The 71,513-nt window shown below is 40.9% G+C and overlaps 3 protein-coding genes across 14 annotated transcripts; 1 reads left to right on the forward strand and 2 right to left on the reverse strand.

The window, feature by feature from the left end:
* Positions 1–7,287: 7,287 nt before the first annotated feature.
* On the reverse strand, positions 7,288–14,979 carry MAIP1 (matrix AAA peptidase interacting protein 1). The gene is made up of 5 exons (XM_007532130.3): positions 14,528–14,979; positions 12,069–12,140; positions 11,348–11,474; positions 9,158–9,305; positions 7,288–7,546 (listed from the first exon to the last, which is right to left on the reverse strand). Exons 1-5 carry the CDS (start codon positions 14,942–14,944, stop codon positions 7,468–7,470), a joined length of 843 nt encoding a protein of 280 aa, XP_007532192.1. The 5' UTR covers positions 14,945–14,979; the 3' UTR covers positions 7,288–7,467.
* Positions 14,980–15,217: 238 nt separating this feature from the next.
* Positions 15,218–43,082, forward strand: TYW5 (tRNA-yW synthesizing protein 5). 12 transcript variants are annotated; one of them, XR_009550674.1, is made up of 9 exons: positions 15,234–15,359; positions 20,381–20,535; positions 23,652–23,721; positions 26,699–26,743; positions 28,041–28,178; positions 29,467–29,554; positions 37,499–37,615; positions 39,247–40,494; positions 42,886–43,082. XR_009550674.1 is itself a non-coding variant. In XM_060194194.1 (9 exons), the coding sequence occupies exons 1-9, from the start codon at positions 15,282–15,284 to the stop codon at positions 42,894–42,896; spliced, it is 870 nt and encodes a 289-aa protein (XP_060050177.1). In that variant the 5' UTR covers positions 15,234–15,281; the 3' UTR covers positions 42,897–43,082. The 12 variants fall into 12 exon arrangements, 11 of the variants coding, with proteins under 11 accessions (XP_016047619.1, XP_060050177.1, XP_007532186.1 ...); XM_060194194.1 differs by having other exon boundaries at positions 39,247–39,414; XM_016192133.2 differs by having other exon boundaries at positions 15,218–15,359; positions 20,381–20,516; positions 39,247–43,082.
* A 1,177-nt stretch (positions 43,083–44,259) lies between these two features.
* On the reverse strand, positions 44,260–55,441 carry C7H2orf69 (chromosome 7 C2orf69 homolog). Its single transcript, XM_007532131.3, has 2 exons — positions 55,088–55,441; positions 44,260–46,954 (listed from the first exon to the last, which is right to left on the reverse strand). Exons 1-2 carry the CDS (start codon positions 55,325–55,327, stop codon positions 46,130–46,132), a joined length of 1,065 nt encoding a protein of 354 aa, XP_007532193.2. The 5' UTR covers positions 55,328–55,441; the 3' UTR covers positions 44,260–46,129.
* Positions 55,442–71,513: the final 16,072 nt, after the last annotated feature.

The following is a 71,513-nucleotide window of genomic DNA, read 5'->3' on the forward strand; positions in this document are numbered from 1 at the left end:
CCAGACCTTCCACCTTCTGCACCCCATAATGACCCTGGGTCCATTCTCCCAGATGGATAAAGAATAGGAAAGCTATCAGGAAAGGAGATGGGATATGGAGTTCTGGTGGTACAAATTGTACCCTTCTTATCCTATGGTCTTGTCAGTGTTTCTATTTTATAAATAAAAACTTAAAAAAAGAAAATATAAAGGGAGTTTTTAAATTACACTTAGGGTAGCATTAGACCTTTCTTTTCCCATTAAGGATAGCTTCAATTAAAAAAAAAGGAGGGGGGCTGGGCAGTAGCACAAGGACCAGCGTAAAGATCCCTGTTCGAGCCCTGGCTCCCCACCTGCAGGGGGGTCGCTTCACAAGCAGTGAAGGTCTGCAGGTGTCTTTCTTTCCCCCTCTGTCTTCCCTTCATCCCTCCACTTCTTTCTGACCTATCCATCAACAATGACAACAATAATAATGGCAACAACAACGATGAACAACAAGGGCAACAAAAGGGAAAAAGTGGCCTCCAGGAACAGTGGATTTGTGGTGCAGACACCGAGCCCCAGCAATAACCCTGGAGGCAAAAAATCAAATCAAATAAAAAACCTTTTTAAAAAGTTGTCATTTTGAGATAACAATATGTAAGAATATTGACTGTATATAAAGTCTGGTTGAGCAAGTTTGATTTTATCAGGTGTCCCCATTAGCCTGGGGGTGTTTTAGTGCAACTTGGTAAAGCAGATCAAATAAAGGGAATAGATTCCAGGAGTCCATTGACTTCTTATATTTAAAACTGGTTTAAGACACCTGTAATCATTGGTATAAATACCAGAAGCCTTCATCATCAGACTCCAGTAACTCAGTGATTCTCAGCTAATATGCCACCAAAAGACGCAGAAAGTTCCTTTTCTCTTGAGCCTACTGATCCCCCTGATGCAATAGCAAGCAGTGATGTGTCTACAGAAAACATTCCTAGAAACCCTAGACAGAACTAGGTAAATAGCATAACCAGTTACCTGTTGCATAAGCTACCTATCACTGGCACTCACCAAATTCTTCTCCTGCTCTGCTTGTTAGGTGTATGGTAGAATCTTGTGTCCTACATCTCTGGTGTGTATGTGTGGGGGGGGTGTTCTGGAAAATGAATTGTATCACTCCCAAGTCCAGCAATTAACTGTTCATCTGAGGCTCTTTGGTATTGTACCTTTCATTCATCTGCTTGAGGTAGTGACTGCCTATCAGTTGTGCCGAGGAGGGTGAGTGACGCCACCACCAAGCAGAGTCTTCAGGACATGAGGAAGAAACAAGAAAGAGACCTTCCTTTTGCTTCAGTCCACTGAGGTTTTGAGACTTGTATTGAAGAATAGTATTATTTTGATGCACACACCACACCATTTATTTTTTCCACCATATTCTGATGGAAAGCCCCTATGGGCTGAGCACAGAGGAAATGGATATAACCTATGATCCCAGCAACCAAGGAAGTAGGTGAAATTTCCCCCTAATTCATCTCAAGCACTTGATGCTTCTAACATTAACAAATTCTATTCCTAAATCTTCCCTTTTTTTGAGCAGTTTCTTGTGGCATATCTATCTACAAAAATCTGCCCTAAGCAAAGCAAGCCTTCCAACTCTCAGTAACTTCAGATCCTATCACACTTGGCAGTTAGAGTCTATGCAGTTAGCTCCACCATGTGGTATTTAGAGTAACTGATATTTTTTTATATAGTCCCATCAAAGTCAAGTCACACAGCCAATGATACCATACAGCTTTTTAAAAGGGAACTGTACTTGATAGCATCAATCTTGAGAAAAAAGAACAATGTAGGAGGCACCACATTTTCTGATTTCACACTGTATTACAAAACTATAGTAATCCAAAGTATATGTTGCATAAACACTGACACATACAGCAGTGGGACAGAATAGAGAATTCAGAAATAAATCTAAGCATAGCTGACTTTTTTTTTCTTTTGCCTCCAGGGATATCTTTGGGGCTCGGTGCCAGCACTACAAATCTACTGCTCCTGTCAGCCATTTTCCCCCCATGTTGTCGTTAAAGTTTTGGAGGCTCCAGCAGGCCGGGCTAGCTTCATGGCGGCAGACAGAGACAACCAGAGACACACGGCTGGGCAGAGAAGCTTTATTCACGAGCGGGTAAACATGTGCTCTCCTGTCTTTCTCCTCTAGCGGCAGAGAGAGACCCTTAAACTAACCACTACACAGAACTCTCCTCCATCCTTCTCCTCATGCGGAGGTGCCAAGAACTCTGGAACTCTGTAGGGGTTCTTTGGGGCAGGGACAAGCGGGCTGCGTGAAACCATCTCCTAGAGATGGGGGAAGGGGACCAAACCAAACCTCATGGAATACCAACATATTCCCCCTTTTCTTTTTAACTAAATGACCACAGTATCAGGGGTGTGGGGTGAACAGAAACCTATATCATACAGGCATTTTCAAAAAAGAAACTGGCACAAACATGGAGAAACATGTAAGCAAGGAACAAGAACCAGTGTGCTGCCAAGGGAAGGCCTGAGGGGGCCATTTTTTGCCTCTGGGCAAAACTTTATCAGCTTTAAAAAAAACATTTCCTGCCTCTGGGGGGCGTACTTGCCTCGACGGGCATTTTCTAGCATGGGGGAAGGGTGAGGCCTAGAGTCCCAAGGCATGGCTGCAGTCAGTCTTTGAGAAACCCGGCAGCATAGGGGAAGCTGCTAGTTTTGTGCAAAGTGTCCGAGGTGTACCAGTGAGTCCGATAGAAGACCAAAGCAGATGTCCACCGAAGAACTGCCAGGGGGTGAATTGTTGTACGTCTGTCTCGATGGGGAATGTCAGCCATCGGAATTCTGCTTTTCTTTAGAGAACTTGACAGCTGCAATTTACTTACTATGAAACAAAACTTGTAGCAGGTTAGAAGTTTATCACAATTGATAACTCTATTACAATTAGAAGTCTTTTTTTGAATGATTTTAGGGTTGTTTAAAGTTTAAACAATAGAATGTGAAAAGGTAGACATAAGAATCAAGGAAAGAAAACCTCGCCATTTGTTGTTAAAGTTTCGGGGGTTCCAGCTGGCCGGGCTAGCTTCGCGGCGGCAGACAGAGACAACCAGAGACACACGGCTGGGCAGAGTTTTATTCACGAGCGGGCAAACATGTGCTCTCCTGTCTTTCTCCTCTGGTGGCAGAGAGAGACCCTTAAACCACACAGAACTCTCCTCCATCCTTCTCCTCATGCGGCAGCGCTAAGAACTCTGGAACTCTGTAGGGGTTCCTTGGGGCGGGGACAAGCGGGCTGTGTGAAACCACCATCTCTTAGAGATGAGGGGAAGGGGACCAAACCAAACCTCATGGAATACCAACACCATGTTATTGAAGAGGACAGAGAGAAATCGACACCTACAGACCTGTTACACTGCTTATGAAGTATCCCCTTTGCAGGTGGGGAGCAGGTGCTCGAACCTGGTCCTTGAGCTTAATTCTATGTGCTTAGCTTAGCCAGGTACACCACCAACTGGCACCCTCATGTAAAAAAAAAATTTTTTTTTTACTTGTTTGGATAGAGACAGAAGCTGAAACGGGAGGGGGAGGTAAGGAGACAGACACCCACAGCATTGCTTCACCATTTGTGAAGCTTCCTCCCTGCAGGTGAGGACTGGGGGCTTGTACCCGGGTCCTTGCACATTGTGGCATGTGCACTCAACTAAATGCACCATCACCTGGCCCTGGTCAACTACTTTTCAATGACCACTACACAACTGGTAAAGTCTCTTCAAAAAAATGATATAAGAAAACTAGATTACCCCTGGGCTAATGAAACTGAATGTCTGCCTACACACACACAACATTTTATTCCACGTAGCCACTACTATACTTTCTGATGCCCACTCACATTGTCCCGTGTCCTATCTCATTACTCCTGCCATCTGTTTTCTGACCCAAGGATCTCAATCTTGTTACTTTCTGCACAGATCCACACAAATCCAAAGCCTAGTTCCTTTTATTGGGAAACTACATATAAAAACCATTTGGGAACCTGACACCCCCCCCCCTTTTTAAGAGAAAGCATCTGTAAAAACATTTATTTCCTCCCTCCCCAAATAGTGACCACTCTGAGTTTGTGCTTTACTAGCACCCTGCACTTGTTTATAGACATACATACACAGATATCATACTAGATATCCAGAAATGACAAGACATACCGTATTTCACTGCTTCCAAATCAGTATTTCACTGCTTCCAAATCAAACATTCCGCTTCATTTTAAGTTAACTGGTGAAGCAGCTTGCAATCAGTGGGAAATAAGTTTCATTGGCTGCATTTTTCTCTAGTATTCAGTGCATTACAGAGCTATCATCTTATCTAGTTGACCTAAGACAGGATAAAGGACAAACTGTTTATTTCAAGACTAAGATATAGAGAAGGTAGAAAGAGAAAGAGAACGGTGTCAAGATTTCCTTCAGTGTGGTGGGAGCTAACTGGAGCCCAGGCCATGGCAACGCAGTGTGCTGACCCTACATGGCCGTAGTCACCTGAGTGGCCAAGGTGACTCAGCAGGCAGTGAGGGACTTGTGTGAATGAGACCAGTGGTTATGCCCCTGGCACCACGTTCCCCAGGGTGAAGTGCTGCTCCAATCTCTTCAGTGAACTTTCCCCCAAAGGGCATTTGAGCTTGTTTTGCTGCAGCTTCTCTTGCTAAACATTTTAGCAAATTTTATTTAGGTAGATTTTGCATTAAGATACTGGAATTTACACGTAACAAAATGTACCTAGCTTTAGCTTACACTGTGATGAATTCTACCAGTGTAAATCCATGTAAGTACCACAAGCAAGATCTGTGCATTATCATCACTCTAAAACCATTGCCCAAGCCCTCTTCCACCTGCAGCTCCTCCCAACCGTAACTGCAGACAGTAACTGCAGACAGGTTCTTACTCTTCCACAACTGCATACTAACCAAGTTTATACAATAAGTACTCTTTTGTGTCTGGCTTCTTAAACTCTTCCATTTACCTACTGTGAATCTTTGGGGTCTTTGCAGCTTTAAATTAAGGAGGCCAAGTGGTAGCACACCGTGTTAAGTGCACATTGCACACCTGGCATGAAGCACAAGGACCGAAGACCAGCGTAAGGATGCTGGTTCAAGCCCCTGGCTCCCCACCTGCAGGGGTGAGGGGGGTGTCACTTCACAAGTGGTAAAGCAGGTCTGTAGGTGTTTATCTTTCTCCTCACCTTGCCCCCGTCCCCCGTCTTCCTCTCTTCTATTTCTCTCTGTCCTATCCAACAGCAATGGCAAAAACAACAATAACAAGGGCAACAAAAATGGAAAAAATGGCCTCCAGGAGCAGTGGACTTGTAGTGCAGGTACCGAGCCCCAGCAATAACCCTGGAAGCAAAAATAAGTAAGTTAAATAGCTTCTATGAATAGCCACAAACAAATGTACTGATTTTTATTTTATTTCACTTCTCTTGAAGAAATAGAATTGCTGGGGTTAAACATACATTTAATTCTACTAAAAAAAAAATACCCAAAGCATCTTCCAAACTATCTCTGAACAATTTTTGTTTCTCTACAGTTTCTAAAGGTTTAGTTTGTCATTATCCGATCTGAGTTTTGTACTAAGATTGAGTATGCTATGAGGCACAAGTTGAAGCTATTTTTCACATTAATAGAATTATTCCACTTGCTAAAAATGGATCTTCTCACTGAATTACTTTGACACTGTTGGGAACATGTGTAAGCCTGATAGAGCTTAGGGAGAACCACCCCCATCTTTGGATGGAGGTCTGAGAAGATAACCTCTTGGTAAGTCTCTCTCAACTGAGGTGAGCATAAGGGGAGAAACTCAGACTTGGTTCTTTCCTTCTTGACTCTCAGGCCCACAGATACCCCAGTACTTCCCTCCATTAACTGCAGGCCACATGGCCACAGATTCACTTAATCAAAGTCACCTTCTGATCACAGAAGAACACACCTTATCACACACCTCAGACCCCAGACAAGAGAAATTCCAAACTATATGGCCTTTTGATATTCATCTTCTTTCTGTCTCACCCCACAGGTTTAACCCCTATGCTTCTCTCAAATACCTTTGGATAATTAAGTTGCTTGTGTTATGGAGAATAACTGTCTTGTATCTCATCAATTCCTGTCATACCAGCCCCCAAACTTAGGGGCATGCTGACTGTTAAGAAACCTGTAATTTCTGTCATATTTCAACAATAATTAACTTCATTGCTTTTCTATTTAATTCATGTCCACTTTGATAATAAACGGACTCTAGGATTCTGGGATTCTAAGGACTCAGATTCTATATTCACGCTAAGAGTCCCCTGGTGTCTTTTACTTCATGTCACCCCTGTTGTGAGCGAGAAAGAACCAGCCCGTTACCTTTCCCCTGGAGGCCACCCTGCCGGAGAAGGAGAGACACCCCGAAATGCCACCTTTGTCAAAAACCAATTGTCCAACATGCAGCGGGTCCAATTTTGAATCTATTCCTTAACATTTCTTATAAATCAGGTCTACTGACTATGTTATTTCTTCAATGTAAGTCTTACTTTTTTGAAAGATATTTTAAACATAGAATTCTAAATCAACAGATTTTTTTTCTTTCACACTTTCAAGATCAAGGTGTCTTAACTTGCATAGTTTAAGAAATAATGCAGTCAAGTCTGCACATGGAACATTTATTTTCCCCTCCAACTGCTTTTCATTTAACTACGATTACCTAAGTGAGGTTTTCTTTATGTTATCCTATTTGGTTAATTTCTCTGGACCTGTAGGTTTATAGTTTTCATCAGTCAAGAGACCTTCAGACACTTCTCATACTAAGTGTTTCCTCTACGTCAGTCAGCTCCTCAGACTCCTAATACCAGCATGACAGGAAAGGTGACATGATTCTGCAGATGTCTGAAGCGATGCTTTGTTATTTTCCCCTCTCAGAAATCTCTTAAGTTTCAGATCTAATTAGCTTCAGTTTTGTAGTGACCAACCTGCTAAATAACTCCACCCATTCCTTCTCATCTAGATAGTGACGAGATAATCAAATGATAGCAGTGACTTTTCAAAATAAGTCTTACCCATACTTAAGTGATTGGTATAAATGTATCAGGCACAAATAAAACATTTAAGCACTATTAATTTAGAAATGTATAGTTTTTTCAATATATTCATGTCTATAAAATTAGTCTGTATATATACACACATATATAAATAGAAATGATATTGAACATGACACCAATAATGTACTGCTGTGGGTTTTTTTTTTTTTTTTTTTTTTTTTACTTCGCTCCTTTTATAGACAGTGATAATAATCTATGGAAAATGTTTTATTTTACCATGCCAACATACTACGGGAAGACTTTCAAAACAATACAAAAGTAACCCCACAGCCTTGTCTAAGTGAAGGTCAACTGATGCAAAAATGTTTTTTCTTAGCTTCTCATAGCAGTTGCTAACATTCCAATAAGCAGGATCCTTTGCAGTAGGGATTATTCCAGTAACTTTGAGTGTTCAATTCGTGCAATCGTCCATTCAGGTTTTACTCCTTTAGTAAATTCCCTCTGAAACCTGGGGGGGGGGGGATGTACAAATAATGCAAATTTTACACTGGTCCAAATACTTGTTGGATAGCTATGAAATTTGCAAGTGAACACTAGAGGCTGATTCTGGCACTAGCTAATGCTAAATAATGAGAACAAGAGGCCACTCCCACAGAACCAGTGGTACATTCTTGACTACAGGGAGGAGTTTTAAACATTTGCCAGTTCTCAAAAACACCATACTGTTGTTAATTCACGTTGTAATATTCGCCTGACCTGAGAACTACACTGAACTAGGGTGAAATAAACCAGACATCAGTGCCATTTGATATGTACATTATGATACTGAAAATAACAGCTTCTGGGAGCTGTCCACAGTCTTAAGCAGAAATTAACAGTAAAATCAAAGGTTAGTATAATTAGTTCTCTAATTAAAGGTTATTCTCTAATTAAAGGTTAGTATAATTAGTTCTCTAATTATAAATGAATTGTAAAGCATGTCTTTAAGAGATCATCCAGTATATTTAAACTAAGTATTTCTATATATAAAATAATTTCAGTGCTGTAAACAAAAAATTTAAAAACACAAGAAAAGCACATTCCTTTGAAGCACAGTGAAGAGTAGCGAAAACTGAGAATGTAATTACCTTAACAAAATACATTTTCTTTCTTAGGTCATTTTTGGAAAGGGTGTTTGCTACTTCACTGCCATTTTATTATTTCTTTAAAATACCTGCTTGATTTGTTCAGTGTTCCAAAATTTATTAGCACAAAAAATAAACCACTGTGGTTTTTAAATAATCTAATGACATTCTACTAGACTTTTCCTCCTCAAGGGCAGGAACACTCTTTCGTGTCTGAAAGGGTCGACCAGAGTACCTGGTAAATCTGAGATGGTCAACGACTGTCCAATGAATAGTTCTTCCATGTGTAAATGACAACAGTTTATTTCCCAGGGATGACCATAGCTGTATTTCCTACCCAACAAACTCCTCTACAATGTGACCTTGCTATTGTTCTGTGAAGAGGAGGCTGTCTTTGCCCTTACAACAGTACAGTTCCTGTTAATGATCTGCGGAGCAGACCATGGTGGAAATGATGTTCCAGTCCTGTGTATAGCCTTCTAAGTCTTCTTCTGCCTCTTGGAAGCCAAATCCCATGTGTAGCCTGAGACTACTACAATCTCCAATTGCAAACAAAGACTTTGGAGAGTGAGGAACACCAAGGCACTTCACATGTAAGCAGACAAGCTCTCGTGGGAAGAAATCATCTAGTCCTTGCAAACGCCACTAGTACCAGGGCAAACAGAGAAACGCCCACGGCTGAGTCTTCCCAAAATTCCTGAGCAGTAAAAAATGGCTGAGAAAATAAACAGCTATTTGAAACTACTGAGTTTTGGAGTGGCTTGTAATGTAGCAGACAGCTGAAATACCATTTAATTAAAATTCAGCAATATTACCTCAGTCTAATTTCTGAACACTTCTGTTTCATGGCCAGTATGTCTTTATGACCTTTTCTCTTCATAAATAACTTGGCAAATTTCAATCCTTTTCTTCCTAAAGCTCTCTTTAGCTTTCATACCTTCACACTACCTTCCATTTTCTAGAGAAAGGAGAAAAGGCAAAGCGATTAGACTTACTCATAGCTTGCACTAAGAAGCTGTTTAGTTTCCACATTCTGATCCCCCAACTTAACCTGGAACACACTGGCTCCACTTATAGTTTCACTGGGGATGTTGGCACTGGTTAGATACCAAAAGCACATCAGGATGTTAACAAACTTCCTTCCTTAGAGAAAAAAACATATGTCACACAGACAAATCACTACCATCAATCATTCACATGTCCAAAACAGACTCAGAAGTAGGGGCTAAAACCATCATAAATCAAATTTTGTGCCTATTGTAATCTAAGCTCAAGACCTAACTAAGATCTTTATTTTGAAAAGATTCTGTTAGGACTTATGACATATGTCAGTCTTTTTCTCTGAACTTCTCACTGAGAAGGTACTGTACACTAAGTACATCACGGTTATTTTCAGTTTCTGGCATTTTCTAAAGTTTAATAACATCTGCTGTCAAACTGGTAATGGCTGGGATGTAGTTCTCACCATGAATTTACTTAATCTGAACTGTCAGAAAGATCATCTCCCCCCCCCCCCCCCTTTCCCATCAAGCTTATTGCTGGGCTCAGCACGTGCACTGCTCCCAGTGCCCATTTTTTCCTTTTTTTCTTTTTACTTGATAGGGCAGAGACTGATGGGGGGAGGGAGGGACAGAGAGGGTGAAAAAGAGAGATACCAGCTGCATGATTCCGGTTTCACTGCTTATGAGACTGGGGACTTGAACCCAATTCCTTGTACATGGTGACATGTGCATTCAACCGGTGGGCCGCTGCCTGGCCACAAAAGATTACTAATTTACTTTAAGTCGCTCACTGTACCCAATAATTCTAACAATTTCCTGCTTTGTAAGAACCAGGTAGTGACCACAGTACTGAGATATGATTTGAAATGCTAGGATAGATAATACGAAAACATTCAGTATAAAAAATGACTCTTCAAATGTTTCAAGTAAGTTGATGTCTGAAAACCCATTAATTCTTAAAGAGTCCCACATCAGAACTGCCTTGAGATGTGAGTGAACAAAGACTGGATTTTGTCTGTCTCTCACACAATCAATGATCTACGTGAACAGGATAAACGAGTCGATATGGTTTTAAGAATGGTATTTCGGAAATTTGGACGCTGGACAAAGGGAAGAACCAGAAAACTGCCTGCGTTCCTTTCATTGTTTTCTATTACTCAAAATAAATCCCATTCTGAAGTCTGCTAATTCTACTTTCAAAACAGTTTTTAGTTGTTTTTTCTCTTTTGCTCCGTTTTCTATTTAACATACATCTGCACATTTAACCTGATTAACTGGCGGCTGGAAGACTGCTCACCAGGAAGAACAGGCACTTGCCATGTGTGAGGTCCTAGGTTCAAATTCTGGTACCACATAGGAACACCGTGCATGATGGTGAGAGCTTCATGGATGGCAAAGCACTGCCATGGTCTCTGTCTCTTCTACCCTTCTCATTACAAGTAAAGAATGGGGAAAACTGGATTGGGAAGGCAGCTTGGCAGTCATATGATGCACACGCAAAGCCCTGCTACTCAATAAAAAAGTTTTTTTTTTTTAAATAAAAGAAAATGCACAATGGTTTTTGTTTCAGTTAGGAAACTTGAAATATAGTTATTTTCAATTTGAGACATGGGGATATTTTTATCTAGGACAAGCTATTTGCATTCACTTAAAAGAGACAATGTTGGGAGTCCAGCGGTAGCGCATCAAGTTAAGCACACATGGCGCAAAGCACAAGGACTGGCATAAGGACCCTGGTTCGAGTCCCCGGTTCCCCACCTGCAGGGGAGTCGCTTTGCAAGTGGTGAAGCAGGTCTGCAGGTGTCTGTCTTTCTCTCCCCCTCTGTCTTCCCCTCTTCTCTCCATTTCTCTCTGTCCTATCCAACAATGACAACATCAATAACAGTTACTACAATTAAAAAAAAAACAAGGGTAACAAAAGGGAGTAAGTAAATAAATGTTTTTTAAAAAAGAGAGACAATGTTAAAATATTATGAATTAAATGCTAATATGGGAATGGTCCAGATAAAAAGGCGTGAGAAAGTATACCCATAGCTCAGCCCTTCAAAGTTAAGTCTTCAGGAATGAACTGTTTTCTCTTACTTCCTCTAGTAACCCCGTGTGTCAACAAGCCCAGCCCCGTTTCATGATCACCCACTAGGTTAGCTTAGGGACTACCTCAAATGGAATTCACTATAGCGTTACCTTTCTCGTCATAGTAAATAGAGATGTCACCCGTGGACGTGTACACAATCTCATCTATGTCAGCAGCGAGTGCACTTTTATGGCTGTCTGGCAGTGACGTGACTTTCTCTTTCAATACATAGAGTACCTAGGTTTGGAAAAAGCAAGTTTAAACTATTGTTTATCTAAGTTTTTCAAAGATTTTCAAACAAATAGAATGAGTTTTTCTAAACCTGTTGACTATTCTATTGACAAACTAGTTCTATCCTCTTGACTTACCTTCAAAAGCAAGGCTAAAAGGATTCTAATTTCCAACTAGGTAATCCCTAAAAGTCCATAAAAACACAACCAAGAGATTATGTTCTATTGAGTTACTTCTGCTGTTATGTAGCAAGTCACTCTACGCTTTTTTTTTTCATTTCTTAACATATATATTTTGAGACCTCTGAAATATGCAGAGAATCTACTTTGGCAAATGCACAAATACTACTCTTCTGTCGCTACTGGGACATCATTGCTTTGGGCCAGTTTTTAAGACTTGGAAGTGAGGAGGGGAGGCATGACAGCATGAGCTGCCTCTAGTGCTGCAGCACCTCCATGGCGTGTACCAGGACTTGAGCCTAGGTTGCACCCGTGACAATGTGGGTAGCCTGTCAGGTGAGCTATCTCATCAGGCCTACACACACTACTGTTCAGCATAACTAAGGGCAACACATAATGGAAGATTGATAGTATACTTTACCTCTTTGGCCACCAATTCTTCCAGTAGATCAAATTCACACTGTGACAACAGCTGGGACACATGAGAAAAAGCCTTAAAAAACAGTGGGAGGGGAAGGTGGCGATTATTTCAAAACACTGCACAATGTACCACATGTAACAAGGCGATAAATAATCCAAGCACTGATATGTCAACATCAAGTTTAGCTCCTTCCAAGACAGCAGGCTTTGCCTTTCTCATATGGCCATTCTGCACATACAGTCATTAAAGTGAGCAGAGTGCAATTCTGAACCCACTCTCAGTACTTGGCAATAAGATAGTGTGTGTACTAGGTTCTCATGCAGATTCTCCTCTATGTTTCCTTTCAACATAATGATGAAGAAATTAACTGTGCTGGGGATGGTTGGTGGCACACCTGGTTGACACACACGTTACAGTGCACAAGGACCCAGGTTCAGGCCCCTAGTCCCCACTTGCAGGTGGAAAGCTTTGCAAGTGGTGAGGCAGGGCTACAGGTGTCTCTCTGTTTCTCTACCTCTGTCCATTTCTCTCTCTTCAATTTTTTAAATCTTTATTTATTAGATAAAGATAGTCAGAAATCAAGAGGGAAGGGGGAGATAGAGAGTGAAAGAGACAGAGAAACAGACACCTGCAGCCCTGCTTCACCACTCTCAAAGCTTTTCTCCCTGCAGGTGAGGACTAGGAGCTTGAACTCGCGTCCTTGTGCACTGTAACATGTGAGCTCAACCAGGTGCGTCACCACCCAGCCCTGTAGCACAATTTGTACTAGCCAAAACCGTTTTCTTTTTTGTGTCAGGCCACAAATACTTGACCAATTTAAATGTGTTCCCTGCCTCACTTCACACACAGTCAACACTTCACCTGCAGACCTGCTTCACTGCTTGGGAAGCTTCTCCCTAGCAAGTGGAAACTGGGGATTTGAGCCCCAGGTCCTTGTGCGTGCGGGGTAAGGTGTACGCACAGCTTGCTCCGACACTGCCTGGCGCCAGGAGTTCTCTTCACAGCGGGATCATATTTGTACACTGGTAATTCTGACAATTGTCCCTGTAATACCAGTTCCACCGAGAAACCATGGCAGTTCCGAGCAGTGGAGGAAGCAGCAGGCCGAGTGAGGACTGGCTGCCGACGACTCTGGATACCTGTTACTTGACAGGTGTGGAGAGTGACATCACAGAGGCCCTGTCACGACAGGACTACACAAAGCCAACAGAGACACATGCACAGGACACGGAGTGAGTGCCTCTAAATGGGACCTCACCTTCAGACTGGCCCAAACCACCAACAATCCAGCAAGTCACAAGCACAAGGCTGTCTCATCTGGTTGGACTGCTAAGGATAACTTCCCCTGCCCTGGTCCTGGTGCCCCTCCCCATGCTGACTATACTCTTTCACCAGCCACACTTCTGCACTTTTCCCTTCTGACTGATTCCTCCTCAACCCGGGTCCCCAGGCTGGTAGCCAGAGCTGCAGCTCTCTGTGACTCTCCAACTTCCTTGTCCTCCGTCCCTGCTGTTCTCTCCCGGTGAAGCACTCTTCATGTTGCAAGAAACCACATCCAGAAAAAACAGATCAGAATCTACCTCTATGTGGAGGAGTGGGTTTAGAATGTAGTGACATCTGATTCAAATCCTGCGGTGTAGAAAATGGTGAAGAAGGCTGGGATGGGATGCACACCAGTCTCTCTCTCTCTCTCTCTTATTTATTTATTTATTCCCTTTTGTTGTCCTAGTTGTTTTATTGTAGTTATTGTTGTTGTTATTGATGTCGTCATTGTTGGATAGGACAGAGAGAAATGGAGAGAGGAGGGGAAGACAGAGAGGGGTAGAGAAAGACAGACACCTGCAGACCTACTTCACAGCCTGTCCCCTGAAGGTGGGGAGCCGGGGGCTCGAACCGGGATGCTTACTCTGGTCCTTGTGCTTTACACCACGTGCGCTTAACCCACCACGCTACTTCCTGACTCCCTGTCTCTCTCTTTTAAAAATGTATTTATCACGGGGAGGGGGGGTAGGCAATGGCGCCTTGGTTTAGCGCACATGTCACCGTCCTTAAGGACCCGGGTTCGAGGCCCCGTCCGACTTGCAGGGGGGAAAGCTCCCTGAATGGTGAAGCGGGGCTGCAGTTGTCTCTCTGTCTGTCTTCTCCTTCCCCCTCAATTTCTGGCTGTCTTTATTACTGTAAAAAACAAAAGAAAAATGTTTCTATCGTCTTTATTTATTGGATAGAGACAGACAGAAATGGAGAGGGAAGGGGGAGACAGAGAGACCCCCACAGCCCTGCTTCACCACTCAGAAAGCTTTCCCCCTGCAGGTGGGGACCGGGGGCTCGAACCCGGGTCCTCGAGCGCGGTGACAGGTGCGCTCAGCTCCGGGAGCCCCCACCCTGCCCCCCGCTCCGAGACAAGGCCGCGACGAGCAGGCCGGACGCGGGGGCAGCGGGACCTCCGCCGGGAGACACACCTGCTTCGCTCCCTCCACGAACTCCGCGATGCTGAACTCGGGGTCGAAGTAGGCCCAGATCAGGAAGGCGTAGACGCGCGTTCGGACCCAGGTGACGGGGTTAGAGAAGCCCAGGACGATCATCTTGGTTTTCTGACGAGGCTGAGGCTGCTCGTCGGTGCTGTGGCAGCGCAGGGGCCGCGCGGGGCAGCGCGAGAGAGCGGCGGGGAGCAGCGGGCGCCGGGGTCCCGGGACCGGCCGGGCGGGGTTTCGAGACAGCGGGGCGACGGCCCAGCCCAGGAGGCGCCGGCAGACGCGGCACAGTCCGCTCGGAGGCGTTCCGGCCTCCACAGGCCCGGGCGTCCGGGGTCGTGCGGCCCCGCCGCGCAGCGGCCCGTAGAGCAGCAAGAGAGGAAGCCGACGCGCGGCCAGCGCCATTTTTGTGACCTTTGATCTCTATTTTAGCGCAGTCTCCAAACCCGGTCGACGGGAAACCCCCTCAGCTGCATTCCGAACGGACCGGAGACTAAAGCTGCCCAGCCGCTGCCCCCGTCTGAGTAGTCGACCTCCTCTCGCTTCTTCGTTTGACAGATTACTCGGAGGCCTGCGCCCCCCCCCCCCCCCCCACACACACGCCGGCTGGCTGAGGACGGGGCTCTCAGCGCGCCGAGGTTGCGGACCGTTTCTCGCCCGGTTCGTATTTCCGGCGGACCGAGTTGTAGAGACGGTGCCGGCCGGCTTCCTGGGCGGCCAGTTCCCAGCTGTGGTCGCCACCATGGCTGCCGAGCGCATGGCTGTGCGGCGGCTCCGGGGCGTGTCGCAGGAGCAGTTCCTGCAGCAGCTATACCCGCAGGTGAGGCTATGCGGGGCCGGGGGTGACGTCTCCGCGGCCCGGGCCGACGCTGCGGCTGCGGCTGCGGCTGCGGCTGCAGCCACGACAGTCCTGCTGGCGACAGCCGCTCCACACTCGGCCGCGAAGGCAGGCCGCCACTGTCTGAGCAGAGCTCTATGCAGCTCGGCTTCACGCTGCTGCGGGAGCTTGAACCCCGGACTTGGGGGCCTCGGGCACGACAGTCTCGCTGCAGAACTATTATGCGCTCTCCCCCAGCCCTTCCGTCGCCCATTTTTCTCCTAGGCCGGTGTCCTAGAGTGAACTCGGGCTCGTCCCTTAGAGCGTTTATGGGAGCAACTTTTCTTTATTTTGGTTTTTTAGTTGTATTGACTTATTATTGGACAAAGGTAGAGAAGAGGAGAGGCAGACACCTGCGGCCCTGCTTCACCACTTGTGAAGCTCCGCTCCCTGCAGGTGGGGAGCGAGGGCTCGAACCCGGGCTCTCGCGCGCTGTACCAGCGCCAGACCCCCAAGACCATTGCCTTCTGATCCATCCGCCGGAGTCCTGAAGATGACAACCAGAGCAGCTGCCCAGAGCTTCACTTTTATTGATTTATTATTGGACAGAGACAGAGATGAGACGTCTGCAGCCCGGCTCCACCACACCGGAAGCTTCCCCCCTGCAGGTGGGGGCCAGGGGCTGGGACCCGGGGCCTTGAGTACTGTGGTGTGAGCTGGGGCGGCCCCCGCGCAGCCCCCAGGAGCAGCTTTTCACTGACAGCCAAAGAGGGAAGCGACTAGAGGATTCTGCTAAGGAGCCAACACTGGTCTTGGGTTCTTACTAACCTGGATTCTGTTCAGACGTTGCAATTCCGTTTTGGGGCAATTAGTATTTTGTTTCTTATTTCCTTTTTCTAACTAGAACCTACCCTCTTTTTTTTTTTTCCTTTTAATGTAATTTTTAATTTTCTTTACTGGGGGATTAATGGTTTACAGTTCACAGTAAAATATAATAGTTGTGCATGCATACATACCACTTCCCAATTTTCCACTCAACAATACAACCCTCACTAGGGCCTCCTCCCCTGCCATCATGTTCCAGTCGTTGCAAAACATTACCGAGTGTTATGACTTGAAGGGATCTGTGGCTTTAGATAGTGAATAAGGACTTTGGGAGATACTTAAAGAAATAAAAAGGACAGCGGGTTAGAGCGTTTATAGTCCGCCTCTCCGCAAGTTTACCTGCTGTTGACATCTAGAGGGCTTGTCCGGGTGTGACACGGGTCAGGGCAAAGCTTCTTCCAGGAGGCAGCGTGTTCACCGAGCACGTTCAAGCCCTTATCCACGTGGGGGCTGCCTCTGGAGGGCTTGTTCCCCATCTTGAGCAGGGGTGAGTCTAGATGTCTGCTGGGCAGAACCCACTGTCCGCTGCCTATCGAAGTGCTTTGTAAGGTGTGTACAAAATGGTCCTTTCTAAGTGTAATCTTCCCAGTCAAGACCTACACCTTGTGCCAGGAAGAAAACACCGAGTTCTGGGAAGCGATGGCTTAGTGAAAGAAGGACAGAGAGGAAAGAGAACTGCCAGATGGTCACACTCGCGGAGTCTGAACGGGTGCCTGTGAGCCTGCAGGTTGTAAGGCTGGTGAGGACTGTGGTGCTTGTCTCTGGGAGGTCGAGGTGGGAGGGTGGGGACACAGCTTTGGTGGTGGCTGTGGTGTGCAGCTGCACATTCTAATCGGACAGTAGTGTAGTCCACTATTAGTAACAAATAAAAATGGAAAAGTAAATTTTTAAAAATTCAAAAACATTTAAGTTCTATGAAGGGGAATGCTACGTTTTTGACATGGTGCAATAAAATTAGAAAATAAAAACAAACCTATTGTAATACTAAAGGTTTTTTTTTTTCTTCAGCTAGGACTTAGCTACCTCACCTAGTTACCTCACCTTAGCTACCTCACCTAATTAAATTCCAATTGATTATATTATATTATAATTCTATCAGTTGCCATTACCAGAGTTCCTTGTCCCATCCTCTCCACTGGAAGCTTCCCTATTCTTTATCCCGCTGGGAGTATGGACCATAGATCTTCATGGGGTGCAGATGGTGGGAGATCTGGCTTCTGTAATTGCTTCTCCACTAGACATGCATTGGCAGGTGGATCCACACCCCTGGCCTGTTTCTGTCTTTCCCTAGTGGGAGCAGGGCTCTGGAGAGGTAAGGTTCCAGGACACACTGGTGAGGTCGTCTGCCAGGGAAAGTGTGCAGTAGTCTAGTAACACAGTAAGTGCAGCAAGCAAGTAGAAAGACCTAAAAAGTACAGCCTAAAGTGATTAATCAAATATTCTCTACTTAGACCTAGATACCCCACCTACTTCCTATTTCACTTCCCTTAATCACTCTCAGACTAACTTATCAGATTTTTAAGCACGTTTTTACAGTGTGGTACAGGTACCTAAATAGACGAGAAGAATAAAGTTGAAAGTTGGCATATACTAGTGAGAGACAGTGTTTGCACACAGGTAGAATCCAGAGTACACACTGTATATCCAGAAATACATCTTTATTCATATGGACACCTAATGTGTGGTGAACATTACACTTAAAAGAATCACAGCAGTGATGAGCTCTTAAATAAATGGTGCCGCCACAAGTAGATGATCATTTAGCAAAGTTAGATTTACGTCAACACCGCACACAGTAATCTCCAAATGGATCAGAGACCTACTTGTAAAGAAATGATACTATACAAGTACTAAAAGAAAAAAATCAATTTCTCTACAACTTAGCTCAATGGAAGACTTTTGACTAGAATTCAATATTCAGGTATAGTGAAAGATTAAAAGCTGAGTACATAAAATACAAACCAGGAGAAAATATTTTCTTTTTTAAAATATTTATTTATTCCCTTTTGCTGCCCTTGTAGTTATTATTGTTGTTGTCATTGATGCCATCGTTGTTGGATAGGACAAAGAGAAATGGAGAGAGGAGGGGAAGACCGGGGGGGGGGGGGGGGGGGGGAATAGACACCTGCAGACCTGCTTCACCACTTGTGAAACAACTCCCCTGCAGGTGGGGAGCCGGAGGCTCGAACCAGGATCCTTACGTTTGTCCTTACACATTGTGTCATGTGCCCAGCTCCCAGAAAAATATTTTCAACATATATAGTGTGTGTAAGATAAAAGCCCATGTATATAAATAATGTTTTAAATTAAGGTAAAGATCAAAAGTCTGACCAAAAACAATTAATCAAAAGATCCAAGTGACCTTTACACATGAAAAACTTTTCAACTTACTGTAAAATTAAAGCTAGTCTATCTCCATTTCTTATGTTGGCCAAACAAAAAGACTATTAAATACTCTTGGCCCAGACTGAAGAAATTAGCATTCTCATACTTTCTGTCAGGTGGATGTGGAAAGGAAGTAGGCAGATCTAGGGGTTTACCTAGCAGCTCCTCTTTCAGGAATTGACTCTGGTGATAAACTTTTCAAAATATGAAGATGTCTACATAATGTTTATTATACTTGCCAACTGTTGCAAATAACTTAGAACCATATGTCTTGGATAAAACCTATGGTGAATAAATTGTTCATCTACATTTTAATATACTAAAAAAGGAGATAATCTTAACTATGATTTCTAGGATTTAAATTTATTCACTAAATTTAAATTTTATATATTTAAACATTTAATTAAAAACATTATAAAAGAAAAGCATAATGATGCCATTGTGTATGTGTGTGTGTGTGAATGAGTGAGAGAGAAGGAAAAACCAAGCAGTCCATTTCAGAAAAAAATGCATAACCTGAATCTGATCCTGGAGAAAAAAAACGGATAAGCCCAATTATAAGGGTATTGTACAAAATAACTGGCCCGTGTGCTTCAAAAATGCCTGGGTCAGAAAAGACAAGCACTGAAGAGCTCCAGATCACAGCTGAATGGCAGCTTAAGACAGTGTAACATTTTAGAAAACACAAAGACAGACAAAACTATAAAGGACATTGCCAATATAATTAGCACAATTTTAATGTGGTATGTAGAACAGGCAGTAATATTACATGTATGTTCAATATAATTTTAATAATTCTGTGAGAATGTCTTTAAAGTCAGTAATGTATTTTATTTTTTTTTTTATTGTTATTGGATAGGAGGGGGAGAGAAAGACACCTACAGACCTGCTTGACCACCTTTGAAGCGACTCCCCTGAAGGAGAAGCCGGGGGCTTGAACCAGGATCCTTACGCTGGTCCTTTCGCTTTGTACCACCTGTTCTTAACACGCTGCGCTACAGCCCGACTCCCTATTTTTATTTTTTTATTTATTTTTGCCTCCAGGGTTACTGCTGGGGCTCTAGGTCAGCACTGCGAATCCACTGCTACCGGCAGCTATTTATTTGTTTATTTTCCATTTTATTGGATAGGACAGAGGAATTGAGGAAGGAGGGGGAGAGAGAAAGGGAAAGAGGAAGAGAGACACCTACAGACCTGCTTCACTGCTTGTGAAGCTTCCCCGGCTGAAGGTGGGGTGATGGGGGCTGGAACCCGGGTCCTTGTGCAGGTCCTTACACACAGTACTATGTGCACTTACCCGAGTGTGCCACCGCCCAGCTTCCATATTTTAATATCTTAATTTACATTTAATTACTGCTGTTTCCCTATGTATACACATAGCAAGAGTAACAGAATGACTAAGATGAGGCAAAATGTTAAAATTAATAGTGTGTAGGAGTCCTGTAAAGTGCGAATTTTGGTTGTTCATATTTTTTGTCATAGATGCCTTTCAAGAAAAAGCACTAAATAATATTCCGATTTCTTTCTGAGGTATTGGTGGTAGCACTGTTGGTTGTTTTCCTGATGTTAAATTTAGTTTTCAGCATGATGCATAGTTCCCTGGATCCACTTCCTGTTTTGCTAACAGTGGGAATTGTAAATCCTCTGTAGAACAGGAAACACTTACTTTTTGGTTTTTGCTTTCACCCTTTTCCCCACACAGTTCCCGATCTGCTTCCCACACCCTTTTGTTGTTTTCTTCTTCCCACTTACAGAGAAGCCCGCTGGTTCTGGAAGGCATTGACTTGGGGCCCTGCACAAGGAAATGGACACCAGATTACCTGGGCCACGTGGGCGGAGCGAGAGAGGTCAAGGTGCATGTTGCCTCCGTGGCCCAGATGGACTTCATCAGTAAGAACTTTGTGTATAGGTATTTTCTCCCAAGGTTTCCACCGAGCATATAAATCACTGCTTTTTATTTTTTAACCTTTGAAGTGTTTTGCATTATTTTTCAAAAATTTTGTGCTGTCTTACCCATTGGCTAGTTTGCTACAATGCTGAAATCACTAATTCCTAACGAGTAGCTTTTAAAGTCAGTAATTCTGAGTTTGCATGGTTATACAGAGGCCTGTTCATGGAAGGAACAGGATTTCCTGCTGTGACCAGAGTTAGGGTGCATCTCAAGTCGGGCACATAAGATTTATTCTGAACTTCATTAGTCCATCCTACGATATGAAAAGTGTTCTCTTGAGCAAGAATTGTTTTCTTACATCAAGTTTGATTTTTTAATGCCCTAATATTTAGATTTTTTTAATTCTAGATTGTTATTAGATAAACATGAACCTATATTTTGTCTGTTGGTCATTTCTGGAAATATAGGCTAAATAATTGTTAACTTGGTATAATCTTTGACCAACTTTGAAAGATCACACTTCATCATACTTTTCTCTTGTCCAGATAGCCTCAAGCACTTTAAATTTCCCTCGAGTTTGTGTTTTGGACTTTTTCAAAAATAAAGAGATCATTAAGAGCTGTTAAATGTCTAAATTTGGGGGCTTCAAATTCTTTGATTTTGTAGACATACTATGCTGCTTATTCCCTTGAGTTTTACTTAAAATGTTTTTTTTTTTTTTTAAAAAATGGCTGTCATATTTTGAGTATGTGCAGTTTCCAGCAAATTCAGTTTATTGTCGGGGAAATGTAGTTCACAAAAGACCAGTTGATTAAGAAAGGTAGTACTGACTGCTCCTTTCAAAACTTAGAGATGAGCTCAACAGAGCTGCTGATGTCCAGGGTCATTGCTTTCTCATTAGAATTTTCCAAGCTTTTTGAGCAGCCTGCCAAAGCATTCCTTGGCTTTTGATGCTTTGAATATTACTCACTACAGTTTTTGTTTATAGTAAGCCATGAGTGGAATTTAATTGCCAGAAACTTTTCAAGTGTAAGAACTTTTCATTTCTTTTTATTTTCATTGAGTTTTTTAATTTTTATTGAAAAGTGCTGGAATGATGGGTGTTTTTTTTTTAAGCCTGCAGCTAGTGACTTTTATTTTCCAGACAGTAACAAATGGGTATTGAAACATCACCTTGAATTGCCTTTATGTGTTTGCCATCATTTTCCAAACTTGTTTTTGAAACACATACATTATGTAATAGTTCCTAACATCGTCCAAGTTTTCATTAGAGCTACTAAAATGTTACAAGATTATTTTCTTAGTGCAAGAGGCAGGAAAAGTCATTAGAGAGGCATCTGGGTCAAAGAGACTGTAAAGTAAGAAATCCCACAGAGTTTGTTGTGTTTCTAGTTTCTTGAAGATTAGTACACTTTTCAGTTCTTCCACAGTTAGGACACTATGGAGATTAGTCTTTTCTGCTAAAAGTATAATGTTGCTATTCTCCTGGACATAAACTTCCCCCTTTTTTTTTTTTGCCTCCAGGGTTATTATTTGGGCTCAGTGTACCAGCACTACAAATCCACTGCTCCTGGTGGCCATTTTTTTTCTATTTTATTGGATAGGATAGAGAGAAATTGAGAGGGGATGGGGAGACACAGAGGGGCAGAGACAGACACACACCTGCAAACCTGCTTCCACTTGTGAGGCGGACCCCCTACAGGTGGGGAGGGGGCTTGAACCCAGATCCTTGCACGTGTCCTTGTACTTAATACTGTGTGTGCTTAACCGAGTACACCACTGCCCGGCCTCCAAAACTTTCCTTTTTTTAAAAGTCTGAATCTGATGGATGAGTTACTACTTCTACTCATCATACTGTCATCATCTTATTCTTAGTGCTTACTATATTTCCATCAGTCCTGATTTTAGTTTTTCAAAGAAACCTTTCACAGCCATTGGAGTTTGCTATTCATCTTTTTAAAATGGTTCGGTGGGCCAGCAACATAGCTCAGTGGATCATGTGCTTGCTTTGTTATGCATATGACCCAGGTTTGAGCCTGGCCCCCAGCACACTGAACATAGCTTCAGTACTGTGGTGTTTCTGTTTCACTACTGGTCTCTGTCTATCTGAAACAGGCAGCTGAGAGGTGTGTAGCCCCAGTGATGACTAGAAGGAAAAAAATGTTGGTAGCTATTGATAACTTGTATGGGGCATGTCATTGTGTTATTAACTTCACTATGTTTTTGTTTGTTTTTTTCTTCACCATCCATTTTGTACTGTGCCCTTATTCTTTACTAGATGCCATCTGGTGTTAACAGCTTCTGTATTCTAAGGCAGAGGTGAAAGACTAGACAGTCTGTGGGGTAGGAGGGTATTAGCCTGCTATCTTTCAAAGTTGCACTTGGCAACTTGCCCCTCTCATCACTTACTCTGCCATAACATGTGAGTCTAGGTAGCAAAAAGAGCCTAAAAATTCGAATCTACCAAAGGTAACTCAGATACCACTTAGTTTTTAAGAGAAAAAAAAAATGATTTTAGGTGAGTTTGTCAGACAGTCATACTGAGAACTTGAGCCCAGGAGGACCTGAGTCTGCCTACCTGTGGTGTATTCTCCTGGGCGCTGGGGCTCAGGCATCAGGCCTTGACTCCCTTTTGGACATTCTTCTTGCTTAATGGTCAACATGACCTGAGACTTTTTTTTTTCTGCCTCCCCTCGCAAAGAATGGAGCCTCTTTCTCTTCGTAGGACCGGCCCAGAGACACCTTGACTTCTAACTGGCACAGAGGTCTAAGAGAGATGGTTTCAGGCTTATTTCTTTGAAAATTTATGGCCGCTTTCATGCACAGAATCATCTAGCGGCCGTCGATAGAGATGGTGATAGCTGAGATGAATTCTTCTGTAGCACAGATTTTTAAAACTTAATATTCAAAACCAGAATTTCATATAGCCTTGACTGTTAACTGAATTTTGAAACAGAAGTTTATGTAACCACTTATACAAATGAAGGATATTATGAAACAAATTTGCTTCTCATTTCAATAAGCATGTATGGTTAGAACATTGCTAGTTGAGTGAAGTGTAAAGTGATGTTGAAATTAAAAAATTGTTAGTTGATTCACTGTTAAGTTCATAAATTCCTTTGTGTTTATTTCAGAACTTTACCTTTTGACAAGTTGGTTCAGCGAGCTACTGAAGAAAAGCATAAAGAATTCTTTATTTCAGAGGTACTTTCCTAGCATTTTCTGTATCAAACATTTTTATATACAAATTGAATTTCTATGAAAAATATTTCAAATATTTGTAAGACCTGTAGTGTTTGCTGATTGCTTGACTCTTGGGGTTTGTGTATGCCATAGATTCGAGCTCTGATACTAAGTTGACCTCAAACCTTGACCAACCTATTCTGCACTTCAGTATAATCATCTACAAAATGAAAATAATAAGAATCTATTTTATAAGGCTTTAAATATATATATATATGTATATATATATATATTTATTTTGGGTAGAGGCAGGGAGACATTGAGAAGGAAGGCAGAGATAGTGAGGGGGAGAGACACCTGCTGCACTGTTTCAACGCTTATCAATCCTCCCTTCCAGGTGGGAAGTGGGGACTTGAACCTTTGCACACTGTAAGGTGTGTGCTCTACCAGGTGTACCACCACTCAGCTCCCTTATTTCAGAAGGTTTTATGACAATTAAGTAAAATCTGTACAGGAAACACAGTGCCTGACATGTAGAAAGTACTCATTACAAGTTCATGTTACTTTGATAATGCCAAATTGGAGCTGATAGATACTAATGAAATGGTCATATCTTACTATGAGATCATTTACAAATTTTACTGTTGCTAATTATTCCACGACTAATAATATATATATTACTAGAAGTTGAACCCAGGCCCTCAACACACCTGCACTACTTCTGAGCAGCCTCCCTGGCTCAGTGTTTATTCTTTATTATTATTTTGAGAAAGACGAGTAGGGGAAGAAATAGGGAGTAGAGCACACCATACCACTCTGCCATGCTTGCATTCTCTGGTGCCGTCCATGGTTGCTCCCTGTGTTGGGCCTGACCCCAGGACCTCGTGCCTAGCAAAGCTCGCCCTCCTACTACCTAGTGAGCCATCACCTGTCCATTCATTTTGATTTCCATTTGTGTATTTGCTATAACATTTGTTCAGGATTAAATGCAGGGGGATTCTAATTATTTTCAAGTCTACTTATTTATAATTTGTATGATCCAGTTTTAAATAGTTCATTTTAAATATCTTGTGTTAGATCACTAAGGCTAATACATTTTAAAATTTTTACTGTGTTATTTCAAACACACATTTTAACAAAACACTTTCTAAGCTCTGAATAAAGCTGTTGTCCACATTTAGCCCAGCTGAGCCTGTGTTCAGTTTGGCTATAAAACACAATGTATTTTCACAGTGTTCTTATCAAGTAATGATTATGCTAGGTTACCAGCAGGATCCCTACACATTCTGAGGGTCTTTGATTTTGAAATATGACCAGAATGTCTGCTAAAATCGATTCTGATAGCCATATTGAAAATGTCTTAACTGTAGACATGCACACTTGATCACCCCCTGGTACTTTCTTCACTAAGTGTAATAAGTGGCACAGTTTAAACAGCCAGGAGATGTCAAGTGAAATAGAAAGAGTGGCAAGAGACAGGATAAATCATTACTGTCTAAACACTGTGGAAAGTATATAATTAAGATGAGTATAGCTTATAATCAGTCCATCAGGAAGCAGTCAGTGACTGAGTTGGAATTAAAGCTGCAAAAGATTTATGGGAAGTTCTATGGAAGGAATCAGGGAGGATTGAAGCCATTGGACGGTGATGCAGTGCTGACAGTCTCTGCCAGTTAAGGGATTTTGAATGAGGACTACCCCACTCAGCAGCGGGCAATGTCTAGGCCTCTTGCCTCTTGCTCAGGCACTGGCTGGCTCTACAGGAAGAAAAAGATCTTCAGTTCAGCAACTAAGATGGGCTTGAAGAGATCAACCATTGGCAGCCATTCATCCTTGTATCCGAACAGTGATTCTTAAAGGGCCTCTGCCCAGTGACATCTCCATATCTGCCACAGTAATTTGTTTTTCTAATCTTGAAACATTGGAATTTATTTTAAAAAGTCTTTGAATTTTTGAAAAACGTAGTTAGAAAACTAGCTAATAACTAATGTATGGAACTTAACTATAGTGCTAACTAAAAATATAAAAGCGAATCAGATTTTAGTAGGATTCATAATCAGATTTATAATCTGTTGTGAAAGGAAATAGATTTTATGGCTTATATTTCATTGGGGTTGGTAGAAAAGAGGCTGAATTCTTGAGTAGTATTGCCTCTGTACTTGTACTTGACTTGGTATTCTTATAAAAATCTCAGGCAATTGTTGGCCCTATTGAAGTTACTCAATATAGTATGGCCAGTAATTTTTTTTTTTTTAAGTATCAGCTTAAATTTACTTGAAATTATTTATCATCCACATTTTGTCAAAGTAATTTATTGAAATTTTAACAATATCTTGAGATCATGTGTGATGCACAAAATGGGATTACTATGTCTTTTACTATAGTTAGGAATCTTGATGCCAAGGGCAGGGGTAGATAGCATAATGGTTATGCAAAGAGACTCTCATGCCTGAAACTCTGAGGTCCCAGGTTCAATTCTGTGTACCACCATTAACTGGAGCTGAGCAGTGATCTGGTAAAAAAAAAAAAAAATCTAATTCCATCAAGTACTGTAGCTTTATATGTGGCATGTGAGCTGTCCCTCTCACCATTTCACAGGACCAGGCAGTGGTGTGCCTGGCAGGAGAACACCGTGTGGGAGGGAGGGGGGCTCACAAGTGGTAAAGCAGAGCTGTAGGTGTTTACCTTCTCTTCTTCTCTCTGTCCCCTTCCCTCTCACTTCCTGTCTCTACTAAAAATAAATGAAATATTTTTTTAAAATAGTAATTTAATTCACTTAAAAACAGTAACTTAGTTCACATACATATTTTATGAATTCAATTTTTATAACAAATGACAGGCATTTCTTCCTATAGCCAGCAGAGAGCATTAGTAGCAAGGGGTAAGAAATTGAACTTTTTGGAATATGACTTAGCTGAGTTAAATTTTAAGACTTGCTTCCGTCTGCTTTACTTTGTGAACACTAATATATATATTTTTTTCCTCTGGAATATTTAAGGATGAGAAATACTACTTACGGTCCCTTGGGGAAGACCCTAGGAAGGTAAGGATTACACATGTGAAGTAATTCCCTAAAGGAGAGAGGAATTAGTTTAAACTGGAATTGTGATTTTATACTTTATATCTGGTATATAACCCATTTTAATACTTTCCACTCTTTTTCTTCTTTTTTTTTTTTTCACTTCACTATCACTTTACTAAGGAAATGTTTTTCACTTTTTTTTTTTTTTTTAACAGTTTGTGCCCTTAAATGAAACATACTAACACAAAATCTTAGTGTTTAAAGTACGTATTTGAAGGCTGGGAGTTAACTCAGTGGTAGAGCACAGGCCTTGCATGTGTGAGCCTGGGTTTAAACCTCAGCTTGAACAAGCAGCCAATCTGGATACCATTAAGAAATCCCTTTAGGGCTGGTTGAGCGCACATGTTACAGTTCAAGCCCCTGGTCTCCACCTGCAGGAGGAAAGCTTCTGTGGTGAAGCAGTGCTGCAGGTGTCTCTGTCTCTCTCTCCCTGTCTCCCCCTTCCTCTCAATTTCTGGCTGTCTCTATCCAATAAGTAAATCAAGATAAAAAAGAAGAAGGAGAAATCCCCTCTGTGTACTACCCTGTAGGTCATTTAGCCAGCTAGGTATAAGCTATAACTGTGAAATTACCAAGTAATTTATTCTATAAATTTGGACATGTACTCAAAGTTAGTATAACTGCAATGTTTAGTGATTTCTAAAGTGATTACATCAGGTCATGTTTTTCCCCTTTAGGACACCATTTAGTTCATTACCTTTTTTATTCTCCTTCTGAAGTAGAACCGTCAGTTTTTACGTAGTTGATAATGTTCAAATTGTTGGCTCTTGAACTTGAGAGATTAATCAGTAGATGACACCTGTTTGATTCCATGCTTGAAGTGGGAAGAACCTGCTTATTGAAGAGTCACATTGAACCTAATAATGGCAATACTGTTGAATCTGCAGTCCTGCCACAGGATCTGTTTGTTATTCCTTCCTTTGAAGAGCACATGCTGGGGAGGGAGTTAGCTTAATGAATATGTGAAGACTTCCATGCCCAAAGCTCCAGAGTCACATGTTCAGTCCCCCCATATCACCAACAGCCAGAGCTGATATGCTCTCTAGTAATAATCAACCAGTCAGTCAGTCAAGTGCTAGCTTTACTTATGTCACAGACATAAACATAAACAAAGAAAACTGCTCCATTCCTTTTCAGCATCATGGGGTCCCAGGGCAACTCTAGATGAAATAAGTATTATGCCAGCATTGCATTATTATTATTATTATTTTACTTTTGTGATTCATTTATTCTTTTAAAAATACTATTCTCAATGCAGGATGTTGCAGATATCAGAAAGCAGTTTCCTTTATTGGAAGAAGATATTAAGTTTCCAAAATTCTTCAAGGAGGAACAGTTCTTTTCCAGTGTTTTTCGAATAAGCTCACCAGGATTGCAACTTTGGACTCATTATGACGTATGCTTCTTAAGTGAGAAATCTAAAGCCATAGTAGACCTTTGGTGTTAATGGATTAGTCATTCACACTCTCAGCTCTCTGTGGGCTGCCCTACCAATCCTTGCTAAGTCATGTTTCTGAAGCATGACATCTGACGAGGTTCTCTGTAGAGCAGAGCTGTTCTACCTTAAGTTCTTTTTTTAATTTTTCAAGATGTTTTATTTATTCATGGAGAAAATAGGCAGGGCAGAGCTGTTCTAAAGCTTGCTTCCTCACATTGGCATCTATTCTAGTTCAGGGATCATCATTTTGTATTGATTTTGAAGCGACACTCTTTCACATGTGGAAACTGACCATCAAATACAGGGCTGTGAAGTGGAAAAGTGGGAAAGCTGTGCATGAGTCTGCTTCAGTGATAGGCATGATCAAATGGAAATAGTTAGGACGTGGGGGCAGCTTTTACAGTCAGGTCCTGTCTAAACTTTTGAGCTAAGAACTCCTTCCTGATATACCCCCAAAAGAATTTTGTTTCATACTCCCAAAGGAGGGAAATGTTAGGAGATGACCAGAGGGTTCTTAGGGTCCCTATTCCTCTGGGACCCATTTACCATCAGGAATCCTTGGGGTTTTTTTGTTTGTTTTGTTCATGTTTTTAATTTATTTATTGTTGGATAGAGATAGAGGGACAGAGAAACACCTGCAGCCATGCTTCACCACTCATGAAGCTTCCCCCACACACACACATAGGTAGGGACCAGGGGCTTGAACCTGGGTGATTGCACACTGTATTACGAGCATTTAACCAGATGTGTCACCGTCTGGCCCTGGAATCCTTGTTTTTATACTCTCACTAAATGAATTAGAATCTGGAAAAAAATCTGGAATCAGGCACTGTTTCTCTTATCTGAGAGGGAAGAGGAAAGGCACTTGGGATGTAATATTAGGTGTAGGTATGACTTAAACTGAAGGAAGGGCTATAAAGGTGAATAAAAATGGGCAGAAGGACACATATACACACATTATCTGTTCATTTATTAAGTGACACTCTTTCACAGATGAAAATTAACCAGAAGCAGGGCTGTGAAATGGAAAAAGTGATAAAAGTTGTGTATGAATCATAACTTTACTGGGAACCCAATATATATAATTGTTTTTGAGTTAAAAATCCGTTAGAATATTACTGGGAGTTAATTTTAGGTAATACAGGTCGAATCTTATTAAGAGAATTTACAATTAAGTATTTAAAATACCGTTATTTCTATATATTTGAATTTTGATGTCATTTACCATACTTTTATCTGTTTTCAGGTTATGGATAATTTTTTAATACAGGTGACAGGCAAAAAGCGTGTTGTACTATTCAGCCCTCGAGATGCCCAGTACTTATATTTAGCAGGTATGACAAACATTTTTGTATTTCTAAAGTCTGATTTACTCACTCTTTGGAGAATTTTTTAAAAAAATTTAATTCTCTTTATTTATTGATTTATTGGATAGAGATAGCCAGAAATTGGGGGGGGGGGGGAGAGGGACTTGCAGCCCTGCTTCACCACATGAAGAATGTTTATCCTAATAGAAAAACATACTAGGACTTTTCCCTCAAGAAAATGACATATTGTATTCACATACATGTCTGAAAGGGGCTGTATGAAGGATGATTTTGTTCAGATTTTCTTAACTATAGACAGAGTGATAGAACTATAATAGTTATATAGTCAGTGATTTTATTTATTTATTTTTTTTATTGTGCTTAGGTTTTGTTTTTTTTTAATTTTTTATTTAAGAAAGGATTAATGAACAAAAACATAAGGTAGGAGGGGTACAACTCCACATAATTCCCACCACCCAATCTCCATAACCCACCCCCTCCCATGATAGCTTTCCCATTCTCTAGCCCTCTGGGAGCATGGACCCAGGGTCGTTGAGGGTTGCAAAAGGTAGAAGGTCTAGCTTCTGTAATTGCTTCCCCGCTGAACATGGGCGTTGACTGGTCGGTCCATACTCCCAGTCTGCCTCTCTCTTTCCCTAGTAAGGTGTGTCTCTGGGGAAGCTGAGCTCCAGGACACATTGGTGGGGTCTTCAATCCAGGGAAGCCTGGCCAGCATCCTGGTAGCATCTGGAACCTGGTGATTGAAAAGAGAGTTAACATACGAAGCCAAACAAATTGTTGAGCAATCATGGATCCCAAGCTTGGAATAGTGGAGAGGAAGTGTTAGGGAGGTACTGACTGCAAACTCTAGTGTACTTCTGCTTTCAGGTATATATTTTGCAGTAGTTTATGTATACGTGTGAACATAAGCTCTCTCTCACAGAAACTGGTGTATATCTAGGTTATGGGACTTTGTTAGAAAGTGAACTACCTGAGATGAAATTAGAGTGTACTATAAAAGGAAAGGTCTCACCCGAGTAATGAAGCTGAAGGGTTGTCATTCCATACGTGAAGTCTCTGGACACAGTCTGAGGTGAAGCATGTTGAGGTGGGGATCGTTGCGTTGGTTAGGTTGTGATCGGCGGATGCAATATTATTTGGTTTGGATTGGGAGATGCATACGGGAAAGTGGGCCCAATCCAAGGGTTCCAGGACTGGGGGAGGTAGGGGCTCTATAGTGGAGACGTGAGGTTCCTGCTGTCTTAGGGTTCAAAAAGACAATCGATAGTTAATGTTATCATCACATTATTTGGTAATTGGGTTAACTTTGAAAAGTCCTTTTGTTATGGTTTGCTGTATAGTATCCAGTATCTTGTATATAGCTGTGCTATTGGATGCTTCTAATCTACTTGGTCTAGGCTTTTGAGAGAGTCCGCATATCAAATACACAGCCTATATATTAAAAAGATTCAGTTTCTGTTTTGAGAAACTTTGAGACATACAATTGATTTTCCCCCTCATATTAATTAACTTCTGATTTATATGTCTACATTTTGCTAGGAGTGTACATAAACACCATTCCCACCACCAAAGGACTGTGACCCATCCCTCCCGCCCACTCCCACTCCCCACTGGCCCAGGAAGCTGCATGTCTACCCCTCACCACTGGGTTTTTACTTTGGTGCCCTACTTACAATTTGATCAGGTCCTGCTTTTAGTTTCCCTTTCAGATCTTCTTAGTCAACTTCTGTTGATGAGTGGGATCATCCTATACTCATCTTTATATTTCTGACTTAGTTCACTTAACATAATTCCTTCTAGCTCTGTCCAAGATGGGTCAGAGAAGGTGGGTTCATTGTTTTTGATAGCTGCATAGTATTCCATTGTGTATATATACCACAGCTTTCTCAGCCACTCATCTGTTGTTGGGCACCTGGGTTGCTTCCAGGTTTTAGCTATTATGAATTGTGCTGCTATGAACATAGAAGTACACACCTCTTTTTGATTGGGTGTTATGGAGTCCTTGGGGTTTAAGCCCAGGAGAGGAATTACTGGATCATATGGAAGGTCCATGTCTAGCCTTCTGAGAGTTTTCCAGACTGCTCTCAACAGAGGCTGTACCAATTTACATTCCCACCAGCAATGTAAAAGGGTTCCTCTGTCCCCACATCCTCTCCAGCATTTGTTGCTGCTGTCCTTTTTGATGTATGCCATTCTTACAGGAATGAGGTGGTATCTTAGTGTTGTCTTAATTTGCATTTCTCTGACAATCAGTGACCTAGAGCAGTTTTTCATATGTTTGTTAGCCTTTTGGATCTCCTCTGTGGTGAATGTTTTGTTCATTTCCTCTGCCCATTTTTGGATGGGGTCATTTGCTTTTTTGCGGCTAAGTTTGCTGAGCTCTTTATATATTTTGGTGATTAGTTTCTTGTCTGATGTCTGGCATGTGAAGATCTCCCATTCTGTGAGGGGTCTCTCTGTTTGTTTAATAGTTTCTTTGGATGTGCAGAAGCTTTTCAATTTGACGTAGTCCCATTGGTTTGTTTCTGCTTTAGTCTTCCTTTCAATTGGGTTTGATTCATCAAAGATGTCCTTGAGGTCTAGGTGGGAAACTGTTTTGCCAATGTTTTCCTCTAAGTATTTGATTGTTTCTGGTCTGACATCTAGGTCTTTGATCCATTTGGAGATTTTTGTTTCTGGTGAGTTAAAGTGGTTCAATTTCATTCTTCTGCATGTTACAACCCAGTTTTCCCAGCACCATTTATTGAAGAGAGCCTCCTTTTTCCATTTAATCCTTTGCTCCCCCTTATCAAAGATTAGGTGCCCATAGGTATTGGGATTTATTTCTGGGCTTTCAATTCTGTTCCACTGGTCTGTGTGCCTATTTTTGTTCCAGTACCATGCTGTTTTGATGATGATGTCTTTATAATATAGTTTAAGGTCTGGGAGTGTGATGCCTCCATTTCTGTTTCTTTTCCTCAAGATGGTTTTGGCAATTCTAGGTGTTTTCAAGTTCCAGATAAATGATTGTAGTGTTTGTTCTATTCTCTTAAAGAAGCTTGGTGGAACTTTGATGGGTATTGCATTAAATTTGTATATGGCTCTGGGGAGAATATTCATTTTGATGATATTAATTCTTCCAATCCATGAGCATGGGCTGTCTTTCCATTTCTTGGTATCAGTTTCTATTTCATTGAGTAGAGACTCATAGTTTTCAGCATACAAGTCTTTCACTTCTTTGGTCAACTTTATTCCTAGGTATTTGATTGATTTTGCTGAAATAGTAAATGGGAGTGATTTCTGGATATCTTCTTCTTCAGATTTAGTGTTTGCATAAAGAAATGCCACATTGATTTTGTAGCCTGATACCTTGCTATATTGCCTAATAACTTCCAGTAATTTTCTACTGGATTCTTTAGGTCTTTCTATGTATACTATCATATCATCTGCAAATAGTGAGAGCTTGACTTCTTCCCTTCCAATCTGTATTCCTTTGATTTCTTTCTCTTGCCTGATTTCTATGGCAAGAACTTCCAATACTATGTTGAAGAGTAACGGTGACAGTGGACAGCCCTGTCTAGTCCACGATCTGAGGGGGAATGCTTTCAGCTTCTGTCCATTGAGTATGATGTTGGCTGTAGGTTTGCTATATATAGACTCCACTATCTTGAGGAATTTCCCATCTATTCCCATTTTTTGTAGAGTTTTGAGCATGAATGGGTGTTGGATTTTGTCAAAGGCTTTCTCTGCATCTATTGAGATAATCATGTGGTTTTTGGCTTTGCTTTTATTGATGTGGTGAATGACATTGATTGACTTACGGATGTTGAACCAGCCTTGCATTCCTGGGATGAATCCCACTTGGTCATGATGAACAATCTTTTTGATGTGCTGCTGTATCTGGTTGGCCAAGATCTTGTTTAATATTTTGGCATCTATGTTCATCAGAGATATTGGTCTGTAGTTTTCCTTTTTTGTTCTGTCCCTATCAGCTTTTGGTATCAGGGTGATGTTGGCTTCATAAAAGGTGGAAGGGAGTATTCCTGTTTCTTCAATCTTATGGAAAAGCTTAAGAAGTATGGGTATTAACTGTTTCATGGAAGTTTTGTAGAATTCGTTTGTGAAGCCATCTGGTCCAGGACTTTTGTTGTTGGGGAGATTCTTAATAATGGTTTCAATTTCTTTGTCTGTGATTGGTGCATTGAGATTTTGTAGTTCTTCTTGGTTCAGTTTTGGAAGGGCATAGGTTTCTAGGAATTGTTCCATTTCTTCCAGATTCTCTAGCTTGGTGGCATATAGTTCTTTCTAGAAGTTTCGCAGGATTCTCTGGATTTCTTTGGTGTCATTTGTGATATCTCCTCCATCGTTTACAATTCTATTAATTTGAGTCTTCTCTCTTTTTTGTTTGGTGAGTCTGGCTCGGGGTTTGTCAATTTTGTTTAATCTTTCAAAGAACCAACATTTGGCTTCATTGATCTTTTGTATGGTTCTTTTATTTTCGATGTTGTTTATTTCTGCTCTAACTTTAGTGATTTCTGTCCTTCTGGTTGCTTTAGGGTTCCGTTGTTCCTCTTCCTCTAAGTCCTTGAGGTGTGCAATAAGGTCGTTCATTTGAGCTTCTTCTTGGTGTTTAATATGTGATTGTATGGCTATAAGTTTCCCTCTCAGTACTGCTTTAGCTGTGTCCCAAATATTTTGATAGGTTGTGTCTTCATTTTCATTAGTTTCCAGGAACATTTGAATTTCCTGTTTGAGTGAATCTCTGACCCAGTGGTTCTTAAGGAGTATGTTGTTTAGTTTCCAAATTCTGTGACTTTAAATAATTTTCTGTTGGTTGTTAAATGTTAGTTTTACTCCACTGTGGTCTGAGAAGATACTTGGGATTATTTCAATCTCTTGAATTTATTGATGCTGTCGTTGTGGCCTAATATGTGGTCTATCCTTGAGTATGTGTTATGTGGATTTGAAAAGAAGGTGTATTCCAGTTTTTTGGGGTGGAGGAGTTTGAAAATATCCAAGAGGTCTAGTCTGTCGATCTCTTCATTCAATTCTCTTGTATCATTATTGGTTCTCTGCTTTGTTGATCTGTCTAAGTGTGAGAGTGGGGTATTGAAGTTTCCCACTATTATTGTATTACTATTGATATATTTTTGAAATTCTTTCAGTAGATGCTTAATGTATTTAGATGGTCCCTTGTTGGGTGCATAGATGTTAATAATTGTTAAGTCTTCTTGGCTGATTGATCATTGATCCTCTGATCATTATGTAATGTCCTTGTCTATCTTTTATTACTTTATTTAATTTAAAATCTATCGTGTCTGAGATGAGAATGGCTGTTCCTGCCGTTTTTTGTGGTCCGTTAGCCTGTATGATAGTTTTCCATCCTTTCACTTTAAGTCTGTGTTTATCTTGTTGTGACAGATGGGATTCTTGCAAGCAGCATATGGTTGGGTTATGTTTTCTGATCCATCCCCCCACCCTGTGCCTTTTGATGGGTGAGTTTAAGCCATTGACATTTATTGATATTATGGATTTAATGTATTGTAGTGCCATTGTTCTAAAAAAAAATTTGTTTGCTCTGATATATTGCAAGTATTATAGTGATGTTCTTGTTTATAAGAGGTCTTTTAGTACCTCTTTCAGGGCCGGCTTTGTGACGGTTGCCTCCTTTAACTGTTGTTTATCTAAGAAGGTTTTGATCCCTCCATCTAGTTTGAATGAAAGTCTAGCAGGATATATTATCCTTGGTTGAAACCCTTTTTCATTCAGGGCTCGATAGATATCTTGCCACTCCCTTCTGGCTTTTAGAGTTTGAGTGGAGAAGTCTGCAGATAATCTTACGGGTTTTCCCTTGTATGTGACTTTTTGTTTCTCTCTTGCAGCCTTAAGGATCCTTTCTTTATCCTTACTTCTTCTCATTGTGACTATGATGTGTCTTGGTGTCTTCAGGTCTGGGTTGATTCTGTTTGGTACTCTGGGCCTCTTGAACCTTGATATCCTTTCTGTTATTCAGGTCTGGGAACTTTTCTTGTATCATTTCCTCTAGAATGTTTGCTTCTGCTTCCTCTCTTCCTCTGGCAGGCCAATTATACGAATGTTACTTCTTTTGAGATCATCCCATATGTCTCTGTTGTTGTTTTCAGTGTCTCTCAATCTCTTTTTAAGCTCTTTCACCTCTTTCTTTGTTTTCTCTAACTCATCCTCTGACTAATTCTGTTTTCTGCTTCTGTTAGTCTGCTTTCCCTTGCCTCAGCTTCTTTCTTCATTACAGCTATTTCAGCTTTCAGTTCTCTAATTGCCTCAAGATAATCAGTATTTTCCTTGGGGATCTCAACTGTTGTTTCCCTAATACTGCATTCCTTTCCTCCAATGTTGTTTTCATTTCTGTGATTAATAAGTTTATTATTGCTTGCATACTTTTCTTATCTATGGTTACTTCTGGCTGATTTGTAGTTTCTTCTGGGCTCTTGTCTTCATTCATTGGAGTAGCAGTTTTGTTTTTGATCTACCCATTTTTTTTATGTGTTTCTTTTTTTTTTTATGCTCTGTTGTTCCTCAGTTGTTGTGTCTTGAGTACAAGTAACACTGTACTAAATACCTTTATGACAATTGCACTCACCAACCTCCGGAATTACAGTAGCAACTGAAGTAAGTATTGAAGTAGTTTAATCGTTACCAGTTAGCCAATTTCTCCAGTTCGTGAAAAAATAGTAACCAAATCCTAGAGAAGAAAGAGAAAAGAGAGGATAGCAAGAATAGACAGTTATGCAAATCTACTATCCACTGTATATTCTAGGGGTAACAAGAGGGGAAAGGGAACTAGATCAGAGATACACACATAGAGAGTCCACTCTGAGTCAGATTTCTTCCCCCAAATAATTCACAAATTCAGAAAGGCAAAGAAGAAGGAAGAAGTGTATGACAAGATTTAAAAAAAAAGAGAGACGAGAGAGAAAAGGGAAAAGATAAGAAAAAGAGTTGTAATTAAAGAGCAGTGCAAGGAAATTCCCAAATGTGTATCAGTGAATTCAAAAAAGCACCCTGTTTGGTAGTGTGGGGTATCCTGCTAGGAGCTGGTCCCCAGGGACTGCTTGGGGGGGGGGGTATGCTTGAAAATTAAAAGGAAGAAAAAAGAATTTTTTTCCCCTACTCTTAATTCTTAACCCAAACTAAGTTATAGTCACCTCCTTGGTGTCACCGCTATGACCCCTTATTGGCTGGCCTGCTAAAGGCAGAAAATCCTACTGTTTCCAGGAGATGTGTTCAGAGCTCAGTGGATAGCAGCTTCTCAGTCCACCATCTTCCGGGAAACCCCCCCCTCCAGACTTTTTTAAAGGATTTCTCAAAAATGAAAACTAGCTCCAAGTCCTTTGATCCAATGAGAGCTATACTTAAGAAGTCTTTGGATCCGCCCTCAGGGTCGTGGTGGTTCCTGGAGACTCCCAAGAGAAAGCCCCCGAGCTATAGTGCTCCCTCCGGGTCCTCTGCCGGCCACCCAGCAGCGCTCTGCAACCAGCGGAGGAGCCGCCTTCCCGGGCGGAGGACAATGCCCGGCGCACCCGCCTTGCCCGCCGCCGCCTGGGAAGTCTGGAGCAGCCCGCCTGCTAGTCCATGCCACCTTTACTCTAATTCTTAACCCAAATTAAATTATAGTCACCTCTTTGGTGTCACCACTAGGACCCCTTATTGACTGGCCTGCTAAAGGCAGAAAATCCTACCGTTTCCAGAAGATGTGATCAGAGCACAGGCTGCTAGCAGCTTCTCAGTCCGCCATCTTCCTCAGGACAATCAGTCAGTGATTTTAAAGGGTGGTCAGTGAAAAATGTTTTAGGTTCAGAAAAATAGTAGTTCTCACAGTGTGTGGATAGTATGCCATTGTACAAAAACAGTAAATTTCGCATTTACATATGTGGTAACTTTTTGAATAATGCTAATTTGCTTAATCTATATTACCCGTTTTTGACTTTTCAGGTACTAAATCAGAAGTACTAGATATAGATAACCCAGACTTAACTAAATATCCACTGTTTGCCAAGGCTAGAAGGTATGAATGTTCTCTGGAAGCTGGAGATGTATTATTTATTCCTGGTAAGATCTGTAGACCTCAATAATGTCCTGTCTAAAATCTCTTTTCTGTTACTCATTCATTATATTGTTGTTATTATTATTATGTAGTAGTAGTAAAACAAATTACTTAAGTCTGGCATGTCTATGCAAGATGATTTTTTTTCCCACCAGTTATCAACAGGGCCCAGTGACTACATTGATAAATTCACCATTCCTGGCTGCCATTTTTATTTATTTTTTCTTTTCATTTGATAGTATAGTGAGCAATTAAGAGGGGCGAGGGATATAGAGAGGGGGAGAGAGAGATTTATAGAGAGAGATTTATAGATTTTGTGGCTCATGAAGCTTCCCTCCATGCAAGGAGAGACCAGGAGCTTGAACGCAGGTCCTTGCACATGGTAATATATGCACTCAACCAGGTGTGTCACTGCCCAGCCCCACATGATAATTTTAGAAGATTTATTTTCAGAGATTCAGGGAGAGAGAGAAAATAGAACCCTACTCAATTACACAATAACTGGGGATTGAACCTAGGGCCTTCTACATGCAAAGCATATACCGTACCTCCAGAACAACCTCCCCAGCTGTGACAAGATAGCTTTACATGCACCTACAAGTGGCTGAAACTTAGCAAACTTAAAAAACCAAGGCTTACTTTTCAAAGGCACTCTAATATTTCATAAAATCATACTATACAAAGCATTTTTTATCTGGGCATATATTATACCTGGTTATTCTTCTTTTCCTCCCAGGAGTTTACTTATTATCATAAGCTTATAAACTTCTTGAATTAAGGAACCTTTCCTTTTTTTTAATTTTAATTTTATTTTTTATTATTTTTATTTATTGGATAGACAGCCAGAAATTAAGAGGGAAGGTAGAGAGGGAGAGAGAAAAGACACCTGCAACCCTGCTTCACTCATGAAGCTTTCCCCCTGCAGGTGGGAACTGGGGGCTTGAACTCAGGTCCTTGTGCACTATAACATGTGTGTTCAACCAGGTATGCCACACTGTGCCCCAGGAACCATTTGTTAGCTTTTGTACTCAACAAATGATGTTCTTCACATAACTGTCCACATAAAAATTAATACATTGACTTCTTATAATCATTGAAAACAGCCAGTATACTAGTCCTTAAATTCATTTTCATTAAACTTTTTTTTTTTAATATCCAGAGAATAGTTTATCAGTGCAGTTTTCCCAAAATCTATGCAATTTTTCAAATGGCCCAGCAATGGTAAACAATGGCATGTGTTTTGAAATCAAAACAAAGGCTCCTATTTGGATTTAAGTTTAGCAGAATGGTGAGCTTCTTCTGTAATATTGAATAAGGGAGGGAAAAGATTCTAGAAAGGAAGTGTACTTATAATTAAAACTTTGAAAATTAACTTTACAAATTAAACTACCCTAAGTTTTTGTTTTCTCTAGAATGCTTAGAATGAATTTGTTTCTAAAATTTAGCATCTTGTAAATCTTTTCTCCCTTTCACAAAAGCTCTCAGAAGCTGCGGGTGTGCTGAGGAGTGGGTCTAGCACTCGACTCATTTCTTGCATTGGCTGTATGCACGTCGTGATATTTCAATGACATTTGGGGTGTTTTTTCTTTTTTTTAACTGCACACTTTATTTTTAACTTTTTTTTTTTTAACTTCAGCTTTATGGTTCCATAATGTAATTTCTGAAGAGTTTGGAGTAGGCGTGAATGTCTTTTGGAAGCACCTTCCACCTGAATGCTATGACAAAACAGACACCTATGGAAACAAAGACCCGACAGCAGCTTCAAGAGCTGCACAGATTTTGGACAGAGCCTTAAAAACACTCAGTGAGTTACCGGAGGAGTACAGGGACTTCTATGCACGGAGGATGGTTCTACACATCCAGGACAGAGCCTACAGCAAGAACTTTGAGTAAATGATGAAATGAATGCAGGGACTACCAGTTTTATATATAATTCAGGTCAAATACTGTGAAAGTAGTTTTATAACAAGATAAACTGTTTTTAGGATTCATTCTTAATATAGGAAAGTTAGATAAATTTGTTTACAGGTTAAATACTTTTGATGGGGTATTTGTCTTACTCAGTACTGATTGTTAACGGTGGAAAGATTATGTACTGGAAGCTGACAGGATAGCTTTGCTGTGCTCTAGGCTCAGATTCGAACCTGGCCCTCAAAACATAGCTTTTGTGCTATGGTGCCTTTTCCCTTTCTTCCTCTCTCTCTGAAAAAGCAGAGCCATAGAAAAAATGGGTAGATATATATGAATAGATATAGAAAAGTTGACCCATATCTGTGACCTTCGGAGAACTACTGCAGTTTTGATGGGAGGGAATTAGAATCTGGTGGTGGGAATTATGTGTAATTATATCTGTTATCTTATAATTTTGTAAATCAGTACTAAATCACTAATTAAATGAATGGCAGCCTGAAGTAGTGAAGCCCCATGATTGGTGGTGTGTGTGTGTGTGTGGGGGGGGGGGGGTTGCAATGTAATAATGTCTTCCAGGACCATTCTTTATCTTTCAGAAGCAAAGGAAAATAAGAAATCCAACTTATAAATGGCATAATGAAATACACTGAACCATTATACATGAAGCTTACTCAGAATGAGCTTCACTGTTTGACTCATTCATTAATCATTACTGTCACCAGAAGCCTGAGGACATCTCCCTCTGCAGCAGCAGCACTGTTAGCACCATCTAAGGTTGGCTGCCGTCGTGGTCAGTTGGGGCATTTGCTTCTTCATTTATATGCAGTGGAGTCGGGCCAAGCTCTCTGCATTGGAGAAAGCTTTCCCAGAAGTGGAGACAAATCATGGAATCTCACTGATCTAACTTGGTTTAGATGTGTCTGTCCCCGAGGCAACCACTGGCATGGGACTGGAATAACCCACGGTCAGTCAGGTCTATGGGTCCAAAAGTAATTACTTTACCTGTAACAGCTGTGCAAACTTCAGCTCCATAGACTTTGATTCGTTATATTTGGGGTTTGGTACAAGTCTCTGTATTTGATAGACTTCGTAGGTTGTTTTGATAATCAGGATTGAGAACCACTGGATTAAATAATGATTAGGATTATTTCGTAATCCAAAAGAAATGGCAACTCCTGGTTTTTCTAGGCACCCAGTATATATTGCTAAGAATTGTTTAATTTTGAATATTACAAAAATATTCAAGAGTTTTAATGTATACCTAAGCCTAAACTTCAGCTGTGCTTTTTTTCCCCCCTACTTCCTTTTTTAAAAAGGAATGTTCAAGAATGAGTGTGAGCAGTTCCAATAATGTGATGCTGTCACTACAAACAAGAGCCTCTGTGTGTGGCTGTGTCGTTCTTTGCCTTGCATCCAGTCCTTATATCTGAAATGTTAACTAAAGGAAGACTGAGTGTGTGTATCAGACACACTTAGCCATTATCAGTGAGACTTATTTTAATCAAAATATTTTTTTCTGTATCAAAAATAATTCATCCACTTGTGTTTGCAGTTGGATTAATTTTGATATTATAATTATAATAAAGAAAGACTTTGGGAAGTGATATTGGTCCTCAGGTCAACAAAAGTGAATAGAGTAAAAAATACGTATCTATATACATTAGTGAGATCTAATTATTAGATCTCGGGGCTACTACTAGGTTAAACAAAGTACAACATTAATGATTACTTTTAGACAGAAAAAGTGTAAAAACTGTAATTTGAATAGTATCTATAATCAACATTAAAAATAAACTTTCCAGGTGACACTCCTGGTTAAGCACAGTGTACAAGGTCCTGGGTTCAAGCTCCTATTCCCCACTTGTAGGTGGGAAGCTTCATGGTGAAGCAGGGCTGTAGGTATCCATCTCCTTCTGTCTCTCCTCAATTTCTGGCTGTCTCATCAAATTTTAAATTTTTAAAAAATGTTGACTCATTAAAAATAATAAAGAGTGGGAGTCGGGCGGTAGCACAGTGGGTTAAGTACAGGTGGCGCAAAGCCCAAGGACTGGTGTAAGGATCCAGACATCGAGCCCCCAGCTCCCCACCTGCAGGGGAGTTGTCATAGGTGGTGAAGCAGGTCTGCAGGTGTCTTATCTTTCCCTCCCCGTCTTCCCCTCCTCTCTCCATTTCTTTCTGTCCTATCTAAAAATGACATCAATAACAATAATTACAACAATAAAAAGGGGCAACAAAAGGAAAAATATATTGAAAAAAATTAAAAATAATAAAAAAATAAACCTTCCTTGGTTCTGATTTTTATTTCATTTTAAGACTTTTAATTATGACAGAATGTAGGAGACACGAGCAATTGTAGCAGGGCTGAATCTAGGGCCTCCTGAGCCTCAGGCATGCATCATGCATCTGGCACACTGTTTATGCTGACTTCGCCCTTTTTTTTCCAATGTTTTCAGCTAATAAAATGGTGCAGAGTATGTATCCAGAGTCAAGGTAAATTACAACTTGGCCAATCTAGATCCATCTTATTTAGGAAGCACACTGGATGTCCTTAAGCAAGTTAAATGACTTAATTTTTATGAAGTTTATTTTCTTCTTTTAAATTTGAACCTTATAAGGCTGTTTAATTGTAATTGTAAGGACCTAATTAAGGGCAGGGACACTTAATAGCTGGAGCTACCTTTCATGTGATCCTAGTCCTCTAAAGAGAAATTTGACTAGCTCCTATTATACATTATAATATTTAGAAAGCTAGATGACTTTTGAGAAACTTTTAAAAAAATAATGTGCTCTTAACTTTATGAGCCTCGATTTTAAATATAAAATATTCTAAATTTTGTGATTAGACTTGAGGCCAAATGAGATGTTTTTAAAAGACTGTAAAGACCTCTCTCCATTTCTCTGTCCTATCCAACAATGACAGCATCAATAACTACAACAATAACAACAAGAAAACAAGAGCAACAAAAGGGAATAAATATTTAAAAAAGACTAAAGAATTACACAGTATGAAAAAAATTAAATATATATATATATATATATATATAATGAAACTAAAAAAAAACAGTAATCTATCAAGATTGCTTTGATGACTGTCCAGCTTCTCACAGCTTTAAGATCAAAACTGGAGTTAACATTTGTGATCAGTTTAATGATTCTGCTTTCTCCTTTCTCATGTTTAGTACTTTGAACATTTCTAAATCGACTGTAGAATTATTCTTTGGTAGCAGTTTGGGGAAATTGAAGCAATACTGAAAATTTTTTTTCCTTACTAATCTCTTATATTGGTACAACTGACAAGATAAAGACATAAGCAAACGGGTAAACAGTAAAGTGTATGTTCCGACAAGGCATTTTTTTTTTCAAGGTATGAAATGAGGTTTGAAGCTGAGTCACACACAAACCAGTGATAGCGAATATCTCTGAAAAGAAACTGACAAGTTATTGGGCAGACTGGAACCTACAGTTATGTATTGAATTTTTGTTGCTTTTGTATAATCCTTCAAAATAAAATTTAAAACTGTACAGACTGTGAACTTTTCATCAACATTACAGTTACTTGTCTTGGTGTATACAGCAGAATTCTATTCACTAATTTCTAAATTAGCACTTCGATGAAATGGCAATGCCAATGAGGCTTTTACATCTTTTCATCCAGAACAGCAGCTATGTGCACATTTGCAAAGTAAACTTAGTAGGAAGGCTTTCCTCTCACCTAGCTCAAGCTGCTAACAGACATGGAAACTAGAATTTGGGTTTGAGTGGAGTTGGAACTGGGCTCCTGCTGACTTCCACAAGTGCTAAAAAATAAATGTTTTCAAGAGGAGCTAGCCTAGATTGGCGGTCACCTGGAAGTAGACATCTCAGGTTGCTCTGAAGTCTTCTACCATGAGTTTGGGGGGTTGTGTGTTACATATACCCAATTTTTTTTCCCTCTATGTACTTTAAAGTGATCTTCCAGGTGATTATCTGTACCCCCTGAAGAGCAGATGCTCACTCTACCTTTACAGAGACAAGCTGAAAGGGGCTGATGGTGCTACACCTGGTTAAGTGCACATTACCATGTGCAAGGCCCTGATTCAAGCCACTGGTCCTTCACAGTGGGGAAGCAAACAGCAGATGTCTCTTCCCCTCTTCCTATCTCTCCTTGCCTGTTCAGTTTGCTTCTGTCTTATCAAAATAAATTTTAAAAAAGAGCAAGATGACTCACAAGGTGAAGTCTGTCTATACCTGTGTATTTCACCCTCAAGTGTGCTTTTCTTAAAGGCCCTCCCATTAAGTATAATAGGATATGAGAATACACTGTCTTGTTTCTTACACTTTTGCCACTTAAGTCTACATTTCCATACTCATGAGCCGAGACTGTTTTGTCCATTCTGCAAGAATGTTCAGACTGTCATCTGTGAGTGTTTAGATAAATGAAATGGGAAAAAAAAAATTGACCAAGTCATTTAAGGACAGTTAAAGGAATACAGATATCTGAGACAATTAGCAAAAAATAAATAAAAAGGACCAACTTCCTTTGAAAGACTTTTCTTTAGGAAATCACCAGAAGAAATGAAAGTGCAGATTTGTGAAGTATTACATTTAAGAGAGATGTACTTTTATAGTAACAGCCCAATGCTGCTCATTTCAGAAAGGATGAAGGTTCGTGAAAACACAGAACCCCCAACTGTTCAAGTGGAGGCAGGCAGCTTCCTATCAGGACAGCTGAAGCTTTTAACAAATCTGGCCACATAAATCATCTCCAAACAGACTCGAGGCTTTAATTTTAATAGACTTGTACATTCATGCTCCAGCAATAAAAAGACTTAACACTATTCATATGACTACTCTGTTGACTTCACAACACCAACAAAACAGTCCAATGGGACAGATACTAACATTTACACTGATTTTACGCCTGTGGAAAAAAACACTGAAACGTTAAAAGATAATCTGACTGGATCACCTTGAATGCGTCCTATTTTGATGAAATGGCAGTTTCAAGTTTCCAGTGAGTTGTTCCATTGAACACAATTTTAAGCACTCATAGACTGAGTAGCTAAAGTACCCTGACTTTCTTAGATCTCACATTTTTAATAGATCCAGCTCTTTAAAGGTCTCTCTTCTCTCATTTCAGTTAATCCTTATAAAATTGAATGTTTTCTGCATTTTCATTAAAGCACTAGACAACTCATCTATTTTGCATTAGGTCCTCATTGATTTAACCAAAAGTATTAGGCATTTAAAAAAATCTGATCAATCACGGTATTTTAAAACAAGGAAATAAAATATTAGGTCCAGGCTGACTTATTGATGAGACTTTGGCCTTTTAAAAATGACAGGTTTATAAAGAAACTGAGCAATGTTAACACTATTTTGTCATCTTATGAAAGAGCAATAACTGACGTGTAATTTATAGAATTAAAAATATTTTTTTAAGTATTTGATAATCCTTTCTGATAAGCCTGTCAATATTTAGAACGTTAGTAAAATGTAATTCTGGGGGGGAAACCAAGGAATTAAAATTTATACGCTTTATAAATTTAGGTCCAGGGAATTAAAATCCTAAACTTTATTATCTTTTTCAGTCTTGAAAAAAAAAAGAAAGCAACATGGTATTTCTCTGCTAAGTTACTGCCTAATCCGTAACAGCCTAATAAACAAAAAAAAAAATTACTCAACCTTTGACTGTAATTCTATAGTTATGTTTCAGTGCTGGTTTACATTATTAGATCTTGGTTTTCAAAACTCTGCTTAGGTCAAGAAAAAGGCAGTGTTTTTCAAAATTCATCTAGGTCAAGAAGGAAACCCCACCCAAATTATGTTGCAAAATTAAGCATATTCATTTTTTAAGTCAAAATTAAATCATGTCATCAAAGGCTCCCACTTAGCAATATAATTCTGCATTCTGGCCACACAGACTTGATTTCTTCTGACGGACAAAATCATGCTTCTGGTGAAGCACTGACTTTGATCTAAGCCCTGGTAAACAGTACTAAATCAACTGGGTTTGGGTCAAGATTCAAGAAAATCCCAAATGTCTTATCCAAAAGTTGTTGATTAAAAATGAAGCCACAGTGTTTTAAGTGTGATAAAAAATAATGATAACTTTACTGCATATTCTTGGATACTGTCAAACAAATCTATTTTTGACTCTCTGGTAAAAACAACTGATATAAAATTAAAGAATGGCTCTATTTGTTTCCAAAATACAGGAGGCCAGTTTCTGCTATTCCAAAATAACTGTGCCTGTGCTTTGTTTGAACACATTAAGTTTCCAGTTAGGTTTGAATGCCAGAATAGCTAGTTATGGTGATATTAACAAAATTTACATTACTTGAAGTTAACTTTCTGACAGTTGCAATTTTAATTACCTTTTTGAAGAGTCTTACATATTTCCTCTTAGGAATTATAACAAACTGCCTTTGATTTCAAATGAACTACTTCTACCTCAGTCCAAATAGAACTGTTCACATTCACTAGCAAGGAATACTATCGCACATTTTCTCTTACGAATGTGTATTTCCTTCCATTCACACTGACAGGACATCTATGCACCCTCATTCTCTGAATATTCAAAAGTGCTTAGGCTTTTCCATTGAACAAGCAAATTAGTATTCTCAGCCTTAGAATGCTTCGTGAACCCTGAAGTGATTCTCTATAGAAGGAGTTTCCTTGGCAAAATGAATATGGCTAGTCACTTGCACACCAAAATCTTGAAGTATCTGGACAAATTTCTTGTGTTCTTTTCCTATCCAAGATCTCATTGGATCACATACTTGATAAGGTGTCACATGGGCATGAACAGGAATCCCTGTTTGTGCCAATTCTTTCAAGACTTCTGGGTAAGTAATCCAAGTGTTGCTTCCTCCGGAATGACCACCATCTAGCCAGTACATTGCTCTTATGCTCTTGATAAAAGCATCTATGTCTTTGTCTTTCCTGGCTTCTTTCAATTCAAAAAGCAACTGATTCAGAACTACACAACCTTTACTGAATCCAATCAAAGTAAAAGATGCAACATTTAGTGACAGTGGATGAAAATTCATGGCAGATTCCAATTTTTCACAGGTCCTCTCTTTTTCTCCCTGGCAACCATTAGTTGTGTGAGAAGAATCCGGTCTACAGTTAGAGGCCTCGGCATCCTTACTCAAATCCGTTCCATTCTTCATCGACAGCAAACTGTTCTGACTGAAGTTAAAAGCATTAACTAACAGTGTATAAAGGTGTTTAAAGGCTCCAAAGTCAGCACTGTGTTCTGGCGCACCAAACATATTGCTTTTCACAAAGTTGTCGTAGCAGCTGAACTTGTGCAGGTGCATCCGGGAGCACTTTACCACCCAAATGTAACTGCCCGGGAACCGACGGGCTAGAATGGCCGCAACATTCTCGAGACTCCAGCTCTCCCACTGGTAATTCTCAGGATGACGGGCCATAACCTCATGGTAATTCTGAAAGGTAAGAAAGGGAGGGAAAAGCATTAAATACAAACACATAAAAGTTTGTTCTACAAAACACATTTTCATTTTTATTATGAAGACATTAGAGCCAGGAATGAAAGATAGGAATTTTTCACTACTTGTTAGGAGCTTCTGAGCAAATCACATTGTTTAATCTCAAATTCATTAAAAACAAACAGTGTGTGTGTGTATATATCCAAATTTAGCTATATGGCCTAGTTAAGTAGTAGTGCATTATAAATTTAAAATACTTTTAAGATGTCTAATTTTTAATATATGCATAAAGTTAGTTTATTAAAGCTTTTTACCAACACACTTTTTAAAAAGTACTTGTTATTGAGAGAGAGAGACACACACACACACAGGGAGGAGGGGAGTTGGGCATAGCGCAGCAGGTTAAGCGCATGTGGAGCAAAGTGCAAGGACCAGCATAAGTTTGAGCCCCCGGCTCCCCACCTGCAGGGAAGTCGCTTCACAGGTGGTGAAGCAGGTCTGCGGTATCTCCCTTTCTCTCCCACTCTCTGTATTCCTCTCCTCTCCATTTCTTTCTGTCCTATCCAACAACAATGACAGCAATAACAATGATAAATACCAATGGCAACAAAAGGGAAAACAAATTAAAAAAGACACAGGGAGGGAGGGTATGAGAGAGAGAATATACAGTGAGAAAAATAAATGAGTACAATTACAAAGGAAGAAAGAAGAGGAAGAGGAAAAGAAGAGAAGCTCCCAGGGAATAGCATTTTGATGTCTTTTTCTCTCACCATCTCTTCCCTTTCTCTTCTCTAAGCAAAAATGGAAAAGAAAAAAACACACACACACAATGGGTCCTAGTGGCCATCCCATCCAGCTGCTGGTCTTGAACTCATTCCTTAGTACCTCTCTGTACGGTTCCAGCAACCTCAACACTGTTTGATTTCAATGTTGGTATTAAAAAACAAATCTGCTATAAACACAAAAAAGTATCAGTGTATATCTGTGACTATATCCCTAAAGATAAATTCCTAGTAATGAAAAAAAAGTATCTTCACATGTCTGTTAAATATACTTCCATTTCCAGGCACTGTGTCAAGTCTGAGTTTACATTTAAAATGAAATACAATTCAGAGTTTAGTTCCTCAATTAGCATTTCAAGTAGTCAAGAACCACAGTGGACAGTGTGTGTGGCTGGTACAAAACAAAAAGGTGACAAGTGCAAGAGAGCATTGTAAATAAAATGAAACAGGACAACCGTTTTGGAGAAGGTGGAAGACAAAAAGCAAAGGGTTGTTGGTCTGCAGGGGCTGAAGTGGCGACTGAACGTGGCTCAAAGCTGCCTTGCATGTATAACTAAGTACTGCTCTCTCACGGGGGGGGGGGGGGGGGGGGGAGTGGGTTGTGGTGGTGGTGAATAAATCCTCAAGTAGAGTGAAGGGGTGCTATTCCCGTAGCTGAGAAAGACCTAACTGTACTGAGGGAACTAGTCACGTGTCCATTCCTGGCACAAGCAAGGACATAGCAAACTGACTGCAGAAAGGAATGAACCGCAGTCATGACTGGCACAGTCCAGCTCAGTGGAGTACGTGAGGAGCCATAACAGTGCGGTGAAGAGACTCTGGAGAGGAGATGCTGATGCTTGCAGCCACCCGGAACTGCTGTGATAGAGTCGAGAGCAAAAGATGATCAAGTCATGTTTCCAAAGGATCATTCTGGCTCCTCTGTGTGCAGGGCCCACTTCCTCTGTGTGGTGGTCGCCTAGGGGGGTTAGTTTGCAGGCCCCTGATGACTGATGATGGACGGTGTTGAATATACCCAGCTCCTCCTCTGATGGCCCTACCTCAGAGGGCCCCCACCTTCCCCCATCACCCAGAGGCAGCTGGGAGCTGAGCAGACTATTGGAACAGAAAGCCAAAAGAAGAAAATGGCTGAAACCAGAGTGGTCACAGCCATGGAGGTGGTAAGAAGTGGTCAGATTTTGGGTATGTTTAGAAAGCACTGACAAGAAATTGCTAAGGATGTAGGGCGTGAGACAACAGGATCAGTTCTAAATACATTTCTTCTTTGATCTGGTAACTCCACTTATCCAAACTTATCTCTCTGATATATACACAAACACACAGACACAGTAATACAAAGATACACAGGGGCTAGGTGGTGGCACAACGGGTTAAGCACACATATAACAGTATGCAAGGATCCAGGTTCAAGCCCCTGGTCCCACCCGCAGGAAAAAAGCTTCCCAAGTGCTGAAGCAGGGCTGCAGGTGTCTCTTTCCTTTTCTCCCCCTCTCCTCTCAATTTCTATCTCTATCCAATAATAAAGAAATAAACAAAATAAAATAAAATAAAAAACCAAAGATACATACATAAATAAGTCAGTGTAAGGTACTTATTTGTTTCAAAATAAAGTAAAACTCTACAAGTACTCATATTCCATGTACACTGGAAAATAAAGGCTAAAAAGCCTCCATACACTTAAACACATTTGTGTTAAGTTGGTGTCTACACAGAATGTCCCTAGAAAGACAGAAATCAAGCAATGGTAGTCTTGGAGAGGGGATCTGAGAGACGAGAGGGATGGGATAAGAACATCTTTTCAATATAAAAATCTTACACAAACTGAGTTTGTATAAATATGCACATTTTTCTACCAAAAATTTTAAAATAATGTACTTTCAAATAAAGTAATAAAAGTAATTCTCATAAAAATTGAGACATGCAGGGCGGGGGAGACAGCATAATGGTTAATGCAAAGAGACTCTCATGCCTGAGGTTCCTAAGTCCCAGGTTCAATCCATGCATCACCAGAAGCCAAAGCTGAGCAGTGCTCTGGTGTTTCTCTCTGTGTGCCTCTCTCAAAAATTAAATAAATAAAATTAAGACATACACAAAGGTATATGGAAGATAGGCTGTCCAAAAGGCATCAACTAGGACTAACCATCATTAAAAATTGTCCATCAATCTAGCTACATGTATATGAGGACATTTTAATTTCTCAACAAGCTCATGCATGGTTTTTACTTAAGTATAAGCATGACACCATATCAATAAACAAAGATTAGAACATCATAATTTTGAAACTCCCTGTCAGCAAGACTGATGTTAACTTACATTTGTATTCAAAGTATACCAGAGTGCTTATTTCCCACATCCTTACCCACTGTGAGGTATTGGAATTAAGAAGCCTTTGCTACTATAAAATGTCTTAGCTTGGTTTAAGTTGTATACTTTTATTTCTAATCATGTTGAATATTTTTGTTTGCTTATAAAACATTCATTTTTTTCTTTCTGATAACTTTCTGTTTAAGTTCTTTGATGTGATTAAACACTTCTTAATAGCTTATGTCTCACTAATATTAATACTTTGCTATACATGCTAACAATTATTATTCCAAGAAAGGATATCATTTAACTTTTGATTATCATATTGCATGTAAACTTGTGAGATAAAAAATTGTCCCAGGAACTTAGGCATGAGAGAACATATCTAAATACTTTTTTTATTATTATTTTTAATGAGGGAGACTTCAACTAAGGTTTTTTTCTGCCATTTATTTTTTGTATTCTAGTACACTACCAGAGACTGAGCCCAGGGCCCCACTCATATAAGACAAACATTCTACTAGTGAACCACCTCCCTGGCTCCATTTGAATGCTTTTCATAGCTAAGGAAACTAAAGGTCTACAAGCCTTAACTATTTGTGTGAGAAATGTATTTAGTTGGTCAGCCAAAAGGAACTCAAGACTGTGTGTGTATGGGGGGGGGGTGTTAGGGGGGAGGAAAGACACTTTGTATTTATCACATGGGAAGTGATAAACCTCCAGATGTTCTTTGACCATCTCCAAGTTACTTTATCAGGTGGTGAAATGCTTAGACCAAGGAACTGTGTGTGCTGAAATGTAAAAATGGAACTGTTAATTGGTACCAAAGCTTAGATCTGAGAACAACAGACACTGTCATATCCTACCAAGAGATTGCACACTTGCCTACAGGGCTTAGTGGTGCATAGCCAACACTGGTTTCGAAATGCAGGCTGTACCCTCGGGAAAAGGCTGGAGGAGGGAAAGAGGGTTTTCTTCCCAGCTGGGAATGCATGCACTTGGTTCTCCATGTAGAGAGTACGGAAAACGGTTTTTGCTTCAAGACTTATCCAAATTAAGGATAAGGATTTTTAAAAATGTTTCTTAAAACTATGCAAATCTAAATACATGTTCTAAAATGATCAACATTTCAAGAAGATGAGCTATATCCAACATTGTAGATTTCCTAAGGATAAACATTAGGCTCAGAAGAAGCATGTGCAAAGACAGAGAGGAGGAAATAAAAGTCTTAAAAACATTTCATATAACAACCAAGACTAGGGGCTATCAGAATAGCAAATAGCTCAACCTGGACACTGCTGCTCTGCCAGGTGTGCCACCCACGTTCGAGCCTGGGCCTTACTGCACTGAAGGAAGCTTCAGGGCTGTGGTCTTTTTCTCCATTTCTCTGTCTTTTTTTTTTTTTTTTGGTCTTTCCATTTTATTTGATAGGAAAGGAAGAAAGTGAGAGGGAAAGAGAGGGAGGGAGAAAAAGGGAGAAAGACACTTGCAGACCTACTTCACCATTTCTGAAACTTCCTTGAGGGCAGGCAGGGAGTGGACTGCTTGGATATATCATTTAAAAAAAAAGTAGCCAAAGCTTATCAAGTGCTTAATTGTCCAAAGTAACTTACATATATTCACTCAGTTATCAACTTATCTAATAAACATTTACTACATACCAGTCACTAAGCATGTATTGATCAGTTATTACCAGTTAACCAAAAATGAATAATACAGTAAATAAAATGGATAAAAATACAGGAGAGAAGTTGAGCAGGGCCTGTGCACACATAACACTATTAAACAGATGGCCAAGAAGGTCTTACTGTGAAGGTACCTTTTGAGACAAGAAAGGTAACTTGTATGACTCCTACAGGTATATACAGGATGACTATTCCAGAGAACAGGTGCCTAGCTTTTGGGGTGAAGTAATCCTAATACGAACAATAAGTAGATGATTTTGCAGCTACACCAAAGTCAAACAGGAAAGTAAAAGAATGGGAAAAGACAGAGAAAGCGAAGGGTCTCACAGACCCAGGATTTGACTCTAAAGGGCATAGGTAGTTACATAAGAGTTCTGAGGAGAGGCGTGACATTATCTGATTTAGGGTCTTAAATGCTATTGGGTTGTCAAGAAAGCCATGCTGTATTTTTCTGGTTTTCTATGCAAAAACAAGTCACAAATTTTCCGACAGCACAATGATTTTGATTACTTCAAGATACATTTAGAAGGTGAAATCACCTTGCAGGAAGAACAGATCAAAAGGCAAAGGTGAAGATTTCAGGTTTATGTTATCTAGGAATCATCAAAAGGAAACATCATTCATCAACTGGAAAATGTAAAGTTTCAGGAACACATCAGAGTGGGTGGGTACACAAGTTCTGAGGGTTGTTAGAGTGTAAGTAGCATGTCAAGGTGTAAGTTTGCGGGGCCAGGCGGTGGTACACAGGGCTAAGCACACATGGCAAGAAGCACAAGGACTCAGCTCCCCACCAGCGGAGGGGTCACTTCACAAGTGGTAAGGCAGGTCTTGCAGGTGTCTCTCTGCCTCTTTCTCTTTCTTTTTAAATATATTATTTATTTATTAGAAAGACGGAGAGAGAGAAAGAACCAGACATCACTCTGGTACATGTGCTGCTGGGGATAAAACTCAGGACCTCATGCTTGACAGTCCAATGCTTTGTGTACTGTGCCACCTCCTGGACCACAGCCTCTTTCCCTCTCTATCTCCCTCTCCCCTCTTGATGTCTCTGTCCTATCTAGTAATAATAATAATAATAAGCCTCCAGAAACAATGGATTTGTAGTGCAGGCACCAAGCCTCCATGATAACCCTGGAGGCAAAAAATAAATAAAGTCATAAGTCTGAACGAGATCGCTAAAGGAGTAATGGAAGGCAAAGGAGAAGTTCAAAAACTGAGTGTGAGGGTTCTCCAACCATTAAAAAAAAGTCATTAGAGATAAGAAGGGACTATAATTCACTGAGTATTCATAATTTAGTCTGTACTGATAGCCTATAAGATAATCATCTCAATTTTATAGCTGCAGTGGCTATAATACAGTTAAATCTAACATATACCCAATGTTTCATAGTTCAGATATTCAGAATCGGGGTTCAAGCCTAGGCCATATGGCCTCAAAGCCTTCTAATGCATTCCCTATTTTGACTCCTTTTAAAAGACCTAGAGTTTTCAGAGCACAATACTCTGCAAAAATCAACCATAAAGACTGAAGCAATGAATGGTGTCAACATGAGAGGAGATGCTTCTCCAAATACATCAGCTCTACCTTCCTTCCTTCCTTGCCTTCAGGGTTATCACTGGGGCTTGGTGCCATTGCTGCTATTGGATAGGACATAAAGAAATCAAGAAAGAGGAGGGAAGATAGAGAGGTGGAGAGAAAGATAAGACACCGCAGACCTGCTTCACCGCCTGTGAAGCAATGCCCCTGCAGGTGGGGAGCTGGGGGCTCCAACCAGGGTCCTTGGTTTCCCGCCATGTGTGCTTAACCCGCTGCACTACCGCCAGCCACCGCTGGACCACCACCGGACCACCACTCCGCGACCCCTGCCATATATCTTAATTTTCACTTGACTGAGGACACCATTTTGTGTTTTGATTTTTAGGTATGTTGTTTAAAAGAATCAAATTCCAAAGCAAGAAGCAGCCATCCTTTCGCAATGTAAGAAACGCATCTCCCCACATTCTAACTCGACCAGTCTACAATGTCCCTGCCCAACTGCACTCTGGGTGCTGATGGCAGCTAACGGCCTGTGCAGATACTCCAAGTCTGTGCCGACTCTGCACACACACTGAGGACAGGAATTTCTAATAAAGCTTAACTGTATTTAAACAGCCCCTTGTAGGGGGCGCACTAGGTGAGCTCACAGCACAGTGAGTAAGGACCCGGGTTCAAGCCCCTAGTCCCCACCTGCAGGAGAAATGCTTCACAAGTGGGGAAGCAGGGCTGCAGGTTTCTCTGTCTCTCTCCTTCTCTATCTCCTCAATACCTCTAAACTTATGTCTGTCTCTATCCAATAATAAATACTTAAAAATAAAAAACTCCTGGGGCCAGGCAGTGGTGCACCTGGTGAAGCGCACACATTACAGTGCGCAAGGTCTCAGGTTCAAGCCCCTGGTCCCCGCCTGTAGAAGGAAAGCTTCACAAGTGGTGAAGCAGGGCTGCACGTGTCTCTCTATCTTCCTCTCCCTCTCTATCTCCCCCACTCCTCTCAATTTCTCTCTCTATCCAATAATAAATAAATAAAAATGAAAATAAAAAAATAACTCAGCCACCTAAACAAAAAACTCAGCCCAGTACTTAACTTCTGTCTCTATCCAATAATAAATAAGTAATTAAAAACAAACAAAATCAGCCACCTAAATAACTCAGCCCAGTATCTCTCAATTTCTATCTCTATCTAATAATCATTAAAAATAGGGCCCGGGTGGTGGCACACCTGGTTTAGAGCACACGTTACTGTGCGCAAGGACCCGGGTTCAAGGCCCTGGTCCCCACCTGTAGGGGGAAAGCTTCATGAGTGGTGAAGCAGGGCTGCAGGTGTCTCTCTTCCTCTCTAACTCCGCCCTCTCTCAATTTCTGTCTCTATCCAATAATAAATAAGTAAATAAAAGAAACAAAAAGTAACTAACTCAGTCACTTAAATAAAACTCAGCCCAGTACCTTTCAATTTCTCTCTGCCTCTATTCAGTAATAAGTGATGATCAAAAATAAAGAACCCAGCCGCTTGTAGCTAACTGCTCTCACTGCAACAAAGAGATCCTCCCTTAAAGCCCAGCTGCCCCGAACAGCATGTCTTGAGCAGGCACTCGCCTGCAGTTATAAAGTCAATCAAGATACCGATATCGGAGGCACAGATCAAAATACCCAGCACAGGTGCAGATCCAGCCCGAGCGCGGCCAGGCCGGCGGTGGTCCCTCCCGGGTCCGCCGGGCGTCGCGGTTGCGCGGTGCAACCCGCACCCCTGGCCGCCCAGGTCTTATAGGTGTGCGGCCCAAGCGCCGGACGACAAGGCTCCGAGCGGGCCCCGGCGGCAGGTTACCTGCACGTCCCCGGGGAAGTAGACCACGTGGTGCTGAGGCAGCGGCTCCTCCTCGCCATTCGCGGGGCACCCCTGGCCAGCCGCCACATGCAGAAGCAGCTCGTTGCAACGACGCGCGTCGGCCCCCGGCACCGCCGACACCCGCAGGCAACGAGGCCCGCAGCCCTCCGCCCGGGGCTCCATGGCTCCCGACAGTACGACTCCGAGCAACGGCGAGCGCAGAAGCCGGCGGCCACACATGGGTCGCCGTGGGCAGAGCCGAGGCCGCAAGGTGGGAGGGCGGAGCCAGGCAGGAGCCCAACGGAGGGCCTCAGTCGCCCCCGCCGGAGACGGCGCGAGGCGAAACGGCGTCACTGCGTGACATCCACACGCAGCGTGCGTAAAGGAAGGCGGGGCGGGACGAAATAACCCTGGGATCGCAGCATCTGTGGGGGCGTGGCCCAGAGACCGGCGTTCCTGATTGGTAGGATCTGCCGGCCGGGAAGTTCCAGAGCCTGAGCGCAGATGAGCCCCGAGGCTAGTGCTCCTAACTGGTAGGGCCCCGGCGTCGGGACATCTAGCAGGAAGGGTCCCGGGGCCCAGGGCCGGTGCGCCTACCCGGAAGGGGCCCGGGGCCGGTGTTTCTATCTGAAGGGCAGGTCTCCGTTTGGCCGGTTTGTACACTGTGTCCCCGTTCCAGTAGGTTTACCTTTCAGGTGAGGTTTCCTGTTGCTTCTCAGTTCTTCCAGCCTTAGAAGGGCACAGTCCCAAAAGTCTAAGTGGAGTGCTTTTTGTCTTGTAAGGCAGTCTACCTGTCCACGTGGGGTTTTTTGTTTGTTTAATTTTATTTTAATTTGCTGGAACAGAGAGAATTTGAGGGGTGGGGAGGTGGAGAGGGAAAGAGAGACACCTGTTTCACCTCTCCTGAAGCCCCACCCCCACTCCCCACTAGGTGTTAAGTGGGGATTTTGAACACTGGTCCTTGCAAGACTTGTGTGCTCTACCTGGTGCACTACTGCTTGGCTGACAGGTTGGAATTCTGCCGGTCTTAGAAGGAAATCTCTCTTCTCTTACCCTGGAGTTTCCTTTAGAATGTACGAAAGATTCTAGGTTCACAGGAAATAGACGGTTAGGTATTATTAAATGAAAGGCGAAGTTAGTATTTAAAAAAAATCAAATCTACTTTATTAAATACTTCATGAGGATTCATGAGATAGCATAATAGTCATGCAAAAAAAAAATAGTCATGCCTGATGCTTTGAGATCCTAGGTTCAATCCCCAGCACCACAATAATCCACAGTTGAGCAGTGCTCTAGATTGTCTTTGCCCCTTACCCCACTCTCTAATTAAAATATATACTTAATGAATTGGGCAGTATCCCATCTAGCAAGTAGAAGAAAGTTCCAGAAAGCTATATTTAAAAGTTTATATTTCTAGTTCCAATATCATTTTATTTAAATGGCTTTTAAGATATTATATTTATTATCTATCTGATAGAGACAGAAATTGAGGGGAAAGGAGATAGGGAAGAAGAGAAAGAAAGACACCACCTGCAGTTCCTGAAACTTTACCCTTGCAAGTGGAAACTGGGGGCTTGAACTTGGGTCCTTATCTACTGTAACACACGCACTCAACCAGGTGTGCCACCACTCAGCCTTCCATTGTCACTTTATTGGGGAAATGTTGGTTCACAGGACTTTTGTTGTCACGAGGTCCCATTTCCACATTTCCCCAAGGTGAGGCAGGGGTTGTGGGTAGAAAGAGAGCAAGAGAAGAGTGAATTAGTTCAGGTTTAGATAGCCTGCCCATGAGGAGTAGAAAGGGGTCTTTTGACAGATCATCTCATCTTTCTTTGAAGAATGTGACTGATTACTTAATTGGTGCAAACCAGAGCATTTCTACACAAACTATTAAAACTATATTCCTGGGGATGCTTGAAATATCAGTTGGCTATTGAGCACTAGGTATTAGGCTGTTAGGTATAAGTCCATTTTCTCTTAATATAAAATTGAATGCAGACCATGTGGAAAAATCCAAGACTTCAGGTTATGCACTTATTGGTGGTAGTGTTTTCAGCCAAGTGAATAATTCTGGGAACATAGGGGGCTGCGGGCAAGGCTAAGGCCAGAAACTTGAACCCACTGGAAATCCAACCCCCAATCCTGTGGAAGTGCCCCTGGGAACTGGCTGGCTAGTAATTGCTCCTGTCTTGTGGACAGATGGATGGAAGCTGAATGGCTGGAGAGTCGTTGATATCCAGTACCTTGCACTAGCTAAACACTGAGTGATTTGCATTTTAGTTAGCATAATGGCTTGCAGTAGGGGTCAGTCTGTGTGAATATAATCTTTACAATTTAAGGGCTGGAAATATTCACAAGAGTCAATGTCACAGAAGCAGCTAAACCAAGGACAGAGTCTGATTCTGGATTCTGAAACTTCTGATGAGGGAAGAGCTATGTTTGAAGGCCCAGAATGTAGTCACCTCTTGGAGTCTTGATCAGAGAAAGCACTGAGCATTGTAAAAAAAAAAAAAAAAAAAAAAAGTTTGAATGATAGTAATGACATAAATGTTTAACAGTCATCTATGTCCAGTTGTGTAGAAATAAGATTTGGCCAGATATATACTAAGCATAAAGAAGGGAGGAGTGGATGAATTCCAGTATTTTAAACTTGGATTTATTTCTCACTTGTAAAGAATTTTCTGGAGGGGCCAGGCAATGGTGTACCTGGTTAAGCACATTACTCTGTGCAAGGAGCCTGGTTCAAGCCCCTGGTACCCACCTATGGGGGAAAGCTTCATGAGTGGTGAAGCAGGGCTGCAGGTGTCTCTCTGTTTCTCTCCCTCTCTGTTTCCCCCCTCCTCTCAATTTATCTCTGTCTCTATCAATACTTAATAAAAATATTTTTTAAAAAATCATTCAGAGGAGGATATTAGTGCCAATTATAAATATTAACATTAACACCAACATTTATTGAGATCTTATTATAGTCCAGGAAAAAAATGGTGACTAATCCCTAGCAATGCAAAAACGGTATCATCTGTTTTCCATCTACACCATGCCTCGGCCTCACGTGAGCTTAATGTGCAGCTTGGCGATACGAGAATCCGGCATGAAGCCCAGCCAGTCTATCTTGGTGTTACTCTCGATCGCACTCTGTCATTTCACGATCATCTCATAAAAACTGCAGCAAAGGTGGGCGCGAGGAATAACATCATTGCAAGACTGGCCAGCTCCTCATGGGGCGCGAGCGCTTCCATACTACGATCATCATCTCTGGCATTATGCTATTCCACTGCAGAATACTGTGCCCCAGTATGGTTCCGTAGCCCCCATGTCCACTTGGTCGATTCCAAATTATATTCCTCCATGAGGATAATTTCTGGAACCATCCTTTCCACCCCGGTTCCATGACTGCCAGTTCTTAGCAACATCGCCCCGCCAGATACTCGTCGGGATGCGGCAGCATCTAAGTTCATTTCCCACGTCTACACTTGACCGGACCTGCCAATATAGGCGGATATCTTCGCCCACCCTGTCCAACGCTTGACGTCTCGTCACCCAATCTGGTCCCCTACGCCTACACTGAACTTCTCTGTTCCAGACTCTTGGAAACAGAGTTGGCAGTCAGCTGAGGTAAAGAACAAACACCTCATCACAGACCCCTGCAAGCATCAACCCAGCTTTGACCTAGCATGTTATGATTGGGCCCTCCTCAATCGCTATCCAACAGGCCATGGCCGGTGCGCCGCTATGTTCCATCGCTGGGGAGCCAGAGACGACCCGAACTGCCCCTGCGGCTACAGACAGACGATGACCCACATAGTCAACGACTGCCACCTCTCCAGATTCAAAGGAGGTCTCGAAACTTTACATCAGGCTCAACCTGACGCTGTTGACTGGCTACGGAAGAAGGGCAAACGCTAGAAGAAGAATAGTCCAGGAGTCCAGTGAAAACACTTCATTTTTTGACTTATGAATATATATATCTGTTTAAGCACACATGTTGTTTTATATTTATGCAAGTCTGCAGGAGCCACTTCCAAAGGAAGAAACACCTCTCAGTTCACCAGTTGAGGTATCCATGCCTTCTATGCTAAGTCGTGCGTCTCATAGGTTCCACTGAAGCTCCTGTAACACCTGTTTTCAGTCAGCATCTTCTCTTCTGGGAAAACCAATTTTGTAACTTACTACTTGCCTAATGACCATAGGCACAAGCAATCCAGCACTTTCCCCTTTCATTTGCTTTTCTATAGTCCAGCCTTTCCTTTTCTACAAGAGGTGTTACATATATGAAACGATAGTAATGAATTGTTTGGATTTACCAATTCTTTTAAACAGATAGAACCTCTGTAGAACTTTATTACATTGTCCCAAAGCTTACAGCTCATCTCTGGACTCTTGAAAAAGATCTTATAAGGACTCTCAGGACTTTTGGTATGCCACTAAGTATAATAGAAAGTGTTACAAAATTCCAAGAACTTCTAGAAAGGCCAATTTACAGTGAAAAAGTGAAGGTTAAAGGATCACAGACTCTAGTATATACAGAGGTCAGACCTACATCAGTAAAAGTGACCATAGGTCGTATAATAGTGAGAAGGGAATCGGGCAGTAGCGCCGGCTTAATTTTTTCTAAACTGACATACAGATTCTTGCGTTTTATTTCCCAATTTAGAGTTATTGATGACTAATTAAATTCATTTTTAAAAATATATCAAATTACAGTTGGAGAGACAACTTAATGGTTCTGCGAAATACTTGCATGCCTGAGGTGGGTTAAGCGCACGTGGCACAAAGTGTGTTGGTATGCATGAGACCCTTTCTGTTTCATTTGGTTTAAATCCCCCCTGCTTAACACTATTCTATTTACATAACCACTTCATTCTATTTATATAACCGCTGTTAACAAGCACCTCCCTCCAGGGCATTGGTTCAATCCCCACTGTTTCATGATATGTTTTTGCTCCACCCCCCCTCCTTGTCACACCCTGATCCTCTCCTTGTCACACTCTGATTGTCACCAGTCACTTTTCTCTCCACCCTCTCTATGTCACACCCTGTTTCCACCCTACTTGGCAAATATATATAAAGACAGCATTGTGAGTTTTAGAGTACTTTACCTTGAGTTTAGCTTAGCTCGTCTTAGATTGTGCTTCGTCCTGCATGAATAAAGAGATACTGCCTACAGCTCAACTATGAGTCCCTGGTCGTCTGTTACCCGCCCGTGAAGCCAGCCCGGAGAAAACAACATAACCCGTCGAAAATGACAAAAGTGAAAAGACTGGAGTAAGAATCCCAGTTGAGCCCTAGCTCCCCACCTGCAGGGGACTCGCTTCACGGGCGGGGAAGCAGGTCTGCAGGTGTCTATCTTTCTCCCCCCCTCTATCTTCCCCTCCTCTTCCTATTTCTCTATGTCCTATCCAACAACAACAATGATAACTACAACAACAATAAAAACAAATCAAGAGCAACAAAAGGGAAAATAAATATATAAAAAGGGGATGAGAAACACTAGAGCTAGCTGGAAGTCACATGTCATATTAAAGAAGTCTGTCACTATTCATTACCTGCCACTCATAAAATGAAGATAATGTTTGCCAAGGCTTAATTTTTTCTAAACTGACATACAGATTCTTGCGTGTTATTTCCCAATTTAGAGATATTGATGACTAATTAAATTGATTTTTAAAACTATATCAAATTACAGTTGGAGAGACAACTTAATGGTTCTGTGAAATACTTGCATGCCTGAGGCCCCAAGTTCAACCCCAAGCACTACTGTAAGCCGGAGCTGAGCAGTGCTCTTCTCTGTTTTGCTTTTTCATTAGTAGATATATAAAATATTGTCAAAAAATATATAAAGATTATATCATGTTAATTCTTATGGTTGGCCCATAAATATGCAACTTACCTTTGAGAGGCCAAAATGATTATATACAGGAAGGCAGATAAGGGGGGAGGGCAGTAACTGTACAGTATGGGTGCTTGAGGGGAATTGTATGAGAAATGTGGCAGAAAAGATTTGAAGTGGATTTGTCGTGACTAAGGAGATGTGCAGCAGTAGATACTACACCTTCCTGCCTGAGGCCCCAGTGTCCCAGGTGCAGTGCTGGGCACCACCAGAAACCAGAGCTGAGCAGTGCTTTGCTTTGCTTTCTCTTTCTCATTTTCTCTGTTCTCACCTCCTCCCCCATCTTTTTTACCACTAAATTAAGACAGATATTTATAAGATATTTTAATTGAATCCCATTTAATGTTATTTGAGTGATTCCTATTAAGTGTTTTAATCATTTTCACAGATTTGGACAGTTGTTGTTTGTTTGCTTGCTTGCTTGTTTGTTTGTTTTTGGCCCTCTGTACCAAAGCTGGATATTGAGAGGATCAGTTTTCACACAATATATGTGATTCTAGTTTACAATTTTGTTCCCAAATGCCTGGTAAAAACATGAGTAGAGAATGAAGAAATTTGGGGATTTGAAGGCTTCGTTGAGGGGCCAAACTCTCTGGCTAAGTGACATCCTTTACTCTTACAGTATATGATTTAAATATATGCTTCAGCCAAAAAAAAAAAAAAAATAGCTACCTTTCAAGACCTCATGGAGAATCTTTAATATTTTATGAGTCCTCAAATACAATAATTTAGCTGCCTGTATTTACATACATTGTACTGTGCCCTCTATCAAGAATGTTCAAATGGATAATGAAGACTTCCAAGATGCCCAACATTATTACCCAGTAGGGAAATGCAGATCAAAGCTTCCAATTAGTATTCTATAAGATGACTATTTAAAAGTGTGTGTATGGGAGTTGGGTGGTAGTGCACTGGCTTAAGTGCATGTGTCGCAAAGTACAAGGACCAGAGGAAGGATCCCAGTTCGAGTCCCGGCTCCCCATCTGCAGGGGAGTCTCTTCACAAGTATTGAAGTAGGTCTGCAGGTGTCTATCTTTCTCTCCTCCTCTCTGTCTTCCCCTCCTCTCTCCATTTATCTCTTTCCTATCCAACAATAACAACAATAACTACAATAAATCAACAAGGGCAACAAAAGGGAATAAATTAATTTAAAAAATAAAAAATAAATAAATGTGTGTGTTGCGCCAAAGTAAAGGACTCTGGGGTGGGGGCGGGGTGTTCAGGTCCTGGAACATGATGGCAGAGGAGGACAGCGGGGAGGGTTAGATTGTTTTGTGGAAAACTGAGAAATGTTACATATGTACCAAGCACTGTATTTTACTGTCAAGTCTAAACCACTACCCCCCCAATAAAGAAAACAACTATATATAAAAGATAACAAATGTCATTGGTGATGTGAAGAAGTTGGAACTCCAGTTAACTGCTGAATAATGTAGTCAGTGGCATTAGAAAACAGTTTAATGTGTTTTCACAGTGTTAAATCAATTGACCACAGGACCCAGAAATTCCACTTATAGTTATATACTCAAAAAGAATAAAAACTTAGATGGTGGGTCTGCTACCCTAAAATCTTGTAATCTATTATTAATCACAAATAAAAAAATAGAAAAGAATGTCTTCTGTTCTTCTGTTTATATTTTAAAACAATCATACCCAGATTCCAATCCAGACTCATCAAAAATCAGAGATCTTTGAACTGAACCTCAAACACAGGAGGAGCAATACAAGTGATCTTGGCAAATGATCATCACTATAGTGATCTGTGTCAAGTGATCATCACTATAGTGATCTGTGGCAAGTGATCTTTGCCGTGCTAGCCTTGTGGGTGGGAGAGAGGATCCAGGAACTCCTGACGGCAGCATGGTAATACAATTTTTTATTCACATGGGAGTGCCCCAGAGTTGGGTGTGAGCACAATGGGTTAAGCCATGTAGCACCAAACTGCAATGGCTGCCTCCCACTCTGCATGCCAGCCCTTCTCCAGGTCGGGGTGTGGGAGACAAAAGAGAAGAGAGCAAGGAAGAGAGTGAAACCAGGAACAGAAGCAGGTTTTATGGGACAATACTGGAAGTGGCAAGTTGGAAACGGAAATGGCTAGGAAAGGGGGTGGAGAGAGGCAAAAGGCATGCTGGGAAGGTGGAAGCTTCCGATGGTTTTAACTGGTGGGGTTAATTAACACCCTGCAGGCAGGGCGGGTCTCGAGGTAGAAAGGAGATAGATCAGGCAAAACAATGATTATGTAAATAGACCATAGTGTCAGCAATGGAGGGGGGGAGGGGGGCTGGCTTTAAGTCCTGACAATCTTCACTATAGTAATCTGGCCACATGGTTGGAGGATGATGTGTGTATGTTTGCTTCATCTTGTCTGGTGATTGGCTAACTCTTGGTCATAGAACAACAAAGAAAACTGCTAAGTATATGGGCTTGTCTCATAAGGCAATGGCAAGATTGTAAGAAAATGAGTTAAAGTCATGGCATATTATTTTTGTCACATCTTAATACTGAGAGCAAGTAGTAAGGTTCAGATTGGGGACCAGGCTGTGGTGCATGGGGTTAAGCTAGTACAAAGCGGAAGGACCAGTGCAAGGATCCATGTTTGAGCCCCAGGCTCCCCACCTACAGGGGGATCACTTCACAAGCTGTGAAGCAGGTCTGCAGGTGTCTTTCTCTCTCTCTCTGTCTTCCCCTCCTCTCTCAATTTCTCTCTGTCTTCTCAAATAAAGTAGAAAGAAAGAAAAATATGGGTTAGATTTACTATTACTACTGGGCAGCGGGAAATGTTTTGTCTTTCCTCTGGGCCTTCTCATATGGTATCCGCAGATACTACTGAGAAACTGCAAAGTCACATAGTAGAGGACATTGCTTTACAGAAGGGTGAAGCATTGTAGCCATTTTTATGATCGGCCACAGTCCTCCTTATTGCAGTTATTCACATCCCTCCTCACATATAAAATGCACTCATCTCATTTTCAGTCGACTCTGATTATCATGTAATCATGAGTTCCCACCCTAATCAAGTTCAGGACCGTGTGATCTACATCAGGTGCGGTGTGGCTGGGCCTCTTGATCTGGAAGTCTGAAGTGTACAAAAACAAGTTACCTGTCCCTCCACACCCCATATTAACTGGGTCCCATAAGGAATGGACAATTACACACATACTCCATTCACACAGAGGAAGAAAGGGTAGCACAAAACAGTCATTGTTTCCTAGCCATTCTGAAATTCTGCCAGGCACATGTTGCCAGATTCCCCTACTGCTGGATGAGAGACAAGATTCTCTAATTGGGGTCGAGCTCAGCTCCCTAGCTAGCAATGAATTCATTGTACTTGTGGCTGCTAGCTCTAGCTTTGAGATAGTATATACCCTTCCTTCTCCATTACCCACTGAAGAAGTGATTCAGCTCTGCAGTTTACTTAATTTCTCAGCTGCTTTCTGCCAATAGAAAGGGATCTGGAGATCTTTTTGAATGGTCAAATACTTTCAGCCCTTTATCGGTCATGCTAACAGCTCTTTCACTTATATTTTACTAAAACCTTGTGTGTATTGCTTATAAATTTGATTATAGTCCATACTGTGCTCCAAAAATAACAATTCATACTTCTCTTCAAGAAATACTTCTCTAAACACAGGCTTATTTTTACTTTTGGAAAAAGATTTCTGAAATACTGATCTTAAAAATTCCTAAAACCATTTCTGTCTAACTGATAAGGTCTAATAGTTATTATCCTAATATTTCAATGGTCTATATGAAGGATCTTACATTGACACTCTTCATTTTATGTATACTACCAAACTATATTTTACTTGAAGAGATTGAAAAATAGAAACTCTGAACTTTCTAATTTAACAAGTCATAAACCCTCTATGTTTATTCTAGAAAAAATTGGAAGCTGGCCATTTTATTCTTTAGCTCATCTTTTTTATTTTACTATCTTTTCACATACAGTTAGGAACAACAAGATGGTATTTTTAGCATTCTAGTTGTAGAGTTCCTTAGTGAAATTTACAAAAGTTCATTAGAGGCTTCTGGGAAAATGTACTAAATAATGTTTTCTAATTGTTCTACAACAGCCAACCCAGGGCATTATTTATAAAACAAACAGAGGCTGACAAAATAGCTCACTTGGATAATCTTGTCATGTGCTTCACTCTTTAACTCACTCACTCTTTCTCTCCCTCTTTGACTGTGGAGGAGAAAAAAGCAGAGTGAATAAATACCTTGAGACTCAGGGAACAATATGATAGTACATAATCCAGGTTTTCTCATTGCTTCATATATTTCAGAATCGGGTTAAGGAATCCAGAAATGTAAGAATATTAAAAAAAGAAAGAACAAGAAAGGAGAAGTCTCACAAAATAGGAAACAGCAGCTCTGTTCTAGCTAATCACAGAAGAAACTATGACCCACACCCACACCAACAAAGACTCTGAGTGGGGAGCTTAAACTTTTACCTCTTGGGACCATAATGAGGCATCTCAACATCCCTGCCAAAATGGTGTAGGAGAAAGCCAAGTAGAAACTTCCATTTTCCCTTCATAAGTAACAGACCTTTTCCTTCTAAGTAGTGTTAATGGGTACCATATGGGAAGGCCATTACCTACTAGGGAGGCCCAGTGGAAAGCCAAAAGTTTTACCATTGCCTAGTAGTAATGAGGCCACCTCTACCACAGTGTCATTACTGGCCATGTGGGGAGGCAGAGTCTCTGTCTTTACTCAGTGCTAACAAGGAGTCCCGTCTTCCCATATGGTATGAAAATTGGCCAGTGAGGAATCTGGATTTTTGCCTTCATTCCACCTTCATAGGCAGCAAAAAGGCAGAAATGCTTCACCTTTGTCAGTGATACCACATAAAGTCAGTTAAAACCAAATGCTTAATAAGATAGAGAGTTCCATCACACAATATGAAGAATCCCAGGTTTCACTTGAGGGACCCTTGTTATACTGAGAATGACTAATGTCAAACTAGTTGAAAATCACAGCCAATAGATGCCAGCAGGAGGTGATAAAGATTCTAAAGTAGACAACAAAAGTGTTCCCTTAAGCAAGGATAAGCACGCTTGATAGAAATTCAAAAACTACAAACCTAGTGGTTGCTAGGAAGCAACCCAGATGTCCAACAAGAGATGAATGGCTGAGCAAGTTGTGGTATATATACACAATGGAATACTACTTAGCTATAAAAAATGGTGACTTCACCGTTTTCAGCCAATCTTGGATGGACCTTGAAAAAATCATGTTAAGTGAAATAAGTCAGAAACAGAAGGATGAATATGGGATGATCTCACTCTCAGGCAGAAGTTGAAAAAAATATCAGAAGTGAAAACACAAGTAAAACCTGAACTGGAGTTGTTGTATTGTACCAAAGTAAAAGACTCTGGAATACAGGTCCAAAAAAGATGACAGAGGACCTAGTGGGAGTTGTATTGTTATATGGAAAACTGGGAAATGTTATGCATGTACAAACTATTGTACTTACTGTCGAATGTAAAACAGTAATTCCCCAATAAAGAAATTAAAGAAAAAAGAAAGTAAAAAGATAGATAAAAGCCCATGACACAAATATTCAAGGAAAGAAGTAGCTGTAATATTAATACTAAGGCTAAATGACAAGGCTAAGAAAAATTACACTAGTAATTTAAGATGTTCTTGTTAGAAGCATGAGTAAAAACTACTCAGGCTTTCTCATATTTTTACAACTACTTCATATAGTCTACAACTATATGAAAGTAAGTTCATATAAATGTTTTAATTTGGCTCATTTAAAAATATTTTCTTATTTATTTATTGGGTGGAGACAAAGAGAAATCAAGATTGGAAAGGTAGTTTGAGAGGGATAGAGAGACAGGGCCTCAGCATTATCATCATCCCTTGATAATCTTTAGAAGAAACACTGTATATAATTGGCCAAGAGGTATACTGGCAAAAGATATATAACAAGTAAAGAACAATTAATGTCCCTATGACAACCTTTATTAGAATCATCAAACTAGTAAATGAAAAATAAACAACAACAGAAAAAAACAAAAAACCTTGAGATTAACTTAGACCCAACTAAAGCCCTAGATCTATTTCCTTCCTAACTTAAGACCAGACCCTGTAGTTCCTGCCTGGATAGAAAAATGACCTTAAGTGTTTTAACAACTAGAAGAAAATCTAAACTCCTTAGACAAATAAGAGATTACAAAAGCTGGAAAAGGGCAAGAGACTGGCTCCCTTAATGATGGCCATTTTTGCCAATACCAAGCCACCTTATCACCTGGGGAACTCATTAGAGAATCCTTGGATTTCTCCATAGATACTATGGGCCTTCCCTTATTCAGACCCCTCTCTCTACCATCACTGATCACATGCATCAGGAATATCATCACAATCCCTCTTGTGGTCCTCTACAGGATCTCACCCTCACTATAGAACAGCAATGGTAGGGATTGCCCCACTGTCTGAAGGGAGACTGGGTCAGCCAACTCTGCCACGTGAGGAAGACGGGTCCTGAAATGAGTGCAGCCTAGAATGTTCTGAGTTGTGACTATGAACTGAGCTCAGACTGACAGATATGCAAAGGTTATATAGGCTTCTTTGCTAAATATGAATATACATGGGCTCCAGGTCAGACTGATGTAGTAAAAAGTCAATTATATTTATATATTTTCTTCAAGTATGGTAGCTACTCTTTGCCCTAATCTGGCTTTCTAGTTCTGTTCTTATCTCTGACAACATCTTCCAGACAACATTTCTAGTCCATCTGCACATTAGCTGTCAAGCTCAGGCAATGATTACTAAAGTCGTGGACTCTTAGGAACATACCTAAAACATTCCTAGCCTCTTTCCACCCTAAGGTTCCTATTCTCATCTGCTCTATTGCTACTTTTTGGTTCCTATTTATTAAACATTTTTCCCTGCTTAATACTTTGATGCCTTTCAGCCACCAAGTTGCAGATGCTACTATGATTCCATCCTGAGCTCCTTGGGCAGACAACCTCACCAGTGTGTCCTGGAACCTCACCTCTCCAGAACCCTACCTGACTAGGGAAAGATAGAAACTGGCTGGGGGTATGGATCCACCTGCCAGTTACCATGTCCAGTGGAGAAGCAATTACAGAGGACAGACCTTCCACCTTCTGCACCCCAAAAAGAATTTTGGTCTATACTCCTAGAGGGGAAAGTGACAGGTGAAGATGGCCAGAGGGCTTTGGACCCCAATTCCACCAGCACCCTAAATATCTGTCACTAAGAATCTTGTTTTTATATCTGAAAGAGAGGCAAATCTAGAAAACACCTGAGGCATTAGTTCTCTTATCTGAGAGAGAGGAAAAAAGAAAGGACACTTGGAGGTAATAATAGGCATAGGTGTGACTTAGAAAGGAAATGAAGGCAGGATTGTAAAAAATATATATATAGAGAGATATATATAGATAGTGATAGATATAAAGCCAACCCATATCTGTGACTTGTGCGAATCACTGCAGTTTCCAATGGAGGGGATGGGGATATAGAACTCTGGTGGTGAGAATGCTGTGAAATTATACCCCTACTATCTTATAATCTTGCAAAGCAATATTAAATCACTAATAAAAAACAAACAAAAAACATAAAAGGAAGAAGGGGGTCATGTGGTGGTGCACCTGGTTGAGTACACATATTAAATTGTGCAAAGACCTGGGTTTGAGACCCCAGTCAACAACTGCAGGGGAAAAGCAGGGCTGCAGGTATCTCTCTGTTTCTCTCCCTCTCTGTCTCCCCTTTCCTCTTGATTTCTGGCTGCCTCTATCCAATAAATAAGCATAATTTAAAAACAAAATTAATTTAAAAAGAGAAACAAATGAGAGAGAGAGACCTGCAGCACTGCTTCACTGCTTGTGAAGCTTCCTCCCTGCGGATGGTGCCCAGAGGCTGGAGCCTGGGTCCTGGTACATGTAACATGGCACAAATATCTGTAACATGTACTCAACTGGGTGCACCACTGGCTGGTCCCCCCTTGTTTTTTGGCCTCCAGGGTTATCGCTGGGTCTCAGTGCCTGCACGAATCCACTGCTCCTAGAGGCCATTTGCCATTTTCCCCATTTTTGTTGTCCTTGTTGCCTTTGTTGTTATTATTGTTATTGTCGTTGTTGCATAGGACAGAGAGGAAACCGAGAGAGGAGGGGAAAACAAAGGGGGAGAGAAAGATAGACACCTACAGACCTGCTTCACTGCCCATGAAGTGACCCCCCCCTGCAGGTGGGGAGCTGGGGGCTCTAACAGGATCCTATCACTAGTCCTTGTGCTTCGTGTTATGTGTACTTAACCCGCACTTAACTACCACCTGGCAGCTGGGTTCTTTTTTTAAGTTATAACCAGCAACAGTTTTGCTGTCACTCAACATAGTCATTCTTCAAGGCTTCATAACTAACTGAGCTAGTACCGTCAGCCAAGTCTTTTGGTAGGAGGAGGGCCTTCATTCTTCCTGACATATGAGGAAAATTTTCACACTTACCAAATAATTAAAACAAATAGACATAAATGAATGGAAGAGGGCCAGAAAATAGCTCATTTGGATAGTGTGTTCCTTTGTCATGTGTGCAACCCAGGTTTAACCTCGGCCTCCACTGTCTTGGAGAAAGCTTTGTGCTGTGGCCTCACTCTTGTTCTCACTCTTCTCCTCTTCCTCCTCCTCATTTTCCTCCTCCTTCTTTCTCTCTCCCTCCCTGAATCCCTCCCTCCAAAAATCATCTCAGAGCAAAGAAGCCTTGGTGATGACAAAAAAAAAACAAATGAATAAATAAATGAAAGAAATTCCTAGTTTTAGAACTTGAAGCCTGGAACCTCTGTTTTTTTTTTTTTTTTTTTTTTTTAAGATTTCGATGTTGCTGGATAGGACAGAGAGAAATGGAGAGAGAGGAGGGGAAGACAGAGAGGGTGAAAGATAGACACCTGCAGATCTGCTTCACCGCTTGTAAAGTGACTCCCTGTAGGTGGGGAGCCGGGGGCTCTAACAGGGATCCTTAGGCTGGTCCTTGCACTTTATGCCATGTGCACTTAACCCGCTGCGCTACCACCCAACTCCCCCTCTGATCTTTTTTACAGTCTTCATATTTTTGCCTTTTCCAGAATGTCCTAGAGTAGAAATCATACAGCATTTGGGCTTTTCCAATTCAATTATTTCACTTAGAAATATTCATTTAAGTTTCCTTCATGTCTTTTTTATGACATAACAATACATTTCTTTTCACTGCCAAGTAACATTCTATAATTATGACAATTTTTTTCCCCACCAATTGAAGAATGTTTCTGGTGATTCTGAGTTTTGGCCAATATGAATGAAAGTGCTATGAACATTATTTTTATGTAGGTAAAAGCTTTTTTTCATGTCATTTGGATAGATACTTAAGAATGTAATTGTTGGTTATATGTGATTAGATGGTAAAACTTTGTTTAGTCTTGTAAGACACTATCACATTGTCTTCCAAAGTGACATTTTGCATTCTCACTAGTGATAGATGAGCGTTGCTGACATACTCTGTATCCTCACAGCATTTGGTGTTGTCAGGGTCTTAGATTTCAGTCATTATAATAGATGGGTGGTGTTATCTAGTTTTATTTTGTAATTCTCTGCTGACATGAGTTCTCATTCCAAATGCTTATTTGCTAGCTGACTATAACTTTGTGGTGAGGTGTCTGTTTAGATCATTTGCCCCTTTTAAAATTGGGTGGTTTATATTCTTGTTGTTCAGATTTAAGAGCTCTATGTACATTTTGAATATAGCTCTATGTTTAAGTTGTTAATGCATTTCTTTCTCCTTTTTTATTGATTTAATAATGATTAACAAGACTGTAGTATAAGAGGGGAACAACTGTACACAATTCCCACCACCAGATTGAATACTACTCTTGACAAAATAAGTCTACAGCTTAGCTTTTTGTTCTCTTTACAGTGTCTCTCATAGCCCACGAGGTGGTGCTGTGGGTAGGAGGCTGCAGTCTTAATGTATGTGGTCCCAAGTTCAACCCTAGCATCACATGTGCCAGAGTGGCTCTCTGGCTCTCTTTCTCCTCCTCTCTATCTCATAAATAAATTAATCTTAAAAAGAACTAGTATATTTTACAAATCAGACATTTTAATTTTAATGAAGTCTAACCATTGTTTCTCTTTCATGACTTTTTTTGCCTAGTTTTCTTTTGCTACTTTATGCATTTTTTAAAAAATATTTTATTAGAGATTCAATATTGATCTTAAATAATTATATGTCAACAGAGGTATAATTCCACATTGTTCACCACCAGAGTTCTGAATCCCAAGTCCCTTGACTGCAAACTGCTGTGTTTCTCCCAAAGTTGAAGATATGGGTTAACTGTCATCTGTACAACTGTCTACATTTGTACATAATTGTCTCCTCTTTCTTCCAGTTCCAATCTCTCTTCCCTTTCAAGCCACATATAACCCTATTACTGCATCCAAATATCTTTCCCCTTTCTGTCCTCTCTCTCTGGGACCTGATGGAGCTGGAGTTCAGAGCCCTCTTATCCTCTTCCTTTTATTCTCATAAGTCACTATTA

This window comes from Erinaceus europaeus, chromosome 7, assembly GCF_950295315.1.
Source record: "Erinaceus europaeus chromosome 7, mEriEur2.1, whole genome shotgun sequence".
Taxonomy (NCBI): domain Eukaryota; kingdom Metazoa; phylum Chordata; class Mammalia; order Eulipotyphla; family Erinaceidae; genus Erinaceus; species Erinaceus europaeus.

Coding starts and splice junctions, on each gene's coding strand:
- MAIP1 (XM_007532130.3), bottom strand. CDS start 14,944: ATGGCGCTGGCCGCGCGTCGGCTTCCTCTCTTGCTGCTCTACGGGCCG. Junction 11,475..12,068: donor AAGAATTGGTGGCCAAAGAG/GTAAAGTATACT, acceptor TTCCAAACCTAG/GTACTCTATGTATTGAAAGA. Junction 7,547..9,157: donor CTTCTTAGTGCAAGCTATGA/GTAAGTCTAATC, acceptor CCCCCCCCCCAG/GTTTCAGAGGGAATTTACTA.
- TYW5 (XM_007532124.3), top strand. CDS start 15,282: ATGGCTGCCGAGCGCATGGCTGTGCGGCGGCTCCGGGGCGTGTCGCAG. Junction 20,536..23,651: donor AGTAAGAACTTTGTGTATAG/GTATTTTCTCCC, acceptor TGTTTATTTCAG/AACTTTACCTTTTGACAAGT. Junction 29,555..37,498: donor CCAGTACTTATATTTAGCAG/GTATGACAAACA, acceptor TTGACTTTTCAG/GTACTAAATCAGAAGTACTA.
- C7H2orf69 (XM_007532131.3), bottom strand. CDS start 55,327: ATGTGTGGCCGCCGGCTTCTGCGCTCGCCGTTGCTCGGAGTCGTACTG. Junction 46,955..55,087: donor ACTTCCCCGGGGACGTGCAG/GTAACCTGCCGC, acceptor CTTACCTTTCAG/AATTACCATGAGGTTATGGC.